The 70,810-nt window shown below is 49.5% G+C and overlaps 1 protein-coding gene and 1 non-coding gene across 3 annotated transcripts; both read right to left on the reverse strand.

The window, feature by feature from the left end:
- Nucleotides 1–5,415: 5,415 nt before the first annotated feature.
- ANGPT4 (angiopoietin 4) lies at nucleotides 5,416–36,820 on the reverse strand. 2 transcript variants are annotated; one of them, XM_019755202.2, is made up of 9 exons: nucleotides 35,974–36,805; nucleotides 28,029–28,184; nucleotides 27,340–27,461; nucleotides 24,376–24,608; nucleotides 20,582–20,697; nucleotides 18,386–18,487; nucleotides 16,658–16,824; nucleotides 12,117–12,247; nucleotides 5,416–11,511 (listed from the first exon to the last, which is right to left on the reverse strand). In XM_019755202.2, the coding sequence occupies exons 1-9, from the start codon at nucleotides 36,280–36,282 to the stop codon at nucleotides 11,351–11,353; spliced, it is 1,497 nt and encodes a 498-aa protein (XP_019610761.2). In that variant the 5' UTR covers nucleotides 36,283–36,805; the 3' UTR covers nucleotides 5,416–11,350. The 2 variants fall into 2 exon arrangements, with proteins under 2 accessions (XP_019610761.2, XP_074173341.1); XM_074317240.1 differs by lacking the exons at nucleotides 5,416–11,511; nucleotides 12,117–12,247 and adding an exon at nucleotides 16,040–16,133 and having other exon boundaries at nucleotides 35,974–36,820.
- Nucleotides 36,821–51,839: 15,019 nt separating this feature from the next.
- Nucleotides 51,840–58,019, reverse strand: LOC109460102 (uncharacterized). Its single transcript, XR_012491303.1, has 4 exons — nucleotides 57,835–58,019; nucleotides 56,988–57,128; nucleotides 54,425–54,610; nucleotides 51,840–52,269 (listed from the first exon to the last, which is right to left on the reverse strand). It is a non-coding gene; the product is annotated as an uncharacterized LOC109460102 (transcript).
- Between the last annotated feature and the right edge of the window lie 12,791 nt (nucleotides 58,020–70,810).

Genomic DNA, 70,810 nt, shown 5'->3' on the forward strand with positions numbered 1-70,810 from the left:
TAGATCTTGTTATTTACGTGTTAACAAAGAAGCACGTGAAGTACTATATCACAATTGTGTTATTTAAAAGTATTTTGGTGACCATGTTTTAAATAGAACATTTCCTTCAAAATCCAATGAAATTTAAGTCAAGCATTTGAAAATATCCTTCTGAGAAGGACTCCGTGGCTTCATTAAATGCCGAAGGGATCCACAGCATGACAAATATTCCATCCTCCAATGACCTCAGTATAAACCATCTCTTATACTGGCTTGTTACAGAAGGGGGCATGAGGCACAGAGAGCGTGTGTAGTTAGCGTAAGGTCACACAGATATTGAGTGGTTGTGCATTATTAACTCTGTCAGCTGTCTTTATAGCCTGTGGGCTGATGCGGGCTCCGTCTCTGTATTCTGCATACACATGTGAATATCATGAGGCAGGTGTCAGGCACATGGATGTTTGGATCTCTGTTTCTGGGTATGCGTATGTGTGGTGCACGTGTGTAGAAAACAGGAACCATAACCCTTGTCCTCTGGGCCTCTGACTTCTGGGATCACTTTAATTAACTGCATCATGACATCCTTTGGCCCCTGGGAATGAAGGGCTTGGCTGGAGGAGGAAGGAGGGGCCAGGCAGGGGTGAAGGGACAGCAGGATTAGGAGGGGTGGGAGGGCAGGCATAGCCCGGAGCTCAGCCTCTGGCCTGAAGCTAGACATGTGATCTGTGACAGCTTGGTGGGAAGGGAATCTGGAGGACAGAGAATGCAGTTCCCATTTTGAGTCCTTCCTGGGACTTGTGAGTGAAGAAATCTGAGAGCACAGTCCCTGTGCCAGGCTGCCTGGGGGGGGGTGGGGGGGGTGGGAGTGGTGGTGGGGGGCTGTAAAGGAAAACCACACTCCTGTGGACGCCTCTGCTCTCAATACTCCACTACAGTACTACAAACCTCACTTCTGACACCAGATGCGTGGGTTTGCCACACATCAAGCAGTTTTGCGACACCAGCTCCGTGTCCTGCAATTTAGCTCAGTTCTAACTATTTAATCTGAATTAGCCTCAGACCCACAAGGATGTGCTTCCTCCACTACAGACACCAGCCTCAAGTCAAGGTTGTTTCTTGTGCTTCTGAAAAATAGCTATAAATAGGAAGTTCCCATGATCCCCCTCCTCGGGTTCGATTTATTTGCTAGAGCTGCTCATAGGCTCAGGAAAATAGTTTACTTACTAGATCACTGGTTTATGATAAAAGGATACACTGCAGGGCCGGCCCGGTGGCTCAGGCGGTTAGAGCTCCGTGCTCCTAACTCCGAAGGCTGCCGGTTCGATTCCCACATGGGCCAGTGGGCTCTCAACCACAAGGTTGCCAGTTCAATTCCTCGAGTCCCGCAAGGGATGGTGGGCTCTGCCCCCTGCAACTAAGATTGAACATGGCACCTTGAGCTGAGCTGCCTCCCGGATGGCTCAGTTGGTTGGAGCGCGTCCTCTCAACCACAAGGTTGCCAGTTCAATTCCTTGAGTCCCCCAAGGGATGGTGGGCAGCGCCCCCTGCAACTAAGATTGAACATGACACCTTGAGCTGAGCTGCCGCTGAGCTCCCGGATGGCTCAGTTGGTTGGAGCCTGTCCTCTCAACCACAAGGTTGCCGGTTCGACTCCCGCAAGGGATGGTGGGCTGCGCCCCCTGCAACTAGCAACGGCAACTGGACCTGGAGCTGAGCTGCGCCCTCCACAACTAAGACTGAAAGAACAACAACTTGAAGCTGAACAGAACCCCCCACAACTAAGACTGAAAGGACAACAATTTGACCATTGTTCCCCAATAAAGTCCTGTTCCCCTTCCCCCAATAAAATCTAAAAAAAAAAAAAAAAAAAAAAAAAGGATACACTGCAGGAACAGCTGGATGGAAGAGATGCACAGGGCAAGGTATGTGGGACGGGACATGGAGCTTCCATGCTCTCTCTGGGTGAACCACTCTCTCTGCATCTCCATGTGTTCAGGAACCCAGAAGCTCTATGAATCCTGTCCTTTTGGGTTTCTATGGAGACTTCATTACCTGGGTATGATTGATTTACTCATTGGCCATTGGTGATTGATTCAACCTCCGGTCTGTCTCCCCTCCACAGAGGTTGGGAGGTGGGGCTGAAGCTTCCAACCCTCTAATCATAGAATTACCCGTACTGGTCACTGTCCTTTGGGTCTTCCTGAAAGTCACCTCACTGACACAAACTCGGGTGTATAACAAGGCATTCATTTCACCTTTATGGCTCTGGAGCATTTTTAGGAACCAATGACAAAAGACCAAATATAACAAAAGATGCTCTCATTGCTCTTATTACTTAGGAAATTCCAAGGGTTTGGGGAGCTCTGAGCCAGAAAAGGGGATGAAGGCCTAACCTATATGTTTCTTATTACAAATCACACCATCGCAGGAGCCTAGCAAAGCCTGGCGCCTACCCACACAGGGGTCTGGGGGTACCCAGCCTGAGGAGACTGAGGCCCAGAGGTGCCTTTGGATGTGGGTTACCCACAGAGCTCAAGGCTGTTCCCACCACATGGTCACTGAGACAGGAGTCCCAGGGAGGGTCCTTGGGAAGAGACTCCCTCTTCCTGAATGTGTCTCCCTTCTCCCCAGGTGTCTCTCAACATAGCCTTCCAAAATGCCAAGTCTGGGTAATTGTTGTTTCCTTCCTCAAGGATAAGTGATACCAATTATATATATGTACCTATATCTTAGATTATTTGTGGTCATTAGTTGTTAGTTTTCATACCTGTGTCACACTGCATCAAATACAACAGCTTTGTGACATGCTTTATAAGGAGCAGGGACAGAACGGAAGTGACAGCAATCACTTCATCTCCTTTTCTCCTTTAAACAACAGGTTCAATCACTTGCTGAATTGTGAGGGTTAAATGGAATATTGTATTTCCTCAATTCTAAATGGTGGCCTGTATGTCTTGTCAAACCTATGTCTGAGGACATTTGGGCGTGAAGAGAAACTAATGACTAGTATCTTCTCTAATTTAGTAACTTTTCTGTTTCATTCAGGCAGCTTTATTGAAGTAAAATTGACATGCGATAAATGGCACAGATTTAAGATGAACCATTTGATAAGTTTTAACATATGCATACATCGGTGAAAGCATCACCATGGTCAAAATAATGAACATAGTTGTCACACACAAACATTTCCACCAGGGTAATTTAGAGGAAGGCAGGGGCTCTGGGAGCTCTTGTTTGTCTGTGATTTTCAGAAGAGATTAGAATAGTTGTCCAGTACATGTCACTACATCGTGGCTCATTTGCTAAGCCCGGGGAAGACCACAGCAGACACCTGGGCATCCTCTGCTGACTTCTGAAACCCCTCACAGTCACACTTGTGTGCCATTTGGGCTTCTTTAAGCTGCAGGTGACACATACCCAACTCAGAGTTGCTTGAGCAAAATAGAACTTGTATTGGTTTAAGGAGCTGAAAGTGCACAGTGAACTGGCTTCAGGTGCAGCTTGGTTCAGGATCCAGACATCATCTGTAGGCCCTGCTTTTCTCTTTGTTCTTACCCAGGGGCAGGCTCTCTGCTGGGAAACAAAATGGCAGCTGCAGTCCCAAGAAATGTGTGAGATGAGGCTGGAAAGGTTGGGAGGGGTCAGACCCCTGGGGCTTTCCTCTTTACTCTAGAGTCAAGTGGCGGGCAGCCATGGAAGGGACTGTAAGCATGAGAATGACCTGATCTGAGTTCAGAGAAGATCACACCAGCTGTGGTGCAGAGCCAGAATGGTAATTTCAAAAAAAAAAAAAAAATCTGGCTTCAAAATTCCTTTCATTTGAAAGGGTCACAATAGAGTTAGCACCAGGCAGCATTCTGGGCTCCTTTTTTGGGGTCTTATGTCTTCCTACAAGTCCCTGAGAAAAATGTGTAGCATCAGTTAAGATTGTAAGTCCCAATCAACAGCAGCTTACGTAAGATAAAAGCGTGTTTCTCTCTTGTGTGAGGTGGTCCAGGGTTGCAGCGCCATGATCAAAAGAAATCCAAGCTCCTCTTGTTGTCCTGTCCCATGAGCTCAGTTTGTGGCTTCAATCCTCAAGCTCACTTCATGGTCCAAGCTGCTGGTCCTCCAACCATCATACCTGCACCTCAGGAAAAAGGACACGGGGGTGTGGAGCAAAGGGGTTCATCTTCTGGTTGGGTCAGCTTTCCCATTTTTCTGACATCACATTTCTTTTTACATACCATTGCCCAGAACCTGGTCAGATGCCATGGACCTTAATATCAAGGGAGTCTGGGAAATGTGACCTTTATACGTCCACATTACCACCCAAAATGGGGTGTGTGTATGGTTTTTAAAAGGCTGTACATTCTTTGACACTCTTCCCATCGAGAGGTGGGGGCCTATGGTGATCCCCTCTTCCACCCCTCCCCAAATCTGGGCTGAGGCTCTGTGACTACTTTGACCAGTAAAGTAGGGTAGAAGTGGAATTCCTATACTGTGGTTTTCCATGCCAGGTCATGAAAGGCCACGCAGCTTCTGCCTGTTTGGCTTGGAACCAGGACCAGGCTCATGGGCGTGTGACCTCTTTAGCTGCACAGGACCCTGTGCTCAGAAGGGCCATTCACTAATTTTAATGCTCTGCTGTAGTCTTGAAATGCTTAATGATTTTATCTTTGCACTTGGGTTTTGTAAGAGAAGTCTGATGGGACAATGGAGCATGTGTCTGTGAGGAGGATATATGTACATTATTAGCTCCTTGCTGCCCTGTCAGTGTAAGTGTTTGCAATGCCTGCTACATGGCTTCCATTAACACGCTTACCTTGTACGTAGGGCCCTGTGCTCAGAAGGGCTCCTCTCTTGTCTTAAGGCTCTGCTGTCACCATCTTGAAACTCTTAATTTTACCTTTGAACTTGTGCATTGGGCAAGGGATCATGGGACAAGGGATCATGCACGTGAGCAGAAGAGATACATACGATATGGGTGTCAACTGTTCACGTGTAGTGTTCACCATGCCTCGTGAACATAGAATCCTGGTGAACCCACAGTGTGTGGACATTCAGACAGACGCGAGTGACTGTGGGGAAGCATGTGACGTCTATGATTATGTTGGGGCACAGCCCAAAGAGGCCATGCTTTTTGTTCAAACTAGAAGTTCCTTTGGTCACAGAAAAAAAGGCAGTGGCATTTTAAAAAACACAGACAACCAAGGGACCTATTATATCTCTTCTTATTTGTGTTACTTCCCTGTGTTAGTCAACCACTTACACTGAAAATGATGACATGGAAAGATGGGGCGTCCCATTGTTCCCTTTCTTTTCAGTCTTCCTTACTCATCCGTGAGAAGGAAGAAGAGCACGTTGGCAGAATGTATGCGTATAAGGAAGTGAAATTCAGTTTGTTTGGTGCAGCATTTCCACTGTTCTGGTAAGTATGAAACACATACACATATATGCGTTACGAAATACCAATGATCTAATTTCAGCGATTCCATATATGAGTTAAATGCTCTTACATTTGAATTTAAAACCATCGTTGCAAATAAAATACATGGGTGCTGTTTTTCATCACTGAGATTGGGTAGTTTGAGATGCAGAAATTAATGTACCATAGTTTATGCTTTTGGGTTGATCCCCATCTTTTGTTAACACAAATGAAGCTGCAATGAATAACTCTGTGCATATGTTATATATATTCAGGGTGGATTTCTAGAAATGATTATTGTGTCAAAGGGTAAATGCTGGGCCCTGCATTCCATGCCATAGGGACATAAATGTCAAGTGGAAATGGGCAATTCTTCCAGGACAACTGATGGCGATCTGGGATCCTTTCTTCAGAAGGAATGCTTCAGGCTTGAAGCCTCTGACTCCAGTTTAAGAACCCCTGGAGCAGAGGTGGAGCTGGGGAAGAACTGAGCGAGGTGGTAAGGAGCCCTGATTGCAAGCTGGGTGTTAGATTTATTTTCAGGGTACTGGGGAGCCACTGAAGGCTCCAGGGAGAGGAAAAGACCTGACTGTAGGCCAGGAGAGAACAAACCTGGAGGTGGGGCCTGTTATGAAGCTGCTGGGATCTTCCAGGCAAAAAATGAAGCCGGGGTGAGAGGTGGGTGCTGGAAGGGAAGCAGTGCTGGGTGCCCTGTTTCCTTTCCTTTTATACTACTTGGAAAATGCCATCTTGGGGTGTAGCTGCTCTGGCCCCAGAGAGGGAAACTGTCGAAGATGGCAGAGCCACCCACCAGCCATGGACTGCTCAGCTCTAGACTTACATGGAAGAGAAATATTTAACCCACTGAGTTTTGGGGTCTTTTAGCTATGGCAGCTTAGCCTGTACCCCAAATCACTGTGTGATCTTCTTGTGCCTCAGTTTCCACATCTGTAAAATGGGGTAATGGTAGAACCCACTAGGATTCAAAGATAGTGCCTGTAGAACTAGCACAGAGGAGGCATAAAATCAATGCCCACTAGCTCAACCTAAGTCCCCCTGGCTGACCCTGTGTAGGACACACTGTGACATCCCCATTTAGCCTGTGGGCAAGCCCCTTATTTTCTCTTCCTCCATCTGACTCCCCCGGTGGCACCTAGCTTGGGGCAGTGGACATAACAAGGCCCTGGACCCAGATTCATACAGTAACAGGATCTGGATGACTTTCAGACAGAGATGCTCCCTCTCCTACCCTTTACAGATTGAGAAACTGAGGTCTAGAGAGGGGCAGGAGTTTGCTCCAGCTCCACAGCGACTCAGGCAGAGTGCTGGCTGGATCCAGTCCTTGGCAGACATTGGGGTAGGGAGTCGATCTCTGATGTAGGAGCTTGGAGGGCCCATTCTCCCACCACTTTCCTCTTTGCTCACTCTGCCAGCCACACTGGCCTCCTTGTAGCTCCTCAGGACTACCTCAGGGCCTTTGCACTTGCTGTTCCTCTAGTGGGTCTACTAGTCCCTCAACTCTCCCCCTGGCTGCTTCTTCCTCACCTTATTAGTTCTCAAGTTAAGCATCGCATCTTCAGAGGGGCTTTTCCTAATCACCTTAAGTTGGATACTCTGTAATCTCTTATCTCTACCTCCTGTTTATTTTCCTCATTTATAATGTATTAATTTGTTCATTAGTTTTTTAAACTAAAAATAATTGGTTTTAGCCGATCTCTCCCTCTAGCCCGTTAAGTTCTGTAAGTATAGGACTGTGGACGTGTATCTTATTCACTGCTCCATCCCCATCATCCAGCGAGGCCTTGGCCCAGGCGGGTCCTCGATACATATTTGGTATGTGAATAAATGCATGTGTGCCTGGATGTGTCCACCATCACACTGAGTGTGCACAACTTTCCTGTGAACTAGATGCCAGTCTCTTTACTGTGCAGATGTGGAAAGGAAGGCTCAGAGAGGTCTCACCGGATAGGGCAGGAATGTGCTGGGTATTAAAGGCCTTTGGACTTCCCTGCCCTCCAGACACACGAGAACTGCAGCTGCGTGTTCCCATGTTAGTCTAACACAAGAACGTAGCCCATTTATGCTGGACATGGCCTGGACCAGACTCCATTCTACGAAGGGCTGCTCCGTCAAAAGATGCTGCTGCTGATGTTGCCAAGGCAACGCTGGGGGCTTTCTGAAGCTTCTATAAATGGCAGAGGTGAAGGCTCACACAGACACGAAAGGGAAGGAAACTCTGGAAAAAGGTCAAATCTCCCAGCCACCAAGACAATCCAGCCTCATACTGGCTGTTCCCCGACTCCCTGCCAAGGGCCACCTTCTTCCTGGCCCATGGCTGTATCTCTGTGGTGTATGCACAGTGAACTCTCTCCCCTAGCGGGGAAATTGCCTTTGCTGGGACCAGCAGAGATCTTGGGAACAATGTGTTCTGTCCATCTGGCTCCATCAGGACATACCAGGTGCCAGTGGGAAAGACAGGTCTTGGAGAGCTTCCCAGAAAGTTCTTTCAGCCTTTGATATTAGAGGGGCCACCACTCCAGCATTTTCGTGGTCGGTGCCAAGATGCCTCCAGGGGCTCTGGACTAGGGATGCAGCTCACAGATGCAGACGCACTGGAGCTGGAGGTTGATTGTGCCTCCTTAGATGAAACCCGTTTCCTCTCTGAGCTCTAATTTCTTTATCACTAAAACGGGAGAACACGGGTCTGATGTGGAGAGATGTAACCAGGATTCTGCACAGGAACCTGCAGGTGCAGGTATCCCAGAAGCCAGTTCCTGTGAGCAGTGGCTGCCAGGAGACATGGCAGGGCCAAGGCCACACCAGCCATACACCTGACAGGGCCTTGCTGCCTAGAGTCCTTTAGCTGATCTTGTCTGCAGCCACCATGAGTCAGTGTCGTTGTCAGAAGTGCTTTTAGAGGTCTGCAGGTGTGGGGTCCTTATTGCACAGATGGTAAACGGAGGCTCAGACAGGACCAGGGCTCTGTTCCGGGGACAGAGCCAGTACTGTGAACCAGGGTCTGACATCTCCTGGGCAGGACACAGCTATGTCCTTGATAGTCTGGGGCAACCTGGGGGTGAGCGGGAGCCTGGGGCCAGGCCTTGGGGGCAGAGAAGCTGGGAGAAGGGGCAGAGATGGAGAAAAAAAGAGATGGAGTCAGAGAGAGGGACAGAGAAAAAGTGATCACTGGTTCTTGCCTGCCCAGCATTGCTGCTTCCTAAAACAGTGCCTGCTTCTCCACGGCTCTTCCATGTGACTTGGGTGGGACTGACCCCACCCCCTGGTCCCAAGCATGATCATGCAACCCAGGTCTGGTCAATCAGAATCACAGTGTAAGTGCAGTGATGGGCACAGGACCAGGCCTGGCTGGAGAGCATCTGCTGGAATCACAGGGACAAGAGAGCTCTCTGTCTTAGGGATGCTGAGCTGGAAGGACATCAGCCTGGGGCTGGTGGGGCCATCTTATCAGGGGAAAACATGATTGGGAATGAAATCAACATAGCAGATGGCAGGGCTGCGAGATGGACAGGGACATTATGTGAGCCCCTGGAGGTAACCACACCTGAATCCACCTCTAGACTTCCTGGTATCTGAGCCAATCCATTCCTTAGGATAGGGTTTCTATGTCTTGTGCCGAAGAAGGGTACTAGCGTGGAGGAAGAAGGAAGGTGAGAGGGAAAGGTGAATATTTACGAACAGGTGTCTGAGGGTAACCCAAATCAGCTTCTTGGTCTTTTTAGAGACCTGGAGCACAGACAGGGATTTGGGCCTTCACCCCACCTGGAGACGTCTGTCCCTGGGGCTCAGCTTTGCCCTCCTCTCCTCTCCGGCATCCAACAGTATAAAAAATAAATGCTGTGGACACCACAATAAATGTTTACCTTACCTGGGTCCAGAAGAGGTGGTGGCATGCACTAGGGGTTAATTTCCCACCCCATTCACCTCTTCGGGAAGTAACATTTATTAGGCACCGCTTCCTGTCAGGCACCGGTCAGAAGCTGACATACATGGTTTCGTTTCCTCCTTGCTACAGCCCAGTGAGAGGGAGTGGCATCATCTCCATTTCACAGACAAGACACTGGAGGCCTCAAGAGGCTGAGCCACTGGCCTCAAGTCTAAGAGCTACAGCAGGTCCGTCTGACTCTAAGCCCTGCCCACGGTACCACACTGCGCACAGTAGGCACTAAATAAAGCCTGTGAGCAAATGCAGAGTAAGGCCACGTGAGCCGTGGGGGCAGCAATCTGCCCCCAAGTACTTTCCCCTCCTGCTTGCAATGCCACCGTGAGCAGCCACAGCCTTTGGTTTCCTGGAGATCTGCTTAATCCCTCTTGGGTTTACTCAGAGGGTCGACATAGAGTAGGGCTCTGGGGCTGGGTGGAGAGAGGTGGGGTGAAGGAGCCCTGTTTGCACCGCCCTAGCCTTATCCAGAAAATGTTCTGAAGACAGAGGCACATCCTGGGCAGGTTGGTCCTGGCTGGACCTGGGTGTTACTGATGATGACAGGACTGGTGGTCTCACTGGGACTAAGGAGGGTGCACAGTGATGGGGGATGGGTGGCAGAGTGGTGGTGGCCCGTCTCTGACCCTCTCCTCTGAAAGAAGCCTCTGGTCTCATGAGGAGCCTCTCTGGTCTCCTGACTCAGGCAAAAGCCCCTTCTCCCAGACTGCCAGCTATAGCATCATGTTGGGTGGGGCAGGCGGATGGGCGAAGGGTTCCGGCTTAGACCTAGAAGAATCTGGACCCAGGGATTGATGTCATGGACAGTCCCCAGCAGTCCCTGTACTTGATCCAGGATGAGCTGGACTTACAAGGATAGCTGAGGGCAGCCTCAGGCAGCTGGCTTCCTGGGGCCAGAAGGAGCCCTGGAGGACACCGGCCCATAGCACAGACAGGAATCTTACTTCTAGGGACCATGTGTGTTTGTTTTAACCCAAAGTTTCCTTCCAGTTGCTTTTAGAAGCTGTTTGAGAGTTTCACTGGGGCTTTTATAGCCAGAAAGGGTGAATGCAGCTGGGGGACGAGGGGGGGACAAGGCCCTGGGGCCTCTCCTTGTGACACTCAAGAGTCAGCTTTTTCCAAGGGCATCCACAGCCCTGAAAAATTCTCTAGGATAAACAGGGCCCATTTTCAAATAAGTAAATTTTGAGAAAGCTGCCCACACTAGCCCCTTCATGGGCAGTCACAAAGCATGTGACCACATCAAAGGCTCTGACAAGTCCTGCAGCTAAGAATGCCTGTTCACACTGATTTACCTGGTGTTTCCCTCTCACTTGACCGTAGGTACTTTGAATGGGAGTCCGAGTTACTCTCTGTGAAACACGCTCTGGGGTTTACTGGAGGAAAGGAATCTCACCTAGATTTCCTGAAGCCCCTGAGAGACTAGGTCTAAGTTCCATATGCTAGAGCCTAGGAACAGTGGATAGTGTGGGGTGAAAATAATGATTCCTATTATGGGGTGGATGTAGCCCCTTCAGCCTTGAACAGAAAGTTTGAGGACATCTCAAGGTTGAGAAAGCTTGGAACAGGAGATAGTCTCCCCACCAACCCTGGGGCCAGATTCTGGGTCTCCCTCTGAGCAGTTTCCTGCCCGCAAATACCTTCCCACCTGCCTGAAATTCCACTATTAGCCAGGTATCCCTTTGAGAAGCCAAGTTCAATCTGTTCTCAGCTCATTCAGGGTACTGTGACCCTCAAGCCGGCAAGGGACCCCTGTAGGAGACTGGAGGGAAGACAAAAGAGGGATACTACAGAGGCAGGAACCCCCCAAAGCCCACCATTTCGCAACTTGAGGGGAACAGGGAGGCAGGTGCCTCTTTGGGACTTCTGGGGGAAGGAGGGCTGGCTCCGGAGACCCAGGTGTCCAGGCCCAGGCCCTGGCACTGTGTCCTCTCTTTGGGTCCAATTTGTCCAGGGACTACAAGTCCTGTCGCCTCTGGCAGTTCAGCCTCCAGGTGCGGCGGCTGTTAGATGCCCACGGGACGCACCATCATGCGCGTGGCGCGCAGCGAGTAGCCGGGGCCCTGGAAATAGTGCCAGCGGATGCCGTTCAGCTTGCGCACGTGTTGGCGAGCCGGGTAATAGATGCCGTTGAGGTTTGAGAGGCCGCAGGCGTCAAACCACCACCCTGGTGGAGGGGAGGAAGAAGCTTTGGGGAACTGCGGGCCCACCAGTGCGGTGAGGGCAGCCCCTACCCCAACAACTAATCAGCCAGCTCATGGGAGACGGGGCTGGGTGGGAGTGGGTATGGTAGGTGCGAGGGACTCCCAGACCCTCGGCGCAGCCTGGGGCCTCTGGAGGGTGGCACTGGGCTCAGACTGCCACTCTTGGCAACCCCCTTCTCCCTAAACCTCTGTGTCCGTCTCCTTCCCTTGCTGTCCTCGTTCCTGCTGCCTCACAAGCCTCCATCTCCCCCTTTCCATGGGTTATGAAGGCTCCGCAGTTCTGAGTCTCTCACACCCAGGGTTGTCTCTTTCTCTCTCTGATGGTCTCTGGCTGTCTTTCTCAGCCTGTCTCTCACATACTGTGCTCCTCTGTCTTTCCTTGGTCTACATTTCTCTTCCCATCTCTCCCTTTGTACTCTGTCCCCCCTGTAGCTCTGCTTCCACTGTTCTGTCTCTACGTCAGTTCCAATGTTTCTCTGTTTTCTATCTGTTCTTGTCTCTCTGTCTCAGGAGGTCTCTCCTATCTCCTGCTATGGGTGGGTGGGGCTTCCGTGCACCCCGCACTCACCTGCAGACAGCATCTGGGCGCACTTGCACAGGCAGTTGTCATTGTCTGCGTCGCGGGTGCTGAAGTTGGTGCCCTGCAGGACCAGGCTGCTCTGGCGCCCCGCAGAGCCGCTGTACCCGCTCAAAGAAAGTCTGGAGGCCACCCGGAGGTGGTGATGGGAGAGGGACTCAGAGTCAGGTTGGGGCTGGTTGAGGAAGGGTCTCTGCTCTGGTTATTCTGGGAGGGGGAGCCCCAGCCTGGTGTGCTTAGGACATCTCCCTTCTGTACTGCTTTCCCTGTCTGCTTCCCCTTAGGGACTAAGCACTTACTGTGTTCCAGGCCTCCTTCATCTTGCTGCACCTGAGTCTTGCACAGGACAGAGCATGATCATGGTAATAATAGTGAGGACAAAGGCTAACATTTCCTTAAACATCTACTATGTGCCAGGCACTGTTCAAAGAGTGTTACATGGGTTAACTCATCTCATTTAATCCTCACAACACCCAATTAATCCTATTTTAAAGATGAGAAAACAGAGATCCCAAGAACCAAAGGAGCCTACCCAAGGTCTCAGAACGAATGAGGGTGACAGCCAGATCCTAATGGAGTGGGGCCTGATTTGGGAGCTATGTGCACTTTCCTCCCCATCTGACCATCTGCAACCCCAGCCCTGTCACACCTCCCCCACCCACCTACCTCCTCCAGGAGGCCTTTCCTGACCACACCAACCCACCTGGATTTGTGCCCCGGCTGAACCCCTAGCCCTGTGACTTCCACATCTGCCGCCAGCTGGGGAGGGTTTATATTTCTCTGCCAGGCTGTGAGACCCTTGTGGGCATGTCCAAGCCTGTTAGGAGATTATGACCATGAGCTCTGGGGGCAGAACACCTGGTCTGCCACTTGCCAGCTGCGCGACCTTGGGAAGACTGCTTCTCCTCTCACCTTCAGTTTCTTCATCCGTTAAAACGGTAATGATAGCTTAGTAACAGTGATGACCTCGTTTGGCTACTGTGATTCTATGACTTCGGTGTGTGATGGGTACAGTGCTGTTTGTTATTTGTCCCTGTGTTCCCGGCCCTTGGTACATGGCTGGCACAGGCTTCCAGTGAGCCTGGTTGGAGATTGTTGAGAGCTTGTTGCAGGGGAGGGGCTGCACTGGTGGCTGAGGTGGGGAGCCAGTTTGAGAGAAATTATGAAGGGCCTATGGGTGGAGGCAAGTGGACACCAGATGCAGCCAGGACAACTTGGGGAAACTTTGGTTCCCTCAGGGCAGGTCCTGGGAGATGCCCCAGTGGGGTCCAGAGGGAATGTGGGGCCTGGGTATGTGGCCTGGCTAAGTGCTTGCACCTCCCACCGATGGGTTCTGTCTGTGGTGAGGCAAGGGCTGGCCGTCAGGTTCAGATGGCTGTGGCCAGCCCACGAGCCCTATCTGTGCCCTGAAACATGCCACCCTGGGCTCGCATGACTGGAAATGCAAACTGCCCTGCCAAGAGGCCCATCGGGCCAGAGGGTCCCTGCGGTGGGGTTAGGCAGGCTGGCCCAGCCACTCACATGGCTCCAGCTTCTCCTGGTGGCCATTGAAAGCTCAGTGATGTCAGTTCAAGGCCAGCCTCAGGGCTTAGGCTGAGGTTGGGGGTCACATTCAGACGGGCGCTGTGTGGAATCAGGGTTAGACAAAGCCGATTGGTCTCCTGGGGTCACTCCAGCAGCACTGGTCCTTCTATTGTCCCCAAGTCCTTGGCTCAGGCTCTGCCGCTCTTCTCCCCCCTTGTGGGAGCCAGCATGGGGATCAGTGAACTCTGGGGGACACCCAACTCATGGACCAGGAAACCCCACTTGACCCATTGTTCCGATGTACTTTGAACATGTTAATGGCCCAGGCCTGGGAACCCAAACACATTAGTCTCTGGGGATCCCCGAGTTAGACACACAAGGTGTGTCTGCCACGTGTCTGTGGATTTGTGCATGAGTCTATGTATGTGTCTGTAGTGTGGCCATTAGGATACCATCTTCCTGCTTGTGTGTGTATGTGTATGTGTATGCTTGTTTTGAGTTTGTGCTGGAATATCTATTGTGGGTCCCAGGGTGCGCTCTGGAATCTGCCTTTGTGCCTGGGATTGTGTGTGTTTACCTGCGAGGGACATTTACAGGTGTGTCTGGGTGTGCGTCTGCTTGTTTGTGCAGCTGTGAATTTGCGTGAGTTCAGGCTCTGTGTGTACTCCAGGGGTATGGTGAGCCCCTCTACATGGGCATGAGTGTCTGTGTATCTTGCACTTGCAATCAAGTTTGAGTGTGTGGGCACTCCTGGGCAGCATGTGCCCAGTGTCTGTGTGTGCCTGGTGTCTTGTCTCTGCCTCCCCATCCCTACCTGTGGGCTACTGCCTCTGCAGGCTTATTCATGTGCCCTACAGGGCTCCAGAAGCCCCATTATTGTGACTGATGAATAAGGGACCCCTCCGGCTCCCCATGCCCATGCCCCAGCTGCTTATTGCCCACACTCAGCAGCATATCAAATTCACATATAAAAGAGCATGGCAAGGGGTTCCAAATTTAACACACATGTACATGTTTGTATAGATAGACATACATAACAGAAATATATACATAGATGCAGAAATATTGTATTTCTTTCTGAATTTTATTAACACTTACCATATGCTAGGTGTCTTTGCACAGATTACCTCAATTATGACATAAACGCTATACTTTACAGATGAGGAAACTGAGGTATAGAGCGGTTAAGTAACCTGCCTAAGGTCATGAAGCCAGTGAGTGATAGAGATTCAAACCCAGGCCATCTGGCTCCAAGGCCATGTTGTTTAGTGCAATGGATGCTTCTCCCAATATTTCTTCTCCAAGAACAATACAGATCCTGGACTTAGGGCCTTGGAAGTTGCTACTCAAGAATTGGGTCAAGGAGACAAGGTTATGTGTGTAGGAAAGACTTGGGAGGCTCCCCCAGCTTCCCCGTGTGCACTCACCATGTACCAAACACGGGATGGGAGCAGCAGTGAAAAAGATGGGCCTGGTTCCCGCTCATGCAGAGTGGGCCAGCCAAGGGTGTTGAGGGCTGCCTGGGGCACAGCAATTATAACATTATTTGCTGAGCCCTTTCTAGGTGCCCGGCACTGTGTAAATACTCTATGTGCAGTGTCTCATTCAAGCTTCAACACACTCTGCATGAGGTCGGTACATGCAGGGCACCTGTTTTACAGATGAGAAGGTGGAGTGACTTACTCAGGGTCATTCAGGAAGATGAGGATGGAGTGAGGACTTAAGCCTTGGCTTTGGTGGTCAGTGGCTTAAATAGGAGTCAGCAGGCTGTTGTGGCCAGTTGCAGGTCAGCTAGGGGACTGGGGGGTGTCCAGCTCAGTCCTGCCTAGCCCAGACCCAGTGGATGTTTCATTTAGCTCTGGACCTTAAAGGAGGAATGTTATCAGATTGGGGTGGGTCCCCTAAGATGGGATGTCAGAACCACGTAACTGGAGGAACCAGGGGCATTTAATAAGAAAATGGGGGTGGGGACACATCACTGAAACCCTCCCAGAGGAGGAATTAAGGATAAAGTATAGGGGGACAGAGAGTCATCAGAGGTCCTTTGGGAGGAAGTGACCTCCTCATCAGTGGAGGCAATCCAGCCCAGCTGGATGATGACTGTGGCTGTGGAGGAGATTCTAGCATCACATGAAGAACCAGACAACATGTGAGGTCCTTTGCATCCCTGTAAAAGTGAGTCTATGAATTTAATTCTGTTCTGGTTCAAAGACAGCCAGGACCCAGGCTTATCTTCAAGATTCCTGAGTTTTTCAGAGAGGCAACATCATGTAGTAGAAACACGGTGAGTTTAGCAGCAGTCAGACCTGAGTTCAAATCCAAGCTCTGCCTAACTTGTAACTTTGGGTAGGGGGCGCAAGCTCAGTGCCTCAGTTTCCACATCACTAAAATAGGTACAGCAATGCTTACCTCAGAGTGTTGTGGGGAGGATTAAATAATGTGCCTGGAACATAGTAGGTGCTGAATAAATGCTCACTCCTTTTCCTAAACAGAGCCAAGAACCAGGCTGAGGGAGGGGTGGGAGACCTTGATGATTTTATAATACTTGTATGTTCATATTTAAGCTCATCCTGCTATTAAGAAGTAGAGGTATAGAGAAGCCAGAACCTTGATTCATCTGAGTTCCAAAGTGAGCTAGAGCGAGAATGAGCTCAGGTACCCCGATTCCCAGCCCAGGGACCCTTCCACCTCACCCTGCAGCATAGGACAAGCTGGGTAAGTCACCTCTTGCTTTCTGGGCCTCTGTAAAGTGACTGCCTTGGGGTGACTGACCGTGGAAGGGCCCTTCCCACTCCCCACATGGCAACATCAGCAACATTCTCTCCACCCCACCCAGTGGCCAGGAGGTGCTGAGTGCTAACCAGTCGCCTTCAGATCCCGTGACGTACACCCAAATGGGGGACAGATGGTAGGAACAGGAGACGCCCAGGGGCTGACCCATAGTACAGACGCGGTAGCCACTAGCCGAGGGATCCCAGCCCGCCCACCAGCCTGGGCCCCGAGCCCACCTGTACAGCTGTCGTTCGCTGCCCAGCTGGAAATGCTCATACTGGGCGTAGGCCTCGTTGCCTTCCCAGTCTTGCAGCTCCACACGCAGAGAGTAGGCTGCCCTGCTAGTGAGCTGGTGCACCACCTCATTGCCCAGCCAGTGCTCTCCGGCTGGGTTGCCAAAGCCCTAAAGGGGAGGAGAAGGTGTGGGTGGGAGAGGAAAGAAGGGGAGGGTGGGGGTGGACTACATGTTGACATGGGAGGCTACGCCCCTTGCTGGGCTGGGCTTCAGGGTCTGGGGCCACCGATCCAAAACCACTTTGCCTAATGATCAAATTCATAAAGTACAGTGTGGGCAGGCGTGGGGAAAGGAGAACCCTTTACCTCCTAGAGCAGAAAGACGAAGACTTTTGCAAATGTGAAAGAAAGCCTGTCAAATATAATTGAATCACCTTTCTACGAAGTTCAAGAATAGGCAAAACTAATGTATGTTGCTAGAAGTCAGACTAGAGACCTCTTTTTGGGGGAGTATTGATGGGGAGGAGGCACAAGGAGGGCTTTTGGGGGCTTCAGAGCTATCTGTAGCTCTGAATGGTGGTCGCTGGTTGGATACATATGTGAATATTCGCTGAATCTTACACTTAAGATTTGTGTACTTAGTGCATGTATGTTAAAATCTCAATTTAGAAATCAACGATTTTAATCAGCTGCATAAATGATAGAGCAAACTTTGTTCAGAGACATGAAAGCCACTGCAAAATTTCAGCAACACATAAATAAATGTAAAGCTAATAGCGTTGGGAGCCATCGGTGTCCTACAGTGACAAGAAACCAATGCCCCCAGCCAGAACAATAATTCAGCACCAAGGACAGGGGCACACCTAAGCCCCACCACCCATTTAGTGAGGTTGAGCCGCTGATTAGCTTAATGGTTAATAATCAGGACTCCTTTGTGTATTTCTGCATCTGAGCCCCCTATATCTCTTTGCTATTTTAATGACCGTTTTAAACCCAACTGGCTCAAGAACATTCGTAGCTTAATTTGGTATTTATTTTTAAGTCTCTTTCAAATGGACAGCAAGCAGACACGCAAAAATAATATTGCTGTATTTCCTTGTGGGTGTCTTTTTCTATGCCTTTTTCTTTTAAATCTTTGAGAGCTTTTAAGTCAGCTGGCCAAAAACCCTTCATTCAAAATCTAATTTGAAAAACTGGAAGACAACAGGGGGCTCTTTCTCATCTTGTAAAATGCACGTGGTCTTTGAGCCAGCAATTCCATAGTGAAGAACATCTCTTGCAGATGTGGTCGCATATGTGTGCAAAGACAAGGGACTTCATTTAAGCAGTGCAGCCATGGATGGTCAGGGGAGATAACTTTTTTCTGTTTCTTTTTATGTATTATTTTTTTATTTAATTTTTTTGTGTATTCTTTTTTTAATGTAGTCTTAAAAAATTGAAAGTAATGTAATATGTCTTATCTTTTCTAAAAACTTGAAACAAAAATAAAGTTAAACTTTCATTCTTAGACTATATGTCAGAACTTGCAAAAATAAGGTTCAGTTTCAGAAGGTGGAGTTCCTAAAAGTGAATGTGCATTGGGCAAAATTATTTAAAGGTGGTTGGTTTTTAGGCAGGCTGACATTTTTCTGGGAAGAATTGAAGGCAAACCAGTCCCCTGCCCACGATCCACCTCCCTCCTGCCCCAGGTTTCAGGGATGAAAAACCCCTCCCCAGGGCAGCCATGTTACCTGTTTATAATCCTTCCAGTTCCGCTGGAAATTCACGCTGCCATTCGCACGGCGCTGGATGAGGGTCCACCCACCTCCATTGGCCTCCAAGTCACAGAAAACCTGAGGGAATTGGTGGGGTGGGGAGGGAGCCTTTGGAGGCAGCCAGAAGCCAGGTCTGGGCTGTCCCAAGTGTGATTTGGCTGACAGAATCTCACAGAACAACAGATGAGCCTGGGGGTCAAGGAAAGGCATCAGAAAGATCCAGTTCAAATTCCCCACTCGTTGTGATCCTTTTCCTAAAGTGGTGGGCAAGTGATGCCCTCTTAGCCTTCCTTTCCTCATTTGTAAGATGAGTGTGTTAATACCATAACCTCCTGTGCTCAGTTTCTCATCTGCAAACTAGGGTTGTGAGAATTCAATGAGATGATCTAAAAAACAGAGCCTGGAACATAGGAGGCATTAAATAAATGCAGGCTTTTCCCTTGCTATTGTTGGAGGGTTTCTGTAAGGATTAAATGCCTCTAGGTGTAAAGTGCCTGGTACACAGTGTAAACTCAGGAAATGCTGTTCCATTTATTGGACAAATGTTTTCTGAGTACTTCCTATGTGTTCACCACATCCAAGGCCCTGGGGAAGTGATAAGGATAAGACAAAAAGAGTTCTTTCTCTCAAAGAGCTTACATCCATCACACTCACATCTTTCAGGCTAATCTGTGTTCATATATTATTTTTCTAGCCAGTTCACTACATGTTCAATGTTCAGTGAGGACAAACTTGGTGGCTGGCCCTGGATGAAAAGAATCAGAGATAAGTCAAAGACAGATCAACCCTTGGGGCTGGCTTAGTTTCGAGGAGGCTATGAAGGTGCAGGCAGACTATTGATTATGAACATTTGGGTAGTTACAAGGAGAGCCCCCAAGAAGGAGTCCCTGGGAAACCCTGGAGGTCTTCCTAGAGAAAATGGCATTGGAACAGAACCTTGGCTGATGATGTGCCTGCCAGGTAGAGATGAGTGGGAATGTCATGTCCAGTGGAGAAAGCAGCAGTAGAGGCTTTGAGATGGGTAAGGCCTGCTCAGTGAAAGAAGACAGTGCCATCTGTTGAGAGGGTAGCAGAGAGTGCAGGAAGAGAAACTAAGGCCCAGAGGGGGGAAGAGACTTGCTCAAGGCATATGAGCCTAAAGTAAAGCTGAGGTTTGAGCCCAGATCTCTTGCCTCCCAGGCCAGCTCTTCCCTCTCTATCAGTGTTCCCAAATTCCAGTCATTCACAAAACTTCCTGAAATCCACCATAACTGAATTTACTTAATTTCATATAGAATATTTACTTTAAAAATGGTATCCCCCCTTTTAAACTTAAATACATACTTAGACTAAATGTATTTTAAAAACACATTTTATCAGTATCATAAGTGGAAAACTAATAACACTTGCCTTTATTCAGATAATTGCGAAAATAAATATAATGAATACAAAATAGTATTATGAAATTCTAGCTAGAAATGGAAAGCCTGATCTCTCTTTGTTGAAAGGGGAGTTTGGCAGGTATGTGAGAAATGTTAAAGACAATCTGGAAACAAACAGAAACATTCTCCTTGATATATTCAGAAGGGTTGAAAAGAAATTGCACAGGGAAGTGTGAAGTGGGAAGGCTGGCTAGTTGGTCCCCATACCCTTCCGCTTCTGAGCCTGGCTCCCAAAACCTCCCCCCTCCCTAACTTCCCCCTCCCCATCTGATAACTGGACCTCAAAGCTCAGGCCAACGTTGGGAACCACTCATTGAAGGTGGTGGGGCCTCCCCATCAGCCCTGGTCCCTAATTTCCCATGTGGAGCAGAGCCCCCACACCTGCCTTCAACCAGACTATATGTGAACTAGAAATAAATTTCTTTGTGTTAAGCCTCTGGAATTTCAGGGCTTATTTGTTGTATCAGCTGGCATTACCTTGGCCAATACAGAACTGTTTCCTGCTATTCCATCTTAGAAGCATCTCTGGAGAAGATGCAGAAGAAAGATGTGCTTCCAACTTTGGGAAATTCTGCTTTGATCCCACAATCTGATCCCTGGCTGGGTAGGGGCTCCAGAAATAGGTCCACCCCACCTTCTTTGGAATCTCAGATGTTGGACAAGTCCTGAAGCTGATGGGGGCAGGGATCTGTCTGTGAGTCCCTTGGCCCAGCACCCTTGGAAAGCCTCAGCCCTCGGGGAGCCCCCTAACCTTCCTGGGCTCTGTCATATTGGCCACATGGATGGTGTAGACACCACTGGCGTTGGCTCCAGAGCGCTGGATCTCTGCACAGTCCTGGAACCCCTGCTCAGCTGCCCTCATGGAGCCTGCAATGAGACAAAGCAAACACAGCTAGAGGTGAGCTAAGCAGAGAGGAAGGGGCCGAGTAGGCACTCCTGCCTGCTCTGTGCCAGGTTCTGGTTTAGGAGGTGCTAGGGACAGAGACATGAATCAGACTTGGGAAGGTTTCCTAGAGGAGGTGACAGTGAGCTACGACCAGGAATTGCCAAGGTCGAGAAGGGGAGGGTGATGCAGGCAGCGGGAACAGCATATGCAAAGGCTCTAAGGTCCTGGTGTGTGCAGGACACAGAAGTGAGGGAAACTAACTGAGGCGGGTGGGGATGGGGGAGTGACTCACGCCACGAGAATAGGACTGAGGCCAGAGAGAGCTCTGGTTGTTGATGAATGTGAGAGGAGTAGGGCAGAGAGTCACCAAGGAAGGAGACATGAGGTTGAGATGGCAGCAGGGGCCAGGTCAGCCTTCAATGCCAGGCGGAGGAGCCCAGCCTGTGGAGGAAGAACACTCTGGCCAGAGTGTGGAACAGAGACTGGAGGGGACAAGACCCAAACCAGGGAGGCCAGAGATAAGGCTGCTAGAATCTTCGCAGAGAGGGTGATTGGGGCCCGAACTCCAACGAGATACTTCCTCATTCCACAGACCAGAAAACTGAGGCCTAAACATGAGGTAACTGGCTCAAGGACACACAGACAGGGTGGCAGAGCCTTCCTTCTCTCTCCAGGGATTTGTCCTTAGAGCTCCCTTGCGTGGGAGGCCCAGGGTCCCCTCCATTAGTCCACACCTTCCGCTGGATATCCTTGCAGTCCTGGAGGTGGGCCCCACATTATGGCCCCCCTGGGAGATCACCACTGGCCTTAAGAGCCCACGTTTCTTCCCTCAGGAGAATATTAATGACCAAATCCCACAGGGGCCCTGGGAGCCTCTAGGCCTAGCCTGAAAAAAGTGACTACTGACAAATAAACTACAGGGGTTTCAAATTCCCTTTCTGCTTCCTTTCAGTGGGATCCAATTAGAGGTTTGAGCTGCAAGCCCACCAGAATACAATCTCTAGGTAGGTGGTTATTAAAGGATGGGGCTAAAGTTCCAGATGGATAGGTATACTGGCCAATGAGGACCTAGGAGGCTATCACGGGTAGGACTTCCTGTTTTGGCCTCACACTTGAATCTGGATCCCAGGTCCTAGAGCTGGGACTTGTTGGAAGGAGGCTGTTGTTCCTAGATCACACATGAAGTGACTAAGGCTTCAAATCCATCCGAGCCTGTACATAAACATTCCCTGGGCAGAGTCTCCTTGGCCCTAGCTGTCAGCCCCCTGGTCTTTGGGGAACTGCCAAGCATGGGGAAAGGGCTGGCCTAGCAGGGACAGGCCCAACTTTACCCAGCCAAGAGAGGGTGGAGCTGGGAGTTGGTCTCAGATTTCCAGCCAGACTTTCCAAGGCTCTGTCCACTATTGTTTTCCTTAGTCAACAACATAGCGATAACAACAGTAACAGTAATAACAATAAAAGTGAAATATCTACCATGTACTGTAGTGTTGCTCAACTAGGTACTGCCAGGGGCAGTTTGGGGCCAGGAAAAATATTTGTGAGGGGCATAACAATAAAGATGGACTGGTATTGATACGCAGCATGGTTTGGCCCCAGCCTGGGCCCCCTCTGAATCTCTGGGCTGACCATTTGTACAGCTTTACCACCTTCTGGCCCTCGGCAGTGTACTCAGCCCCTTCACGTGCATGAACTTATCGGGTCCTCTGTGCAACAGGTGCTCTTATCATTCCCATTACACAGGTGAGGAAAATTGAGGCTCTGAGATGTTAATGACTTTGGCTAAGTCCCAGTGCTAGTAAGCTAAGAAGCTAGAGCTTGACCTCTAGTTTATCTGACTGCGAAGATGTGCCCTTCCTCCTACCCACCTCCCCTTGGGGCTCTACTGCAGAGCCTATACAAGGCTCAGCAAACAGACCACACTAACAAATGCTGCTTCTGATATCGAGCACTGGTTAGGTTTTCTCCACCTGTGTCCATGTCCTTCTATCCTTCTGAACGCCCTGAGGTCTCCACCCATTGGCAGCCTCCACCTGCCGAGGACAAAGCAATGCAGAGAGGGGCTGCAGGCTTCCTGCTAAGCTTCAAGGATGCCTGTCTGCCCAATCTTCTGTTCTACACCTGGACACTAATCCTCAGTTGCTCCATGTAGACACGGAGGAGAAACAACTCCACGTTGCTCTTCCCTGGTGACAGTGCAGCGGGAGGACAGGGCCTTTGGCAAAGGGTGGCCAAGGTGAGGTGTCCAACACAACCTCCCGCACAGATTGGTGAGCAGACATTGGGCCACAGCTGGAGACTGGGTTTAGTGGTGAGCCTGTGGGGAGAGGCGTCATGCCGGGGCTCCGCGCACTGGGATGAGCTACAACAAGCCCACACGTGGCATTAATTTAGGCAGTCTCCCCACCAGGACAATGTACCAGGTAGTGAAGGGTTTGGGTCACTCTGCAGTTCATGGTTTGAAAGATAATCCACCTCTCCTGCCCACGGCTTCCTTGGGCCTCAAACCCCTACCCAGCAGGGTCTCTCTGACTTAGATGGAGCTATGGTGCCATCCTCTGTCCCCAAACTGCTGCTAGCCATAGTGCCTGGCATTCATCACTATTGCTTGACCCCTTGTGCTCTAAAGGCTTTTCAGATCCCCCCACCCCCACCCCAGTGGAGATCCAGCAGCAGTAGGAACCCTTTCCTCAGTCTTTCTCACCAGGCCACCCTTCACTCCATGGTTCCAGTTGAACTTCCTAAAACAGTTCTACCCTGTTCAAAGCTGCCCAGTGGTTTTCCACTGCCCTCAGGTTAAATCCCCCCTCCTCATCATAGCCTTTCAGGCCTTCCATGGTCTGGAAACTTCAGGAACACTCCTAGCAGAGCATCTGGCACACAGTAGGCACTCAGCAAATACGCATTTCCATCTCCTTCCCTCAGTGACACACAGACAGAGGGTTGGGCATTTTTGCAAAAGACATGGGCCACAGCGACGCTCTTCATTGCTGCATCCCCAGCACAGGGCCTGGCACACAGCAGGTACTCACTAAGTGTTTGCTGACTGAGTGATTGAAGCTGGAACCAGGAATGCCTTGGCTACCCCCAGTGGGCTCCATTAGAAGGAGCCAGTGGGGACTGGGGAGCGCCCAGGCCTTGCTCGCCCTTCTCAGAAGCCAGGTGTGTTCACATTTCTGATTGGCCACTTTTGACTTATGGGCAGGGGCATTAAGGTGAGAGAAGTGTTTGGGGGAGCATTGAGTCCAACCTCCCCATTCTATAGATAGAGAAACTGAGACCTACGGAGGGGTGAGGGCAAGGCCAAGCAAGCGGGGATGAGGATAGATCCTGGAACCCCAAATTGTCAGTCTTAGCTGGTGGTGTTCTTGTTATTATCATTACCTCTATTAAACACATGGGGAAACTTGAGGCCAACAGAGGGGCAGGGCCATGCCCAAGGTTACTCATGGAGTCAGGAAGAAGAGTCTGGATGGGTTCCTGTTAGGACTGTTGTCATCACCATTACTATTGTTTGCTATTTCTATTTCACAGGTGATGGGAGAGGGTTGGGGCCTTTCCCGTGATGGCTTCCAGGCCCCAGAGAGAACGGGGCTGTAAGCAGGGTCTCCCCTTCCTTCCCGCCCTCCTCCCTCACTCGGTACACCCGCTGGCTGGCTCACCTAGGCTCTGGGCCACGACACGCACCAGGCGCTGCACAGACTCCAGCAGCTCGCGCTGCTGGCTCTGTAAGAGGCTGGAGTTGCTTCTGGCGGCGCGCAGGCTGCTCTCGAGGCCGGCAAGGGCGCCGCTCTGGCGGCCCAGCAGGCGCCGCAGCCGCTCCTTCTCGCCGCGGAGGCTGGCCAGCTCCGCCTGCTGCTGCGTCTCCAGGGCTTGCACCCGCGTCTCCAGCGCGCTGCGGGGCGGGGCGCACGGGGGTGAGCCCGTCGTCCCCACAAGGCATCCACACTTGCACACTTTCCCCTGGGTCCCCAGGTGACTTCGCGGTACAGACTGGCGCTGAGGCTGAGAGAGAGGTAGAGCGTCCAGCCCAGGGTTGCACAGCCCAGAGGTCTGTGGCACAGAATGAGGAGTGGAGGAAAGAGAGACTCCGCCACGGAGTAAGATGGATTTGGGTCCAGTAGAGCAAAGAATTGGAGGCGGGAGGGACATGCGAGCAACCAGGTAGCCACAGTTAAATCCCAAACCTGCTCTTCCTTTGACCCAGCAGTCCACGCTCACGCTCAGGAGTCAACATCCAGGAAGCACGGGCAAGAATGCCCACTGGGGGGTTGGTTGTAATAGGGTAAAAACGAAACAGTCTAAATCTAAATGCCTGACAGCCAAGGCTGGCTGAGTCTGTTCTATTTGGTGACCCTGGAAATGGTCTGGAGCCACGAAGAGGAAGGAGGTGGAGCCATTTGCATAGAATCAGAAAGATGCCCAATCTTGGAGTGGAAGGACCTTGGCACATCAATGCCTCTGGTCTAACTCCACATGTGGGAGGATAAAAAAGAGAGAAAGAAAAAAGGTATTAATGTAATGCTCATGCACTTACAGGAAAAGGCATGGAAAGACACGTGGAAGAACATGTGAAGCCCGTGTTTGTGGAAAAGGTGAAAGAAAATCCACTACGTGCTGTTACTTTTGCAGAACAGGTTTGAGTGGATGGAGATGGAGGGGAAGAAGACGGGGGCAGGTGGAGGGGACTGGCTTTCCCTTTCATTTTATAAAGGTCTCTATTGTTTGATGATATAATAAGCATGAGACATTTTGATAATGAGTTAAAAAGAAGAAGCGTTTTTAAGGAGAAAGAAGCTTTTGACTCGGCTCTTCCACATTTGACATTTTATCCCACTGGTTTGCTCACGTATGTGCAATGAGACATGGAATGTTATGCATTGCATCACTGGTGGCAACAGTAAAAAATTGGAAACCTCCTCCATCCCCATTAATTGGAAATGCAGAAATAAATGCAGGGACAGCCATACAGCAAACATTATGCAGTGGGACAGAGAGTGAATGTCCCATGATCACGCACTTATAGAAACATTTCCAGGATAACTGACAAAAACAAACAAACAAATAAAAAACAAGGTGCAGAAGAGTGGAATGCTACATTTGGGTTTGAAAAGGGTGACATGGAACTCTTCATACATATTTATAAGAAACCTGGAATATCAGCTTATAGAACGTCAGCTTCACCGGCACAGGGATTTTTATCTACTTGTTCACTTCTGTGACCACTGTGTCTATAAGAGTGCCTGACACATGGCAAAAGCTCAAAAAAGAATCTTTTTTGCTTCAAAAAATATCGTTGGTTGAGTGGTCAGAAGGACACAAAAAACTAGGCACAGCGGCTGCCCCTGCTGTGGGTGGGTAGGAGGCTGAGGGAGAGATACAGGAGGGAGAGATTTTCCTGTATGTGAGGTTATGCTGACCCATTCTCCAGACTAAAACAATTAAGTCCAGCCAGAGCGGAGGAATTTCCCCTGAACCCCAAATTGTGCTGCAGGAAGAGCGAAAATTTGGGCACACTCGGATTCTAGAATTTTAGCGGTCTCCATGGGCCAAGAGCTTATTGATTACGCCCTACGTCTTCACTGATTTCTAGGCACCTGGTATCAATTCAGTGATGGAAAGTGTCCCAGTCCTTGTCCTTCCCCACCTTGGGGTGAGGGAATAAGTATAAAAAGGTGACAAACTATCACTAACTGCACCCAGATCAGAGAGAGCTGGGTGATCCTTATGATCTTATCTTGACCCAGCACGTGAACAACATCTCGCTCTGTACTCAGGCCTGTGGCTGCCCCTACATGTGGGTTTTGCCTCCTCCAGCACCCTGACCTTGGCAGTGTTTTCTCCACTCGGCTCGAAACCGAGATGAAATCAGCCTCGGATGTCTGTTTCTCTGCCTTAACTGTACCCGTGACTCTTTCGTTCTTTCTAACTTTAAGGATGTTACCCTCGTGTGCATTTCCTTATAAATGCAGAGACTCTCCACCAATGCAGACAAGAAACTGGTAACTGTGGTTGCTTCTGGGAAGGGTGGATGAGATCAGATTTATTGATTTACAAGTAAGTAAATCAAATTAAAATTGACAGGGCAAATTGTATGGGATGTAAATTATAGCTCAATAAAGCTGTTAAAATTTACAAAATAAATAAATGGAGAAAGGAGTAAAAGGAAGGAAGGAAGCAAGGAAGGCAGGAAGGAAGGAGGGAAGGAAGGAAGGAAGGAAGGAAGGAGAATGCCTGTCTCCTGTCTCCACCTAGTGCTGTGTAGCCAGGCCCTGTGCCTGCCTGGTCCGCAGCCCAGCCTCAGCCCAGCCCGTGTCCGCCTTTACTCCAAGCTTCAGTCTGGTCTCCAACCAACACTGATTTTAATCCTTACCCCTGCCCTGGCCCAGTCCCAAGCTCTAGCTCCAGCCCTAGTCCCCAAATGGTGCCTCACTCCAGTCTAAATCCAGGCCCCTAGCTCTGTCCCCAGCCCCTGTCCCAGGCACTAGCCCAAGTCCAGCTTCCCACCCTGACCCCAGCCCTGTCCCAGCCCTGGCTCTCGCACTCACTTGGGTCCCAGTCGAGCCCTGGCCCCAGCCCCTACCCTAGCCCCTATCCCAGCCCTGTGCCAGGGTGCCAGTGCCTACCTGTTGCAGCCTTGCAGCCGGTGGAGCTCATGACCCTGCAGCAGCAGCTGCTTCTCCAGCTTGTTGGTAGAGAGTGAAGTCTCCAGCAGCTGGATCTCCATTCGCGATGTTTGGTTCAGGACCTGCCTCAGCAAGCAGGAGGAAGTGGGGGTGAGAGGGCGTACATGAGCCCTGCAGGAGCCTTGCCCAGCAGCCACCCACTTGCCCACAGGCTCTGCCATTCCAGAAACTTGCTGACCTGTTTCCACCCTCCCAGTAGTTAGTTTCTGTGGTTGTTTATTCACTCACGCACTCACTCACTCACTCACTCACTCACTCACTCACTCACTCTGATTGAGCTTCTGATTGGCTTCCTGTTTGCTCTTCCTATCACTGTACGTGTCAGTTCCATTCCTCCTGATGCTCAGGCCCCAGGAAAAGTCCCTTTTGACCCCCACCTCCAACCCATCAGCAAGTACCATCAGCTCTGCTGTCCAAATGGCTACCTGACCACTTCCCTCACTCTCCATAGCCCCCACTTTGGCCCTCTGACAGGGTCATCAGGGAGGGGCCCTGGGGGGTGGGGTGGGTACAAGCCCAGGGGAGACCCTGACCTCACCCAAGGATGAGGTCAAGGCAGGATGACCTGGGCTGTGAGCCAGCCTGGCCGGCCACAGGCCCCCCAGTGCCGCCCGCTCACCCTCTGGTACCTGAGCCTCCACGTCGGTCAGCTTTCGGGTCTGGGCAGTGGTCTGGTTTAAGAGGCTGGTGCCCAGCTCCAGCATGGTGGCCGTCTGGTTCTGGACCATGTGCTGCTGTATCTGTGCCAGTTCCGACCTCAAGTTCATCTGGATGTACCTTTCTAGCTGTGGGGAGACCGTGGGCTGAGGTCATGGGTAGGGGCTGGGAGAAGGCTCCCGTACCTTCCATGTGTCTCCATGAAGGACATAGAACAACCAGGAGGGAACTCTCTGCCAGGCCAGGTCACCATTCCCTCTCACCTGGACGATTCCAGTAGCTTTCTCCCTGGCCTCTCTGCCTCCACTCTTGTCCCTCTCTGCCCAGTGCATACTCCACTCAGCAGCCAGAGAGATCCTGTTAAATCTAAGTCAAATCACATTCTTCCTCTGCTCAGAACCCTCCCAGGATTCCTCTCTTACTCAGAGAAAAAGCCAAAGTCTGGTATGACTACAGCTTCCTGCGTGACCTGGCCTCCTGCTACCGCTCTGATTTCCTTCCTTGGTCCTCTCTCCCTCATTCTGCTCCAGAAGCACCAGCCTCTATGACATCCCTCCAATACAGCAAGCAGGTACCTACCTCAGGGCCTTTGCACATGCTGTTCCCTCTGCCTGGAAATCCCCCTCTCACCCCCATCCCCATCGGCATGGCTCACTCTCTCATATCATTTCAGGTCTCTTCCTTCCTACCACTTATCAATCCCCGACTTTATATTACAATTTATCTATTGCCTGTTTTACCCTTGTGATATCAATTCTATGAAGCCAGGGATGTGGTCTTGCTCACCACTTTATCTCCATGTCTAGCAAAATACTTAATGCACAATAGGTGCTCAAAAAACATGCATTCAATGAAATGATGGAAAAGGGGGAGCCGCAAGGGTCAGAGCATAACCCCCAAAGTCATGCCCATTACCCAGCTTCTTAGCAGAGAGCCAGCAACAGAGAGTGGAGACACATCTTTCCTAATATAAGGGCTTGCAGGTCCATCTGCCAAGCTGGACTTTTTATTTTTCTGGCCCTGTTCATCTGCCAAACAGAGCTGATCTGGCCAATCTCCAAGGACTCTCCCAGCTCAAATGTTCTGGGATTCCATAAACTAATGTTCCTTTCTTTGACAGGGCTTCTCTTTTTCCCAAGAGCAGGAGAAGTGGTCTGGCAGTGAGACCAGGATCAAGCTGCAGAGGTGAACAGTGTGTTCTCAGGGCTCAGTGCCCCTCCTCCACTCCCTCTCTATTCAGCACACACGCTGGCCTCTCCCCACCATCTCTACTCCCTCCCCCACCCCCCGCCCTGGCTCCTTCCCTCACCCTCTCTCTCAGTCTCCCAAGAGGTCCCACAGGGCATCTCCCAGGGTTCCTGGGAAGACTGGTGCTCCTCAGAGAGAGGTGGTGACCTTGGCTGGAGGGCCACGCTCTGACTGGCTGCTTCCTCCTGCGTCTCTTCTCCTTTCTTCTGTCTCAACTGTCTGCTCCCATCCCTTCCTCCCCAGAGTGCTTTTGAGGGGGCCCGTTCCATTGTAGTGCAAGGTCAAATCCTGAAGGGGGCGCACGTGAAGGGTGCTGGCATTGATTAGAACAGTGGTCCTTGGAGCAGCTTCACCACAAGCTTGTGAGAAACGCACATTTCTAGGTCTTACCCTGGAGTCTACTTCCTGAATCAGAAATTCTGGGGTGGCGCCCAGCCCTGCAGGTGAATCTTCTGCTCACTTAAGTCTGAGAGTCCTGAGTGTAGAGGTCACAAATGGGACCGAGGACCAGAGTGACAAGCACATCCAGCTTTTCAAGCCTCTGTCCCGTTGGCCGCGTCCTTCCTCCCATATGTCCTTAGCCCCACATCCACCGTCCCCGGCAACACACAAACATGCTCCAATAGCTCCCATCTAAAAATCTAAAAAAATGTATTCTTGATCCCACAGTCCCTTCCATCTGCATCTCCAATTTCTCTGCTTCCCTTCAACAACCCAACTTCTTGAACAAGTTGTCTCCATTTTCTCACCTCCATCCCCACCCCCATCTTAAAAAAATTTAATAACATTATTATGGGGCACTTCGCATAGACAAAAAGAAAAGCATAAATAATACTATAATGAAAGCTGTGTACCATGCTCAAGAAAAAGTACAATCCATCCTGTCGCATCCTGTGCACCCCCCGGACTGTCTCCCCAACCCCGAGAGCCCCTTCACTTCTTCTTTTTTTTTTTTTTTTTTTTTTTAATTGGGGAAGGGGAACAGGACTTTATTGGTGAAAAATGGTCAAATTGTTGTCCTTTCAATCTTAGTTGTGGAGGGTCCTGTTCAGCTTCAAGTTGTTGTTCTTTCAGTCTTAGTTGTGGAGGGCGCAGCTCAGCTCCAAGTCCAGTTGCCGTTGCTAGTTGCAGGGGGCACAGCCCACCATCCCTTGCGGGAGTTGAACCGGCAACCTTGTGGTTGAGAGGACACGCTCCAACCAACTGAGCCATCCGGGAGCTCAGCGGCAGCTCAGCTCAAGGTGCCATGTTCAATTTTAGTTGCAGGGGGCGCTGCCCACCATCCCTTGCGGGAGTCAAAGAATTGAACTGGCAACCTTGTGGTTGAGAGCCCGTGCTCCAACCAACAACTGAGCCATCCGGGAGGCAGCTCAGCTCAAGGTGCCGTGTTCAATCTTAGTTGCAGGGGGCAGAGCCCACCATCCCTTGCGGGACTCGAGGAATTGAACTGGCAACCTTGTGGTTGAGAGCCCACTGGCCCATGTGGGAATCGAACCAGCAGCCTTCGGAGTTAGGAGCACGGAGCTCTAACCGCCTGAGCCACTGGGCCGGCCCCCCCTTCACTTTTTAACTCACCTTGTTGTGGCCTCCTTGACAAGGCAGGGCCAAGGCACACTTCTGTGTTCTCATCTTACTCTCCATCTCAGCGACAGGCAACCGAGACAGCTACTCCCCTTTTCTGGAAGCACTTTCCAGATGCACCTTCCCCTAGTTTTCCTCCTCCCTTCCCCCATCACCTCCTCTCTCACTCCTCCTTAACCACGTTCCTACACATTGGGGACTCTCATGGCCCAGTCCTGGGCCCTCATCTCTCTATGCATTCTCTCCCTAGATCAAGGGTCCTTATGGGGGAACCACAGGGTCTGTGAAGAGAATTCAGGGGGTCCGTGAACTTCAGTGAGGAATAAATTACACCTTTTGTTCACTAACCTGTAATTAATATTTGGCATTTCCTTGAATTATGAGCACAGGCCACAAACTACAGGTAACCCCTGTACAACACGGCATCCTAGAACACGATTTCGCTCTAACACGGTTTGAGAATTAGAAAAATCCATGAACAACACAGAGTGTAATAAGAGCTTTTAAAAGCAAAAAATATCTCATTCAAAATTAGGAAAATCCCCGAACAACATGGAACACAATAAAAGCTTAGTAGCGATGACGAAGAAAACATTATTTAATACATAGTAATATGTTATACTTTTGGTGAAAATTGTTTCAATAAAGATATTTCTCTTAATTATACAAATATAGTAGTATTTTTTTAATTTTTGGAACTTAACCCCCTTTTTTGTATGAGTTCTTTGTTTCGGATAACACGGATTCGCATAACACGGCATTTTTTAAAGGAACCTAACAACCGTGTTACACTACCTGTACAGCATTATTAGCCAGTTCTATGACTTCATTACCAATGGAAATCACACATAATTTCATATCATAACACAGGTGTTACAGCATCTTAAAATACTTTTTTTGCTCATTATAACTTCGAAAGTATGAACATTGTCAAACCCACCACTGGATAATGCTAATGCTAGAGCACAGACTCAATTGTATTACTTTGATTACAATTGCAATGTCACTGGGTGTTCTTATGCTTTTATTGTTTTGCATTTAAAAGTATTATTCTGAAAAAGAACCATCAGCTTCACCCAGGATCAGATGCCAGTGTCCGAGGCTCCAAATGTATCAGGTCCCTGACACAGGTGTTCCCATTGGTTATAGGACTTTCCACCCCTCTCCAGGCTGATGGAGCTGTCTCTGTCTCCCACCCAGACTTCTCCCCTGAATGTCCCACCCACTTGTTAGCAACTCAAGCAAAAGCATTCAACATGGAACAGTTGATTCCTCAGCTCCCACTGCCCTGGTCCCTGCATTTTCACGCCATTCTCCTTTGGTCTTTTCTCTCTCAGTATATGGCCCCACCCAGTTCTTAAGCCCCAAACCCAGACCTCATCCTTGACTCTTTTATTTTCTTACCTGCTTCATTCAATCCACTAATAAGTTCTGGCCACTATGTTCTTATTGCGAGTTTCGAATCAGTTCACTTCCCCTCGCCCCTGGCCAGGCTACCATCATCGCCACGGGGCAGACTGTCGTGTTCTCCCCACCACGCCTCTATCAGCCACCAGGGATTCTAATGTGTGACTGGCCAGGGAGCACCAGGGTGGATGAAGGTAAGCAGAGCTATACTGAGGCTGCTCTTGGACTTTGCCATGAGTCATGAACCTGCTGGGACCTGGTTAAAATGCAGACTCCTAGGCCCTGAGCTTCTGCTCCGTGCTGTCAAACAGCAAGTTCATTCCTGCAGTGAGAACTTTGCAGACACCTCTCTCAAACTTTTCATTTGCAGATGAACAAACTGAGGCCCAGAAGACTTGCTCACGGTCACTAATTGGAGGGCTAGGTTCCAAGACTCCTTGCTCAGGGGCTTCCTCAGGTCAGCAGAGCTGAGTGGTGGGCCCTGGGGGTAGTTTGGGGTCAGCTGAGTGACAAGAACTCCCTCAGCACCCTTACTGGTCTCTCACTTGCTGTAAGAGGCTGGGTGGGGCAAAGACCACCTGCAGCTGGGGCCCATCACCCAATTTGCCACACCCACCCACCAGCATGGGCCCTGGAATGGCTAATCCAGACCAAATGGGCCCAGTATGGCCAGGCTGGGGCTCTGGTGACTAAGAGCGGTCTGTATGGTGGGGCTTGGGTCTGGCCCAGGGCTGAAGAGCCAGTTAGAAGATTGGAGGAAGGATCCCAATGGAGGAACGGACCTGGGATGGAATCTGCCACAGCCTCCCCTCCCCTCATTGGACCTGCCCCTTCTCTGTCTCCCTCAAGCTGGCAAAAAGGGCAGAGATGGGTAATGCGGGCCTGGCCTCCCAGCACCTCTTCAGCCTGAAAAGAGGCTGATCTCTGGCCCTTGGGCTATCCCCCTTTCCCTTTGGCCCTGGGTTTGAGTTCTGGCTCTACTTACTCCAGCGGTGGGCCTCTAGCAGTTGAGGGCTACATTTCTCTGAGCCTCACTTACCAATCTGGGCATATGGGAACAGTAAAGCCTGCTCCTTCACGTGGAGAGGGCAGGGTTTGAAAAGGGCCTTGAATAAAAGGAGTTTTGACAGGCAGGAGCTGGGGAAGAAAGGTGTTTCAGAAAAACAACAGGTGAGCATCTATGTATGAGCAGTCTCAGAAGCCAAGGAGCTCTTCTCAAGCCTGCTTTTCTCCGGCATTATTTAAATTAAAAAGACCTCAACTGGCAAACAGATAAACAACTTCAGTCCATCCATCCAATGGACTCTACTCAGCAATAAAAAGGAAAGAACTACTGACGTACATAGCAACATGGGTGAATCTCAGATGTATTATGCTGAGTGAAAAAAGCCAGACTCAAAAGGCTACATCATAACTTTCTGGAAAAGTCAGAATCTGTGGTTGCCAGGAGCTAGGGTCTGGGGGCAAGGACTGACTACAAAAGGACACAAGAACTTTTTGGGGTATTGGCAATGTACTATATCATCATGGTGGCGGTGGTTACATGACGGTATACATTTGTCAAGACTTGTGGAACTATATGTTAAGAGATGAATTTCACTATCTGTGGAATAAAATACAATAAAAAAAACCTACCAAAACAAGGTTCTATGAAACATTCCATATATAAATACATATCATAATAACTATGTTCCCTCAAACTAATCCCTCGTTCTCTGAGTTTCATGCATGTATTCAATAGGCAATTATTTCTTGAGCACCTACTATGTGCTAGGCACTGTCATACTGTGTTTCCCCGAAAGTAAGACCTAGCCGGATAATCAGCTCTAATATGTCTTTTGGAGCAAAAATTAATGTAAGAGGGGCCAGTCCGGTGGCTCAGGCGGCTCTGTGCTCCTAACTCCGAAGGCTGCTGGTTCGATTCCCACATGGGCCAGTGGGCTCTCAACCACAAGGTTGCCGGTTCGACTACGCAATTCCCACAAGGAACGGTGGGCTGCGCCCCCTGCAACTAAGATTGAACATGGCACCTTGAGCTGAGCTCCCAGATGGCTCAGTTCGTTGGAGTGCGTCCTCTCAACCATAAGGTTGCCAGTTTGACTCCAAAGGATGGTGGGCTGTGCCCCGTGCAACTAACAACTGGCAACTGGACCTGGAGCTAAACTGCGCCCTCCACAACTACGATTGAAAGGACAACAACTTGGCTTGGAAAAAATCCTGGAAGTACATACTGTTCCCCAATAAAGTCCTGTTCCCCTTCCCCAATAAAAATCTTAAAAAAAAAAAATTAATGTAAGACCCGGTCTTATTTTATTATAATGAAATAACACCATATCTTATACAATATAAGACTTACATTAATTTTTGCTCCAAAAGATGCATTAGAGCTGATTGTCCAGCTAGGTCTTATTTTCGGGGAAACAGGGTAGGTACTAGGAAATCAGGAATGAACAAAACAGACAAGTTATTTGATTCCAGTGCACATCCACTAAATCCCTCAGTTAAATTCCAATAGTGATGAGTGCTATGAAGAAAATAAGAGGGCATAATGAGTGGGGTCGGGGGCAAGTTTAGCCAGAGTGGCAAGATTGATGGGAAAACTGGTGCCTCAGTTTTCCCATCTATTAATGGGCAAACAATCTTGCTTCATAGACTTATTGTAAGAAATAAATGTGATAATTCTCTCAAAGCACGTAGGACAGTGTCTGGCACACAGTAAGTGCTCAGTACATACCGGTTATCTTTCTTTATCCTATGCTTTCTCTGGGAGTCCGAGAATATTTTGAGTTACACTTTACAGAGGAACCAAATGATGCAGGTGGCTGCCCCAGGACCCTATAGCTGGTCAGTGGCACCACTGGGACATGACCCCTTGATCCCAGTTCAGCCCAACTCAGATTCCACAGCAGGGTCCATTCCAGACATTTCAGAGCTGGCTCTGCGGTTAAGCAACCGCTCAGAGGCCAGAGGTGCAGGCTCAGGGGACAGACCTAGGGCCTGTCTTCTCACATTTCCTGCCCAAGGAGAGAAGAAGGAGAGGGTCTATGTACATTCCAGCCCAGCCTAGGTCTGAGGCCTGGAAAGAAAGAACCAGAAACACACGGCCCTGCCCCAGTGGGATGGCCAGGCCAAGTTGCTCAAACAAATAAAACTGTCCCTCTGGGGGAAGCCTTGTGAGGGCCCCTGCGGCGGCTGTTCCCAGACCAACCCTGGGCTGAGGGCATCTGTGCCAGTCGTTTCTAGGCTTCCTTCTCGGAAAAATAACCTTATTCCTCCAAGAAGCAGATGCTGTCCTCCCACCCCATCCCCAGTCCCAAACAAAAAGCTGCCAGCCATGGGTTTAGGAAATCAAACCCCAAGAGATTTGATTCGGCAACATTTCTTGTTTGGATAACCGAAGGCTGAAAATGCCAGGAATTTACAGGCAGCCTGGGGCGGCTGGGGCAGCTGGGAGTCCCCAGCCAGTGTGGGAGGGTCTCAGGCTTGGCCAGAACCCCAACGCTGTGCTCCCGCGGGATGTGCTTTTGACCCACGTCCAGCCAGGCAAGGCCTCACGAATGCGAGGCTGAGGGTCCGAGTTCTTCTGAGGTTTGATGTCAGGGACCTGGCGTGAACAGCAGAGGCTGAGGACAGTGCCAGGCTAGGAGGCTCCTGCCCAGCCCTCCCCTCCCCTCCCCTTACCTTCTGCAGCCACTGCGTGTTGTTCTCTAGCACCTTCTCCAGCTGTCGCACACGCTGGGTCGGCCAGTCTCCTAGGTTCAGTGCAGTGGCTGGTGAGTCCCTTTGGAGGCTGTTGGAGCCCCTGAAGGCCTCAGGCTTTGGTGGGCAGGGCTCAGGCTCGGGCAACACGAAGGTGTAGCTGCATTGGCCGTGCTGGACTCGGTGTGCCCGGCGGCGTCCACCTGCCTCCTGTCCCCTCTGCTGGGCCACAGTCACGGTGGCTACAGTGAGAAGGAGGCTGCCCAGCAGCATGGCCGGCCGGGAGAGCATCCAGGAGATGTGGCGATGTCGAGGGGTGTCCGGTCAAAGCCCCCAGGAGCTTTGTCTACCCACCGCCCTGCTCTGTGCCCAGGATGTACCCACCGTGGCCAACAGTGTATAGGCCAGCACGGCTGCTACAGCGGCAAACCCCTGTTTGGCCAAGCTCCCTGCCAGGCGGCTATTTATACTTGTTCCAAATACCACAGCTGCTCAAACTCCTCCCACTGCCTCCTGCTCACATCCCCAGACACCTTCTCACCTCTATTCTTCCCCTTTCCCTTCCTTTCTCTTCACTTGCCTACACCCTGCCCTGTCCATACACTGGCCTTGCTTTGCTCTTGGCCAAGGCTTTGGAGGCCTTTTATTATCCAGTGGGAGCCTGGCCTCCCTGTGACAGGGGAGGAAAGAAAACAATACACACAGCCACACGCTGCGCACACACTCACAGACTCAAACACAGGCAAACACTAAACCCCCAATGCTGCCCGCTTCCGAAAACCCAAAGCAACTGAACTCTCTCTTCCTGTCTCTGTCTCTCTGTCTCTCTCCAAACCCACCCCCCACAAGGCTGGGATCTCAAATTTCAGCCCCCCCCACGCCTCCCCCATCTCTTCCTCCTCCACCTTCCCCCTCTGGTTCCATGTTAGCACTTGGAACACTAGTGAAATGACCCCCAGAGAGAGCAAAGGAGGAGGGCAGAGAGGTGAGGCTGGGGAGGAAGCAGCCAGTCCAGTCTATTTCAGGAAACAGAGAAAACCCTTGCAAGGCCAGGGAAATAGGCACTGTGGCCTTCTCCCTTGGGGCCTGGGGGGGAGGGGGGCTGGCTTAGTTGCTCTGACAGTAATGAGAGGTTGTTCTGTCCTGGAGCAGATTGTTTTGGGGCTACCTTTGGCTGCAGTGGGGAGACAGATGTTGGGGAGAAGAGCTTGGGGTGCAGTCCTGGAATCAGAGGTCTGGCTCTAAATCCTCAGCTGATGGGCAAGTGGGAGGAAGTGGGTTGGGCTGCAGGCCCAGCCTGGTGGCTGAGCGCTTCTCCTTCTGCAGTTCCAGGGCAAGCACCTCCAGGCTTCTTCTTTCCTGGAAGAACTGATCTTCTTACTCCTAGGAGCAAAGGTAGGGAAAACAGATCATTCCTGGAGAGTCACTTGGTGATTTGGAGCTCCTCAGTATTTGGATCCAAAGAAGAGGATTAAGTCACCAGTCTGAGTCTCACACAGCTGGCCAATCTCCAGAACCCAGCACTTCCCCAGGCCCACCCGCCTTTTCAGGTCCCTGCATTTTAACACCCAGGGTGATAAACAAGGGTTGCAAGCTGGGCAGCTGAAAGCACAGCCAGAGCCTCTCCTATTGCGCTGTTCATATCCCTGAGGACATGACCGGGAGTCTTCGGGGCCACTGATGGCAACGTGGTGTGGTCCTGGTAGGAAGCTCTCGGGCTGCGGTGATCCATCAGTGTCCCCAAAAGGTTGAGGGGTGAATCTGTGGAGCAAGAATCATCGTGTCCTCATGAGACTTTCCACTCAGGATAACAGTCTGTCAATTGTTCCCTATATCCACTTTTCACCACCCCAAACCCAGAGTCACAACACAATTGATAGACCATAAGGGACCAAAGGCTGAGCTTTGAAGTCACTCGTGACCCAGGCCTAGCGATTAAGTGCCCTGGTACTGAATCTTGATTTAACTTTAGTAGGTGAGACTCAGTGTTCTGATCTATAAAATGGAGAGAACCGTCCCTCATTAGTAAGATGCGAGGGAGGGTCTTCTCGTTACCAGAGCTGTGTAGTAAGGTACCCCAACACTTAGTGGTTTAAGACAAAGACAACACCTATTTTACTTATAAATGAGCAATTTTGGCCAGGTTCAGTGGGCACGGCTTGACTCAGCTCCATTTGACGTCAGCTGGAGCAGCTTGCAGGATAGAGCCCAGAACCATCCAAAAGTTCATCCATTCACATACCTGAGACCTCTGCTGGGCTGTCAGCCAGACCGTCTACATATAGCCTCTTCATGTGACCGTGGCTTCCTCATGGCATGGTGGCTGCATTCCAAGGGCGAGCATCTCCAGAAAGACCAGCAGAAGGCAAATGACCCTTTATGACCTAGCCTCAGGAATCACGCAGGGTCAACTATTCTATATTCTATTTATAGAGGCAGTCACAAAGTTCCACCCAAGTTCAAGGGGAGGAAGAATACACTACCTTTTGATGGGGAGTGGCAGTTTCAGAGTCTAGAGTGTTAGCCATTGCACAATGGAACCGGGAGTGGCAGCTTCGGAAGATCATGTGGGATGGGAAATATTGTTAGGAAATACACCCACCATAGGAGGGACTGATGAGAAAATGCCATTTAAGTATTTAGCATGTAAGTGCTCAATAGTTAGTAGCTGTTATTGTTATTACCCGTATTCTTAAGAAAGATCTAGCATCTCTGCATAAAAATGTCCTAGAGACCCTCCAATAGCAAAAGGTGAAGCAGGAAGTGGGGTTGTTTCCACTGTGGCTGCCAGAGAAATTGTCCCAGAGACACTCTGGGACTTGTTCAAAGTCACCCAGCATATAAGCACCCCGTGAGTTCTCAGCCAGGCACGCCTTGGACACAGCTGCCTCTGCTGTTAGCAACACTTGTTGCTCTTTCCTCGGGGTATCCACCTTGGCCTCAGTTTCCCCTCTGAACAATGGGAATGGCCCAGCTGTGCCGCTCCAGAGGCTGAGGGGATCAGCGTGGAGAGAATGTATCCTCTGCTGTGCTGCTCAGCCTGGGCCACCAGCCACATCTGTCCTTTTTCAGGCCTGGGGAGCTCAGTTGCCTCTGAGCCCGCATCTGGCACTCATTTCAGGACGTGAAGAATGAACCTGCCAGGTCGAGGGACAGATATCTTTTGGAACCTGGGACTCCCATGGAGGCGCAGAGGAGCCTGTGACCCAGAGAACCGATAGGCTCCTCTGTATTTTGTTTGTTTTTATTAAACAAGCACAGCATGTCCCTCATAGAAAAGTCAGAAAAACATATTAGCAAGAGGGAAAAAAATAAATATTGCCTGTGTTCTCACCAGCCGTAAGCAAAATCCACAGCTACATTTTGGAGTATTTTCCTCCCAACTGCTTCCCTCTCTATATAGATGCATATATTTTTGGATGCGTTTTCTAGCAAAAACAAACAAACAAACAAACAAAAAACCAACCAAACAAACAAAAAACCAAAAGCACATCCTCTAAACTTTAAAATTTTTTTTTTACTTATTTTGGATTTATCTTTTGAAAAAAGAAATCAGAAAAGTGCACAGAACAACATAATATAACCCTATATACCCATCACTCCAAAACGAGCACATGTCAACATTTTGCAAATTTGTCCTGGGTTTTTAAAGAAATGAAATATGATTAGAGATAAAGTTAGCATCCCTCATCTCCTCCTTCCCAGTCTCATTTTCTCTCCCTCCCTGACCATAGGCCCATATACATCCATAAATAAAGCATATTATTTTTGTTTTCAACACTTAAATATATGCTCCTAAGCTGTGAGCAATGTCCTGCTTGCACAGTATGTTTTCCAGATGTATCCAAATTCCAGAGGTAGATCTTGCGATGAGCATCATTTTCTTGTCACTGCTGTGCAGCGTTGCCTCATATACCCCTCTTTATTTATCCAGGCCCCGGCGGACGGTGGACATTTGTGTCGATTCAATTCTATCATTCCTAACAAGGCTGCTGTGGCTGTCTTATGCACATGCCCTGTGTTCATGATCAGAGGTTTCTCTAGGGTGCTAAGAAAGGAGCGTTCCTCCTGGCAAATGGAGGATACGCAATGTCAGCCTGAGGAGACTACCAAGCAGTGCTTCCCAGCGGCCAGTTACGGCCCACCATCAGGGCCCGAGCGCTCTGCCTTCTGGCCAGCCAGCCCTTAGCATTGTCAGGCTTTACTTTTGTGGCAATTTGGTGGCTGTGAAACAGTGCACGTATTTTATAGCCTGTTTTTCCTATTTAACACTCTATTATGAACTACTTTCCTCAGCAGGAGATTCTTGCCTAAGCACATTTCACGGTGGCATAAGCCACCGCTGGGTCACTGCTGAGATTTTCTTAACTGACTTGCTGTTGTTGGACACTGGGCTTTGTTTTTGTGGTAAATTGCAAAACTGACCAGGAAAGAAGACAGGGATCTCAGCCCAAATCTCAGCCCAAATTTACCTCTACCCTCCACCTGATCTCTCTCTCTCTCTCTCTGCACATGTGGAGGCTGGATTCCTTGGGAGAATGAGGCCCAAGCTTGAGTCCACAGGCCTTTGGAATGACACGGCACATTCCTGGATCCTGAAAAGGCTGTGGCAGAACAGAGGAAAGGAACAGACAGCCCTGAGAGTCAAGGCCTTCACAGACCTTGCCCTGCCTCTAACTTGCTGTGTGACCTGGGGCTGGTTGCTGTCCATCTCTGGGCCTCCCTTTTCCCTCCATTTGAGAAGGGGGCTGGTCTGACTCCATTGTTTTCCAGCTGTCTGTTTTTGGGCAAGTTATTTAACCTCCCTGTGCCTCAGTTTCCTCATCTGCACAATGGGGATGGCCCAGTCCCCAGGGTTATGGTGAGGATTAAAATGTACAGTGACTGGGGCTCAGTAACTGCTAAGAATTACTGTTATTACTATTATTTTACCATTCGATTGGTATTGTTATTGCTGCCTTTAGTATTAATGAGATCCTTTCTGAGGTCCCTTCTGGCTTCCAGATTGGCTTGGTTGTTGCCTATACCTCCACCCCTCTGCCAGTATCGCGGGACAGTGTTCACTTACTTCCTGTGCTCTGCCCTTGAGCTCCCTTCCACGAGAGGGACCCCATTTCTCCCTTCCTGCTCCAGCCTCGCAGCTTTCCTTGCTCCACTCCCTTCTGTAGGAGCTCAAGCTTTCCCCTCCTGAAAGATGGTTTCCACCCAGAGAAGTCAGGACCAGAAATCATCCCTGAGCGCTAAATGGCGGATTTGTTTTTGGGAGCCTGGAAGGAGCAGGAAGGAGTGAGGGAGGAAGTGGAGCCTTAAGCATTTGCTACCTCTAAGAGGACAGGTCTTCATCATATCCCAGGGGACTGGGTTGCCCCACGTTCTTTGTGCTTCTCTGCCCACCCTGACTCCTGGCCCAACCTCCCAGCTCTTCTCCCTCAGTCCTGCCCCAGCCCCACTGGAGAGCAGCAACTAGGGCTGTTCTCTTCTTGCCCCACTTGATTAAAATGCAGAAGGTGTCTCTGTCCAAAAAATGTAGCTAGGCCCTAATTGCTCCCAGCCTCGTTGGCTGAGTGTCCATGGCTGCTGGCTGCCCTCATCCAACACTGGACGGGACTCAGGGACGAGGGAGCAGAGGCCAGAGTGGATCACAAACCAGACTTCAGACTCCTGGTGCAGTGCTCAGGCTGTGCAGGAAACATTGTGAGTGGAGGGTGGGTGGGTGGCCCACTGATCCCTCCCCAGGCTTCAGTTTCTTCATCTGCACCATAGAGAGGATAATAGAAGATTTCATGCTTAGAACAGTGCCTAGCCCACTGTAAGCACTTGATAAATTCTCCATAAGACTAGCCCTCAGGCTCCCACTGTTTCCTCGGCTCAGCTTTCCCTTCTGAAACTGCTCTCAATCAGACACTTGAAGCCACAGTCCAGGGAAGGGCCCCCCAACTGCCCCCTTCAGAGCTCTACCCGGGCACCAAGCAGTCGCAGGGGCTCACAACTCCTTTATCAGTTTCAGGTGAGCCCCCTCCATGTGCTAGGCACAGCGCTGCATGCTGCTCTCTCTTTTCTTATTCTGATAAAACAACCAATGACTCAGTGACCAGAAAATCTGGAAGGATACAAAGCAAAGAGTTAAAATTGTGTTCAGGCTCCTTGCTGCCCCTCCCCCCGGCTGTCTACACACAGACAGCTCCCAGGATGCTCCTGCACTAGTGGCCCTGTAGCTCCCTTTGTTCTCTGCACAATGGGGTCTGGCCAAGCCCCATCAGCTCCTGAGCCCTGCCTCAGGCTTTTTCGTCACTGCATAGTTTACCAGCACAGTGGCTGGGCCACCCTGTCAGTGGAGCCAGGCCCTTGATGGACCTCTGGGCTGAAGCCCAGTTCCTTCTATTCTAACGAAACTGCAGGAAAGGCCCTCATTTGTGCCTCTTTGTCCACAGGGGCACCATTTCTCTAAGACAGATCCCTGGACATGAGGCTGATGGATGGCACATGCTTTGTGTGTGAGGGTACCGTCAAATCCCATCTCCCCAGCAGGCTGTTCTAGACTTGCACACTCACCGCTCCTAGCCATGTGTCAGGGCCCCTGTTACTGCGACTCCTCCAACCTGGCAGTGTCCAGCCTGCTTGTCTCACTTGTTTTCTTGTTCCATTCACGGTGATTAGAGGGCCGAGTGTCATCTCATAGCTGTGCTGTTGGTGCTTGTCTCTCAGTCAACCAATACTGGCTAAGATCCGTGTTCATTTCTGTCTCAGGGGTCACTGTCACAGTCACCTGCAGGAATCAGAGATCAGTGGGGAAGAAGTTCAGATCCACAGAGGTAGTGCAGGGAGAGCTTTGGAGTCAGGATTCTGGAGCGAGGTGGCCTGGGTTCGAATCCTGCTATGCCCCTTGCTGGCTGTGTGACTTTGGGCAAATTACTCAACATCTCTGAACCTCAGCTAGGTCATCAGAAAACCCAAGCTACTAGGAGCATCTAGCTCAGATGGCTACTGTGAAGTTTGGATGAGTTAGTATATGCTCAGTGCTTCAAACAGAGCTAGGCACATTAGCTGCTGGCATGCATACGTAGGCACCTACGTTACAGTAATGAGAAGGGCTGGGATATCAGGAGAGAGCTAGTGATAGCTATTGTTTATTCAACACTGACTTGCCAAGTGCTTTGTATGAACTGGCTTATTTAATCCTTATAACTAGGGGAACCTAAATCTCCAGGAGGTAAAAGGACAAGCTGGCCTAGATTTCAGGGCTGTTCCCCTCCAATGTGCTATTGTTCAGGTCTCAGTGGGAAGGGTGGTTGGTGTGAGGGTGGCCTGGTCCGGCCGGGAAATGGGAATTCCAGGGCTGGATCCTGGTCCAGAGCATGAGCCTTGATGAGGAACAGATGTACACAGAGTTGGGGCTCCCACCCACCCTTTCTCCGCAGTCTGGGGTGGCGGGTTGGCGATAGCTTCCAGATGGGTTTGGCTCTGAGCGGTACCTTAAGTGACTCGATCTGGGTCCCTGCGGGGGCAGAACTGAAGGCCTCCTTCCTGGCTCTCAACCCGTCTGGCCCTAGTAGATACCTGAGAAGGTACCTGGGTTTGGGCCAGGTGACCTTGGGAATGTCAGCCTTGCTCAGAGCCTCAGCTTCCTCATCTGAAAAACAGGCATTCTCCATCAAGCTGCCCTGGCAGAGCTGTTGTATGTTGGGAAACCTGAGGAGGAACATGAGAGGATCTTCCAAACTGTGGCGGGCTGTGCACACAGGACAGAATCTCCTAGACCAGGTGCCCGCCCCTGAGGAAGTAGAACTTTATGTATGTATGTATGTATGTATTTATTATTTTTGTGTTTTTTTAAATTTATTGGGGTAACAATTGTTAGTAAAAATTTTTTTTTTTAATTTTCTCTTTTTACTTGTTTCCTGAATGTATAATAGATTCATAGCACAAAATCCCATAGGTACAAAAGGGGAGACAGTGAAAGTGAGTCTCGCTCCCACTCCTGTCCTCCACATACCCAGAGCCTCCCTTCCCTGAGGCAACCCTTTTCACCAATTTCTTGTAAATCTTTCCAGAGTTATTTTATGCACATTCAAGGAAATCCACACAGGAATTTTTTTATCCCGTGATGGCAAACTTCACCCACTATTCTGCACTGTCCTTTTGTTATTTAACAACACCCTTTAGAGATCTGTCTACATCACTCCCTAAAAGGCGCCTCATTCTTTTTGACACAGGAACAAGATGACATTCAAAGCATCGCAGAGCTGTCCGCATGGACACTGACCAATTAGAACGGATCCCGGCAGTGCACAACCCCTAGAGCTGCTCAATTTGGATGGCTGGCACTCTGCGTCTGTGCAGTATTTTCATTGTATGGATGTGCCAACATGTACTTAACCAGTCTTCAAGTGATGGCACTTAGGCTGTTTCTAATGCCTTACTTTTTCAGTCAAGGAGCAATGAATATTCATTTTGTATGTATGTGGGGGGACATAAGTAGGATAATTTTCTAGAGGTGAAATTGCATTCTACATCAATATGTAAAAAACTATTTCAACCCATACCTCACACCATATACAAAAATTAACTTGAAATGGACCATAGATCTAAGCGTCAAACCTAAACCTGTAAAACATCCAGACAAAAACATAGGAGAAAATCTTTGTGACGTTGGGTCAGGCAAAGAGTTTTTTAGACAAGACACAAAATGTATGAACCATAAAAGAAAATAAATAATAAATTTGACTTATTCAGAATTAAAAACTTCTCTATTCATAACACTGCTAAGAAAATGAAAAGACAAGGCATAGATTGGGAGAAAATATTTGCAAACGTTATATCTGATGAAATACTTGCATCCAGAATATACAGTGGGTGCCAAAAAGATGTATACGCATTTTAAGAAAGGAGAAAACTGTTTTAAAATTACGCTGATGGTGACCACTTTGAGCACCTCTTGTAATTGCAGATGTCAAATGTGACTTGTATTCATCTTTTGTTATTGGTATATATTGAGTATTACAATTTTAATACAAGTTTTCCCTTGCTTAAAATGTGTACACATTTTTTGGCACCCTCTGTATATAAAGAACTTTCACAATTCAATAATAAGAAAACAAATAATCCAATAAAAATGGACAAAAGATTTAAAAAGATATTTTGCTAAAATATAGATATAGATGGCCAACAAGCACGTGAAAATACACTCAATGTTATCTGTAAAAACAAATTAAAGCTAATAAGTGAGATACCACTTATTAAATTGGCTAAAGTTTAAAATAACTGATAATACCAAGTGCTGGTGAGGGGACATAGCAACTGAAACTGGGAAAAACAATTTGGCAAATTTTTATAAAATTAAATGTATGCTTACCATATGACCTAGCAATCCTACTCCTAGGTATTTACCCAAGAGAAGTGAAAATTGTGAAAAAACTGTACATAAATGTTTGCAGCAGCTTTTCTCATAATCATCAAAAACTGGAAACAACTGTCCTCCAACAGGTGAATGGATAAACAATGGATATTATTCGGCAATAGAAAAAAATGGACTCTTGATACACACAAAAATATGGAGGAATCTCCAAGGCATGATGTGGAGTGAAAAAGCCAGACTACAAAAGCTACATACTGTATATTCCCACTTACATGATGTTCTGGAAGAGGCAAAGCCACATGGCAGAAAGCAACCCATTAGTGTTTGTCGGGGGTTAGGGGTGGGGGTGGGGTAGAGATGGGACAAGATCAACTGCCAGGAGGCATGAAAACTTTCTGGGGTGACGGAATTGTTCTAAATCATGATTGTGGTGGTAGTAACCCCACTGTATATGTTTGTCAAAATGCAATGAATTTTACATCTCAAATGGATAAATTTTATTTACTGTAGTAAATTATATTTCAATAAACCTGATATTTAAGAAAACCATACATGTGTTGGTAAATTTGATAGCTATTTCCAAATATCCACAGAGATAGAGATTGTACTAATTTATTTATTCACCCTCATCGTGTGAGCGCAGGTCTTTGAAGGGTGAGTAGGGAGTGGGAAGTGGGGTTTGGATGACCAGACTGGAGGCTGTTTCCTGGGGCCTTGGGGAAGTGGCTGGAGCCTGCTCCGCTGCAGCCTGTGGATGGCACGGGCAGTGGCTGCTGCTTGCCAGGTAAAACAGGTATCACTCCTACCCAGAGCCGCTTTGGGGTCATTCATTCCTCCATTTTACAGCGACTAGGTCCCACCCTTGTGGCTGACTGAGACTCTGCACTGGGATCCAGATATGAGTCACACCCAGACCTTACCCTCATGGAGCCCCCAGTTTAGGGGCAAGATAGACATACCGAGTCAGGGACAACACAGGCCTGTTGGTGCAGAGCTGATGGGAGAGGTGCACCTTGCCTACCCAGGGGGTTGTCAGGGAAGGCTTCCAGGAGGAGGCAGAGTATGAGCTGCAACCTGTAAGCTGATTAAATTAATCAGATCTTCTACAGACACTCAAGATGTTTTCAGTTTTTTGTAATCACGCAGGCTGCAGAGAACAGATGTGCCCCAGGTACACCTGTGAGTTTGCACCTGCATGAGGCTAATTAGGGGATGAATCCCTGGAAGTGGATTGCTGGGTTATGGGACATGCGCATTGTAATTTTGAGTGATATTGTCAACTAGTCTTCTATAGAGATTGGGCCATGTCCCTCCCCCTAGGAAGGTAGGGAGAGCGCCAGCTCACCTATAGTCTTGCCAAAGCCCCGTGGTTTCAAACTTTGGCTCCTTGCCAATCAGATAGGTGAAAAATGTTAGTTCTGTGTGACTTTATTGTCATTTAATTTGAGTGAGGTTGACCATGTTTTCCTCTGTGTAAGAGCCACTTGGAGTTCCTTTTCCAGATGCTGAGCAGAAAGACAGCAGTGGAGCTCTGGGTGCATTTCCTCCATGTGATCCTCACCTTCCTGGGCTGAGTGGGATGTGCCCCGTGGACGTGCGCTGTGGGCGCCGGCACATGGAGTAGCCGCCTGGGGGAGGGCAAAGTTTTCGGTTCCCATTCCACTGCTTACTTTCTGAGCTTCAGATTCTTCATCTGTGAGAAGTAGGAATAATAACAAAAACCACTTCCGAGGGCTCTGGGAAGAATGGATTTAAGTTTTCAATGTTAAATGCCTGACATAATTCCTGGCTCAGACTTAGTGCTTGAGAAATGTTGGTGTAGTGAATAAATGAAATATACATAACAATAAAAACTATTATTGAGCACTTACTGTGTATGCAAACCATTTCTCATATATTCACTTACTTAAACCTCACAGTGACATCATGAGGCATACTCTTATTATTCCCTTTTACAGATGAGGAAACTGAGGCACAGGAAACTGAAGAAACGTACAGGATCTTGCCTAAGGGCACATAGCTGATCATCAGTGGAGGTGGGATTTGTGGCCTTGCTGTCTGGCTCTTACCTGCCTCAGTTCCCTGCCCCTCCATCCTAGCAGTGCCACTATCAACCCCTATAGACCCCTGTTCCAGTTGTCTATTGCTGCAAAACAAACCTTTCCAACCTTACTGGCGTGAAGCAACAACCATTTATTATCCTCATGGGTCTGAGGATCAGGAGTTCAGATGGGGCAGAGTGGGCTAACTTATCTCTGCTGGGGCCTTAGCTGGGAAGACGCTATAGCTGGGGGCTGGAGCAGCGGGGACTGCAGGACCCGCTTCCAAGATGGCTTCTTCAGTTGCAGGTCTGGTTGGATGATCTATTCTACCTTTGTGGGTAGCAGGTTGAATGAAAGACTATAGGTGAGGAAGGGAGTCATGGAGGGTTGGGGAACCAGCAGTCCCCAGAGGCAAGTCCCTGTGTTCTAGGATCTGGCAGCCCAGGAGTCTTGGGAATTCTGGAGTGGGCACCCTCATGAGTAGAATTTGCAAATTCTGTGTCCTGTAGCTGAACCCGCCCCTTTCATCTCATTGATTCATCCTCATTCTTCAGTTGTCAGCTTAGTTATCTGATCCTAGAGGAGGAGCTCCCCCCCCCCCCCCCAGGCTGTAGATGGATTTTCTGTTCCTCCTCCTAGATCTTGTCCTCTGTAGAAGGCCTTTTCACACCATTGTAATTGACTTGTGTCTAGACAGGAAAGCCCAAGTGACAAGGCCTGGGTCTTTATCACCAGCACCCAGCACAATACCAGGCACACAGCAGCCACTTTTGTATATTTATCGAATGGATGGGTAATTGAAATTGATGAATTTTGAATGACTTTAACTTGAGCCTCTTCTATTAAGAGCTTGCAGGGTCTCTGTGAGGGTGGCAGGAGATAAGGATGTGAAAATGTTCTCACACAAAAGGAAGTCAGCAAAATGGGACTTATGATCTATATCGAAGAGAGTTAAGCAAAGGAAATGAAATACTGCCTCTAAAGCACTTAGCACAGTCTGGCACATAGTAGGTGCTCAATGTATATGATATTGTTATTAATAATCATGATCATGATTACTATTATTATTTTTTACTATAAGAATGCACATTTCCTGAGTCAGGAGGATGGTTTGAAGTGAAAATGGAGAAATACAATGCTCCACGAGTCCTGAGGGCTGGCACCGCCCCCCCCCCCCCCCCATGTCTGGATGTCTTGGCAGGAGGTCAGGGACAGTCATGATTACTGGCTGTGGAATGTTGGGCTTGGGTCTTCCTCTGAATGCCACTCAGCCAAGCCACCATCGCAATTTTTGTCCTTTAGCTTGAGGCAGCCTCCTCGACCCTTCCTAGGTCCTGCTAGGTAGCAGAGAAAAGCAGTAAGTTCCTGTCTTTCAGAAAAGCGCCCCCTTAACAATCTGAGCTGCTGCCCTGTTGCTGGTTGGGTGGCGCCCTCTAGTGCAAGAGGTGGGAACTACAGACAGGGCCACGGTGTCTGACTGGGATGGAGGCCGAGTGAGAGCAGTGGGTGGGGAAACGGGTGCTGAGGGGACCCTGGTGTGGCCCCGTTGGGGTGCGGGCAGAAGATGTTTGTCAGGAACCCCTCAGCTCCGGCCAGCCTTTGTTCTCTCCCACTGGGACAGCATCGGAGGGGCCGGCAGCTAGAACCTCCCTTTGGGCTCTGCCCACTGCCCTCTCTGGCTGGGTGCCCGGGGCCAGTGTCTGGGCTTCTCTATGAGCTTAGCCTGTAAGAGGCAGTTAATGGGATGCTCTCCTTTCCAGTAAAACGCCTCAATCTTCAGGAGAACGTGGGAGAGGCTGGGATTGGAAAGGATTATGAGCTGGAGGGGAGGGAATGTCTGAGCTCAGAAGGTTATACAGGAAGGGCCTAGGCCCCGAAGAGACTCTATCTCCTAAAAAATAACCTTGTCCACAGACCACAGTTGGAGACAGGACTAGTTCACCAGAGGGAAAGAACATGGTCAGGGGAACACCAGACGGGAAGCTGCCACTACTGTCCTGGTCTCTTAGAATTGTGGAATTTAGAAACTTTAGCACCCTAGCATTTGAATCTTATCAGAAAACTATGTAGAATCTATACATATATACATATATATGTATAGTTGCTACATATATGAATATATGTATATATTCTACATATGTGAATATATGTATATAGTCTACACAGTTGTCTGATATATATGTGTATATATATATATATATGTATAAATATATGTCAAACTATAAAATCAGATTGTTGAGCCTTGAGGTCAGAATCAGCATTGCAACCTCCTCAATTTAGACCCCAGCCCTCTGGGGCTGGAGGTCATCTGAGAGCCACCTTCTCTACTGAGCTTGTCCTGGAAGGAGTGAGCTCTCACAGTCTGTTTTTAAACTTGTTCACATTTATTAAGTCTGAGGTGGGGCCGTGAAATTTGAATTTTTAAAAAGGCACCACAGAGAATGCTGTTGGGCTACTCAGATTTGGGCAATGGATTCAATCCAATCATACCTTCTCTTCTTCTATCAAATGGGGAAACTGAGGCCCAGAAAGAGAAAATGATCTGGCCTTGACCCCACAGACTGCTGATAACAGGCTGGGACTCGAACCTGTGCCTTCCAATGATGAGGCCCCTCTCCGCAGCAGCCCAGGGTGTTTAAATGGTTCTGTGGGATTGTTACACTTCCTAGGTGTCCCTGGCCCCTCAGACATGCCGTACAGAACACGGATGGGTTCCTGGGGCCACTTCTGTGCTCATGGGGCTGAGAGTCACTGGAGGTGGAGGGAGCACAGTGTTGTTCTCTTCTGTCTCTGGCAGAGCCCCCTTCTTGAGAGGGGCCTGGAGGGGCTGACATACCCTGGCCCTCTCTGCCCTGAGCATTCCAGTGCAAACCACCCACATGGTTTAGATTTGGCTACTCTAAACTCATCAGCATCATGGTTTTGTAACACCCGTTGGACGCCCAAGAAGCATTTGCAAGTTTTTTTTTTCTCTTCCCTTTATTTAAAAAAAAAAAAAAAGTTGAGGTCTTGAAATAATAGGGCATTTCAGAGGCACAAACTTTTGCAGAATAGAAGCTGGTGGTCTGGCCAGGCAAGGAGGGGCTCTAGCTGTCCTCACAGAGGTGAGAGGGGGAAGTGAAAGTGAGGGTGGGCCTTGAGGGGTCAGGGGATCCCCATGTGCCTGGCAGAGGGAGGCCTGAGGCCAGGCACTCTCTTGGGGTGGAGGAGTGATATTTCATCACCTTAGCTTGCCCCAGACTGCTGACACCACTTTCTCCAGCCGCCCCGAGCCCCTCAGGGCTCAGATTCTTCCTGCTCCTAACTGCTGAACCCTCTGAGTTCAGGCCAGCCAGTAATACCAATGCAAATCAGGAGCGCCACTTCCTGGGGATTTGGGGATACAAAGGAGGAGGAGGTATCCTGATGATGGAATGACAGCCAGTGACGACAAACCTACTTCTAAGCTGGTCTAGCCTGAGACTCCTCCCATTTCTTTCTGCCTGGCATGTGAGGTATCACAGTGAAACACAGATGCTCAGGGTGTCAGTGGTGGTGTGGGTAATGGGGTATCTTCTCTTGCTCCGAACCCAACAACTTTCTCTATCGCCTCCCCAAAGCCCCCCAAAGTCTCCTCTCAGCTGTGGACATGTTGAGCAGGGCAACTAACAGGTGGAAGGCACAGCACTTGGGTTCCCTCTGTGACCTCAGACAATTCCCTTCCTTCTCAGGCCTCACTTGCCCCTTGGGTACAATGGGTAGGAGGCTCCAGGGTGAGGAACAGAGTGGTCTGGATAATCTCCAAGTTCCTTTCAGCTCTGATGGCCTCTTCTGGGCTGAGCCAGTTGTCCCAGGGATGGCAGCCCCACCTGCTGCAGCATTTGGGTCCCCAAAGGACATGGGAGTACAGTCAGCTTGGGAAGAGGGAGGATGCTGAAGGAGCACTGATGGGGTACAGCAGGCAGATTCCAGGGGGGCAGACTCAGCTGCCACAGGGGCACTGGGCTGGCTGTCCAGCCAGAGGCCCCAGCATGGCTCCCCCATGGCCCGCTGGGCACTGGGTGGCCCCAGAGCCTCTTCCGGAGGCTTCCTAGGGGAGCTGGTGCCGAGGGCTGTGGAAATGGCCTCCAGGTACAGGCCGGAGCAGGAGGCGCTGGCAGCCCTGGGGTCTGGGTCTCCTCTGGCGCAGAAGCAGGGCTCCCAGGACTCAATCATCCTGCCTGTGCTGTGGCCTGGGTCCTGCCCTTGGACACCCCTTCTCTGCAAAGATGGGGTCAGTACAAGGTCAGGGAAAGGCTTAGAAAAAGATGTTTGCTGTGTAGATAGAAAGGGTGGCTTGGGAGCGGGTGGGTGGGCAGGGAACAGGCATTTGATCTGTCAAAGTATGTGTGTGTGTGTGTGTGTGTGTGTGTGTGTGTGTGTGTGTGTGAAAGAGAGAGAGAGCGAGAGCGAGAGAGAGAAAGAGAGAGAGAGAGAGAGAGAAGGATACTATGAAGAACAGGAAGCAAAACAGGAGGAAAGGAAAAGAAAGGAAGAGGTAAAACAAAAGTGACAAAGAAGAAAAAGGAAGAGGGAAGGAGGAGAGGAGAAAAGGAGGAATGAGGGGGAAATAGAGATGGAAGAAATACAGGAAATAAAGGAGAAAAAAAGGTAGATTGACACAGAAAAAAGAGAGAAGAGGTGGAGGAGAAAGATAAAAGGAAAGAAAAGCAGCAGCAGCAAGAAAGCGAAGGGATGAGGAAGAAAGCAAGCCGGCTTGGAAGAGGGTGGACATGGCTGCAGGCCCGCCCCGGGCTCCTTAGGCCTGTGGCCTGCCAGGCCTGATGTCCAGCTTTCGGTCCAGCTTTCTGTCCTTGCGCGGGCGCCGGTCTCTCCGGCCCTTCTTCTGGCTGGGGTTTCTCTCTGCAGCAAGAGCATAGGGCGTTGTTTGTGAGGCCAGTTGGGCCCTGGGATGTCCCTCAATCCTGTGTCAGCCCTCAGGTGAGGACAGCATCTGGGGGACAGGGTGAGGGGCTGCCTGAGTGGCCCTTGCCAGCTTTCAAGGTGGGAATATGGGGTGAGTATCTTTGGGTCCCCATCCCATCCCTATGCCGGCCTGATGTCTGTCTATCCACCCACCCACCTACCCACCTTCCCATCCACCCACCCATCCATCTAGCCGACAAATGTTAACTGAGCACCTGCTATGTGCCAGGGCCTGTTCTAGACACTAGTGAGGCAGCCCTGAACAAGACATACAAAGAGCTTGCTCTCACTGGAGGTCATGAACACTAAACAAGCATACACAAGAATGGCACCATCGTTGCAGAAAGATGTAAGTGCTATGTTGTGATGTGATGGAAAGTGACTCTTGGTAGGGGGAAGCTTTTGGAAGACCTCTCTCAGGAGGAGACATTTGAGCTGAGACCTGGATGATGCAAGGGGCCCACAGTAGGGTTGTTGTGAGAATTAAAGGAGTTGTGAATACTAAGCACTTAGCACAGCACCCAGCACATGGTAAGTGCTTTATGAATGTTTGCTGTTGCTGCTGCTGTTTTTTTTTTTTTTGTTGTTGTTATTATGATTATTATTTGGGGGAAGAGCTTTCCTCCCTCAAGCCCCCCATAGCCAATCAGCTACCAGCTCTCAGAAGCCATGAGAGGTGTGGCCACAGTAACAAATGTCGTAGAGAACTGTCTGTCTGGTTGCTTCCCTGGGTCTGGGCTCTCTTAGTGTCTCTGGCCCCATCTCAATCTCACCCTCTGTCCCCGACTGCCCACCATGACTCCCAGAGTCCCCCACCTCTGTTATTTATACTTCCAACCAACCCACATACCACAAGTCCTTCTGAAACCAGAGGTGTCCCTGGGTTCATGTCCCAGATCCACCATATCCCAACTGTGTGGCTTGGGTCACCTGGCTCCAGGTTCCTCACCCTTAAGCATGACTTTAGATTCCTTTTTGTTCATAGACCTGCATGTGAATTCCAGGTCCACACTTCCCTAGCTGTGTGAGACTTGGGCAAGTAACCTAACCTCTCTGGGCCTCAAACGCCTTACCTGTAACACGAGAATAATAACAGTACCTACTTCATTATGTCATTGTGCAGATTAAATGACTTAATGAGTGTAGAGAATTAGCAGAGTGCCCGGCACACAGTAAGCACACAGTTAATGGTAGCTAATTCCATATTGGCTAACTACTACTCACCATTCACGTCTTACCACACTCTGTGGCCTCTCTTTTTTACACCAGCGGTTCTTAAGAGCCCCTAGGGGTAGTTTGGAAATCTGCGTGGGGATCTTGGTTGTCACAAAGAAGGGGACCTCAGCGGCATTCAGTGGACAGGGATTGGGGGCTGATCCCTGTCCTACAAAGAAGAGTTGTCCCCATTCCATCCAGTTCTCACATAGCTAAGGAATCTGCTTTGCTCGGAGCAGAACTCCCTCTTGCGTGTGAATGCCAATGGTTTTGGGACACTTGTCCCATTCACTGACTAGTCCAGGGCTGCCAGTGTGGTGTCAATCAAGAGGTCAGACAGTTTTGTTGACATGACTAAGAGCGGGTCAGCATTAGGGAAACTGTGTCTCTAGTGGCAATGTGGCTGTGCGCTTGAACACTGACCTCGGCCATCACTGTCACCGTGATTCTACTTCACTGGGTATTGTCTGGGGTGTTGGGCCTGAGCGCTGCCATAATGATATTTCTTTTGTTTCTCTTTTATATGATGGTTAGGGCACGATGCTGATTTTTAAAAAATGACCTGTGCACGTAGGTTACATGATGCATGAATTTTATTTCAGAGTAGTAAAGAGGGCATTCCTTCTGATTGAAAGTGTTGAGAACCCCTGATGTAAAGGACAGCTCCATCTGCCTACCCATCTGGGACTGACCCCAGCAAGGAAGACCCTCCTTTGAAAGGACCGCAGGGAGGGCAGTGCTTAACCCACATGAAGGTATTGCTAATGGACTTTCAGGCAGCCTGACATGTACTCTTTGTGGGGCCAGTGTCCTGAGGAGACTCAAAGTAACCCATGGGCCCTGCCCACCGCAGCCCTGCATGCCTGGTGGTGCTTACCTCCTGGGCAGGGCCTCTGGATAGGACATTTCCTGGACTCGAACAGCACCTGGCAGGTTGCTCCTTCCTCCTGCCTGGCCCGGCTGGCCTCTCGCACCCGGGTCTCCAGGCCCCAGGCGAAGCCACAGGTCTTCCCATTGTGTGTGCAGGGGCTCCAGCTGCCCCAGGGGCCCAGCTCACACTCCTCTGTGGGGTGGAGGGAGAGACAGATGACACACGGGCTCAGTTGGCAGGGAGTGTCCTTCAGATCCAAGGGCATGGTCTGAGGGGTTCAGTTCCCTGAAGGCTCCATCTCTACATAAAGGGGACTCACAGGCTATACAAGGAACAGAGGGATGACATTTAAATTGCTACTTATGAGAGCCTGGGATGAGGACAATTCTAAAGCATGCACAGGCTGTGTGGGCCAGAAGCTAGAGGGACCAACTATCTGGCTTTAAAGGCATGGAGGTGACACAGGAGCTAATGGGAGAGAGAAGAGCTCATTGGGTGGAGATGGAAGGACACACTTCCAGGCAGGCATGCATAGCCGTGGGGATGGGCAAACTAAGTTTAAGGGACAGAGCCCCTAGAGTGGGGGCAGGGTAAAGTCTGGGAGGGGAGGGACAGGAGAAGAGGCCAGAAAGTTGGCTGAATAGCCCTCAGGGCCAGGACACAGGTTTTGAACTTGATCATGTGTCTTTGATCAGCTACCAATGGTGGTGTGAGGAAAAATGAGGTCATGGACGTAAAAGTTCTTAGTAGGGAATCATTTGAAAACATATATAAACAAGCCTTTTGAGCCACTCTTTTTCTCGGGCCCAATCCTAACCCTTTGGAGTGTACTTTCTCTTCTAATAAACTGCTCTTTCACTATTTAAAAAAAGAAAGAAATATATATGTGTGTGTGTGTGTGTGTGTGTGTGTGTGTGTGTGTGTATATCTATATATCTATATTTATATATCTCTATCTATCTATATATATCTATATCTATGGCTATCTATCTATATCTATATCTATCTATATTCTTTCACAGTTTATGCTTTTAAGAGTCTCTGAGAGGTAGGGAGAGAAGGGGGAAGCTATTAACACTCCCATTTTGCAGGTTAGGACACTGAGGCTTAACGTAGGGCTTGATAAGGGAACAGAGAAAAGGCTCACATGACAGAACACAGCAGATTTAAGATCCAGTTGGGTCCAGAAACCAGGTCTTCAGACCTTAGGACAATGGTCCTTCTGCTAGATGCATTCATCTGACAAGCAAAATCTGAGCACCTACTGCATGCCAGGTGCTGTACTGTGTGCTGAGGTGCAATGGCAACAAGACAGAGCCCGGTCTGCCTCCTGGAGTTTGCCTCCTGAAGAAGTCAGGCTGGAAGGGCAGGGTGCTTGTGCAGCCATGGAGGAAACACAGGCAGCTAGGGCAGCCCAGAGGAGGTGCGGGTCCCAGCCCAGGGGACTGGGAAGGCTTCCTGAAGGAGAAGACTCCTGACCTGAGTCTTGAAGCGGGGGTGGAGAGGTTAGCCAGGCTCAGGGAAGGGCAGGAGGGGAAGTGCTCCAGGGGAAGGAATAACCCCAGCAAGGTCCACAGGACCTTTTTCTTGTGTCTCTTCTGTCTGCCCAGTAACATGTCACATCCACAAGGGCAGAGGCTTTGTCTGTTCTGTTCACTAATATGTCCTCAGTACCTCAGGAAGTGCCTGGCACATAGCAGATGTTCTAGTAAATATTTCTTGGTGAATAAATGAGCAAATTAGATTGGATGTAGGATGAGAGAGAAGTCACCGGTGATGTCCATGTCTCCAGCGTGGCCAGCATGGGTTGTGGAGCTGGTCATTGACAGATGAAGCACCAGGCTGGGGGTGGGGAGGGAGGGATGGAGGCATCCAGGGGGCAGGTGGGGATGCGGTCTACTGCTCAGGGAGGGATTTGGCCAAGGACAGTGAGTCAGGAGCCATCAGCTTTTGGAATGACCATGAACATGAGCCCAGAGAGAATGTGTGAGCAGAGATTTGCGATTCAGGTGAGAACACTGAGAAAAGGAGCAGTGAGAAAGCATAGTGACAGCTGATATGACATGTATAATAATGGCATGTATTGAGCACTTATTGTGTGCTAGTCACTGTATTAAGTACTTTAAATCATATTAATTAATTTAATCCTCATAACAACCTTCCCCTATGAGGTCGGTTCCATGTTCTATGTAATTTTTTTTTAATGTTTGGAGAAAGTGAGGGGCAGAGAGCTCAAATAACTTGCTCAAGTTCACTAACAGGTACATTTTAGAGCTAGGATTTGAACCCAGGTCTGTTTTATCCCCCAAATCAGTCCTCTTCTGTACTCAGCTGCCTCCCTTGGTAATAATAATGACGCCATGTTGGTAGTAATAGAAATCATATTAATGGTGCTTACAATGGTTCCAGCATATTGAACGATTCTTATGTGTACCTGACATGGTGGTGTTAAGCCTCTGATCACCACGTGACACTCTACTGTGATTTCTTCCAGGTGTCCTGACACCCTTCACCAGCCCCTATTCCTAGGAGGGAGGGGAAGGGGCGGGCCGAAGAGGCCCTCACTCACCCTGGCACTCCTGTGTGCTCTGCTGGGCTGCAGTGCCCGGTGGGCAGGTGGGCAGACACTTTCCCTTGTACAGGTAAAACCGCCTCTTGCACTGGATGCAGAAGTCCTGGCTGAAGCAGCTCTCGCACGTAGCCCCACATTCTGTAATAGAGCCAGGGCCACCCCCAGTGAGGGCAGGTGCTCAGGGAGGGGGCCCTCTAGGACTGCCTGAGGTGGGACGGTCTCTGAGCAGCCCCAGGCTCTATAGCACTGGGGTCAGGATTTAGTGTTTCCTTTGAAGTCCAAACTTGTTCAAGGTCAAAGGAGGCTGCATTCAAGAACTCCCTTTCTCATTTGAATTGAGGCTCATTGGGGGCAGGTGGCATGTCCAAGGTAACATGGCTGTACGGATTTAAAGCTCAAGATTCACTTTCTTATTTGACCTGAGGTTCAGAAAGGGCAAGTGACTTGCCTAAAGTCATACAGAAAATCTGGTCTGGGAATGAGGGCTTCCTGCTCCATTTCCATCAAGACTCAAAGATGGCCATAATTTGTCCCAGGTTACAACAAAAAATAGACTTAGGAGTTAGGACTCCTTTTCCTATTTAAGCTAGGCTCAGAGAGGGTGAGTAACATGCCCAAGGCCACACAGCAAACTAGGGCAGACATGAAAGTTCCTTGCTGACACTAGAGAAGGCACTGACTTGTCTAGGGCTTCAGAGCCAGGCTGAGACCAAGCAAGAATATGAATCTGGGTTTAGGCATACGTTTATTTTCCCTGTGACTGTGTTTGGGGTAAGAGGTGGGATGTGGGTCATAGGTGCCCAGGAGCCCAACACTAGCACAAGACAAGGGAGGAGCCACGTACTTTTGCACCTGTTGACCTCCTGGCCACGGACGCCGAAATAGCCGGGGGGACAGTCATGCACACACTTGCCGTACTGACGGATACCTTCTCGGCGGATGAACAGGAAGAGCTTCTGCTGGCAGGTGGAGCAGCCATTTTCCTCTGAGCAGATGACACAGCCTGTGCAGTTGCCCCCCAGACCAGTGCCCACTGCCAGCCAGACCAGAGTGGAGGAAGGATGGGGGAAAGGGAGAGAGAGATGGTCAAACTATATGTGTGAGCAGGTCAGACTGTCTCATTGGGATATTAACTGAGTACATGGCCACCAGACAAATGACTACATTTCCCAGCTTCCCTTGCAATTAGGTATGGTAATGTGACCAAAATCTGGCCAAGGGGTATAAGGTAAAGCAGTGTGTACAACCTCTAGAAAATTGCCTTAAAGGGCAGGTGTGTACCCTTTGCCATTCCCTCATCATTCCTGTTGGGTGGAATGTGAACATGATGGCAGGAGCATAAGCAGCTCTTTTGTATCATGAGGTAGAAACTGTGGGTTTAGGGTGGTGGAGAAATAAGATAAAAAGAGCCTGGATCCCTGAGGAAGATAGAACTGCTGTACCAGCCCTGGATGGCCTGTATGGGTTGTTACATGAGGAGAAATCTACATCTATTTAGTTTAAACCACTGTTATTTGGAGTTCTCTGACACTCACAAACTTAATATTTACTAAAATAGTGTGTATTTTTGAGTGTGTGAGGGGCATATGCATGTTACGGGTGGGGATGAGGGAACCGTCATCTTCCTGCTTGGTCTTTTAACAATACTCCCTTCCTCACCACTATCAAGGGTTCCCAATATCATCAGCTATAGCAAGTTGAGGGAAGGAACTTTTTTGTTGCTCCACAATTGATAACCAGAACCCCAAAGCTGGGAAGAAAGAGGAAGCAAATACCCTAGAATGGAAAGAGACCCTCTCCTAGGCTCATAGGGAGTCCTGTAGATCTGCTCCTTCCCTCTGTCAACCTGAAGATCACCTGATAAAACTGACCACTCAGAGAGAGGGACTCATGGGAGTTTGGAGTTGTCAGCCTGAGGGAGAGGAGGTTGCTGTGGCTTTCTCTCTGTTCTCACCTGAAAAATCAAGTAAGGGGGGATGCAAGGCTAGCCCTCACAGAGACAGAGGGGCCTGCAAGAAGGGATGGCCAGCATCTCATGTTCTGGTTGGATATTAACTTGTGCTGTAGGCCGGCAGATCTGCTCCTTCCCTCTGAGCAGAGAAAAGAGACCAGGAGAGAGAAGGGCAAAGCCGAAAGGGGAGGCAGCAGTAGCAGAAACTGCATGTCCTTTATGACAAACATCAGGCGGCTCTCAGTGGCAATGGCCCCCTAGAAGTAGCCAGGCTTAAGCACTGTTGCTGCTGCCTCACCCAAGAAGGCGAGTTGTTGGCAGGTACCCTAGCAAGAGGCAACAGGGCAAACCACTGGGGGTAGAAGCTGGGGAGAGTCAGAAAGTGACCAGGTAGCACTAAGGGACAGGAAAAAGCTGGGAAGCTTCTTAGAGTCAGAAATTGGGGGAAACATTAAACTCTTTCATGTTTTATGACCCATCAAGGTCAGACTGTTAATAAACCAGGCACACACCTTGGCTTACTTGAGCCCATGGCCACCCAGCAAACCCGTTCTTGATTCTCCAGCTATCAGCCTCTGCTACCCCTGCCCGTTTCCTATTTATGCCCCATTTTCCTTTTAGAAAAATTCCCCACTGTGTGAGGCCCTAGGGAAGGGCAGATCCTGGTGCCTGCCCCTGAAACAGAAGCCAAGAAGGCCCAGCCTTCTTCCAGTCAGCAGAGGGGGCATTGACCCAAACCTGGCCAAGCAGACACTCACTTCCACGACCCCAAGTCCTGGGAGTTAGACACAAAGAGCGAGGGGATAGGCGGGGATGAGGTTCACAGTGCATGCACAGCTGACTCTGCCCAGAACAGCCTGGGAGCTTTCTTGTTCCCCCTGCCCTCCTGCTCTGGGATTAGAATTGTCATTTCACCAAATCTGCTCTCAACTCATTGGACTCTGTGAGACCCGTACATCCTGCTCATAACTCCTATTGCTGTTGCTTACGACCGAAACCACTGACGGCTCCAGCAGGCTCATATGGAGATACACATTAAGTGATGCCCCTGGGAAGAGAAACTGCCACAGGGAGCAGAGTAAAGGATTGTGTGTTTCCAAAGCTGTAGACCTGGCAGAGAGACAGTGTGATGTTGTACGAGGGATTCCCAGGGCCAGACAGAGGACATCAACTGAGAAGTGAACAGAGCCCAGACCTCCTACCCAAATGGCCAAAAATTTAAATTCTGATGATACCAAGGGCTGGCAAGGATGAGAGGAAATTTTCCTTTCTGATAGAAGTGTAAACTTTGGAGAACAATCTGGCATCATCTAGTAAATTTAAAGATGTGCCTTTTCTTTTTAAAATTTTCTTTTATTTATTCACCTAGCTATGTATCCATTTATTTATATTTTCCCCAGTTTTACTGAATCGTAACTGACATATAACATTGTATTAGTTTAAGATGTAAAGATGTACCTTTTCTAAACAGCAATTTTGCTTCTGGTATAAACCCTAGAGCAGTGTTTCTCAAACGCCAGCAGGCTTCAGCATCTCCTAGCAGGGTTATTACAATGCAGATCACTGGGTCCCACCCCAGAGTGTCTGAGATGGGGCCTGAGAATTTGCATTTCTAACGTGTTCCCAGGTGATGCTGACACAGGGACCACACTCTCAAAACCACCGGCTTAGAGAAACTCTTGTGTATGTGTACAAAGAGACATGTACCAAGATGTTTATTGCAGCATTATTTATTAGCAAACAATTGCAAAAACCTAATCATCTATCCAAAGAATAGGTAAACACATTGTGGTATAGTCGTACGACACAGACATAAACCACATATATGACCCAGCTATGATGCATGATGGACGTAGAGTTACAGTTGTCATTGTGACTACATCTTAAAGAGTGCTGAGAGCAAAAAACAAGTTGCACAATGAATCATACAATAAGGAGCCATTTATATTACGTTAAAAAACCTGCAAAACCATACGCTGTAACATTTATGATACATAAATTTATATTGAGTAAAAGACATACAAAGGACTGATAAACACTGAATTCAGGATGTAACACCTCTGAGGTGGTGAGTGGGAAAAGGGATTGGGGAAGAAGACTGGGGAGCTTGCTCGTATCTGTAACATTTAATTTATTAAAAATCTGGAGCAGATTTTCAAACTGTAGGTTTGAAATACTTCATAATAAAAATATATTTAAAGAAAAAAAGAGTTTAGCCTCTATTGTGTCCTGGGGGTTGGAGGTGGGGGAGAGGACCACATTCGTTTTCTACTTCTCCTCCCAGATCCCTTCCCCAAGCCCTGGCTCATCCTCAAGCTGAGGTCTTGGGCAGAGGAAGGTGACAAGAGCATTTCTCAGAGCATTGGAGACCTGAGCCCCTGAGCACTAAGCTAATAGTTCCCCATATCTATTCTCTCCCTCCTTCTCAGTATTGGAACCCTAAATTTTAGCGGGGTTCCTATCTTCCAAGAATAAAGACAGCGTTTCCCAGGCTCCTTTGCTGCTGTATGTGGTCACGTGTCTAAGTTCTGTCCAATGGGCTTTAAGTGGGCGTGTCCTGGGCCACACCCAGGAAATACCCTTCAAAGGAAGGGCTGCGTTCTTTCCCTCTCTTTCGTCCTAACTCCTGTGAGATGGAGGACTAGGTAGCTGGAACCATGGCAGATGCAGGTGGCAGAGGGACCTAACAGAGAGACACCATGGCGAGGTCATGCTAACCTAGGACTGTCTACGTCAGATTCTTTTATAGGAGAGGGAGGACAGTGTCGTCCGTCTTGTTTAGGTCACTGGGCCTTTCTGACAGATACCAAGGACTATATGACAATGACTGACGATGCTGGGTCTTCAGCGACGCAGGTGGGCACAGAGTGATGTCGTGGAGACCAGCGTGCCCCTCCGCAGTGCCTTGGCACTGTGTAAGTCCGCTGGGCCTGAGATGCCACCCCACCAACAAAGGGCAAAGGGACCCTCCCTCCGCTTGAGGTAATCCCTGCCATCTGGCAGAATAGGGGTTTAAATGAGAAATTATGTTCAATTACAGAAAAACGAAATGACATTTCCTGCAAACTGAATTTGTGGACTCACACCCCGAAGTAGGTGAGAAAAGGAGGCGCAAAGTGGTGAAAGGATATGCTCAGGGGTGCTGCAGAATCACTGGGGAAGGGACCACGTCAGTAGGCCCTGCACTGCCTTCTTGGAGCATTTGTCCAGGGCGTCCTTTGTTTCACGCAGAGCCTGGGGCCTCAGGGGTGAGCCTCACACGGCCCTGCCGTTACCGGAGCTCATGGGAGAACTGAAGTCGGCAGAAGTGACTGATAGCAACATAGGTGGGACAAAGCAAAACTTTACTAACCACTATCTTTCAGAAGGGCTTAGGGATCACTCAGCATGACCCCTACAAGTTTCAAGGGGGACCCTGAGGTCAGAGGGTGTGGAACCTTCCTCAGACTAGGCTGTCAACAGCAAAGACGCCCCAGTTAGAACATCACTAATATTTGTAGAGCGCTATTTCAACATTCTGAAGACAAAAGAACCCGGCGAGGATCCTCCCCTTGTCCTCAGACAGTGTGTGTGTGTGTGTGTGTGTGTGTGTGTGTGTGTGTGTGTGTGTGTGTGTGTGTGTGTGTGTGTGTGTGTGTCACAAGAGCCCACGCGATGGATCTCAACTAGCATCTTTCAATCCCAGGTCTTTGAAAAGAGGTGGCTCTGCCTTAGTCTTGGCAGTTGGCTCTGGTGCCCTCTAGTGCCCCTCTGTTGTAATGGCACCTCTGACTCTGAATTCTGATGGTCTCACTTGGGCTTTTCATCACCTCCATAACTCGTTAAAAACAGCAGTGCTATTTTCCTCCATTCCCAAAGTCAAGTGTGTAGAGACTTGACTTGAATGCCAATTTTATGAATAATAAGTGATGACAACTAGAGTTTGTATGATGCTGCTTTAGAAAAAGCCAAACTTGATGGTTCTTAAATTTGACTGTGCATGAGAATCCCCAGGGAGGCTTGTAAAGTGTCTGGTGTCACCCAGGAATGTACATTTTAACAAATCCAAAATAAACGTAATAGACATTTTGGAAATGTCTTCTCTGCTCACAGTCTCCTTTCCCGGAGAACTGGCCCTGGCAACCGTGTTTGCATGACTCTGCTCCCTGGTGGCTGGCTGAGCCAGGCTGAACAGCGCAAGCTGGCTGGGCCAATGAGACTTTCTCGAGAATTTTGACTCTTGGTTGACAGACAATGGTCTGGTCTGGCCTCTTGACCTAAGGACATTTGCAGGAGGGCAGGATGGCCTGTTGCAGTCCACACGTGGACAAGATTTGGTAGGCATTAGCATCTGGGGCCCCTCTCTTTGCTGACAGAGGTCCCATCCCTCAGTGCTCTCCAAGTCTAAGGTTCATGTGGGGCCCCCGCCACCCAGATGCACTTAATCTGAGCTGGGCCAATCAGAGCCTCAGGTCCCCTTGACTACATGGTGGGTTCAGGCACGGGTCTCAACAGGTGCGAGTCTTCGGATATTTTTTTGAGTCAACGTGTGTGTGTGTGTGTGTGTGTGTGTGTGTGTGTGTGTGTGTCACGAGCCCACGCGATGGATCTCAACTAGCATCTTTCAACCCCAGGTCTTTGAAAAGAGGTGGCTCTGCCTTAGTCTTGGCAGTTGGCTATGGTGCCCTCTAGTGTCCCTCTGTTGTAATGGCACCTCTGACTCTGAATTCTGATGGTCTCACTCGGGCTTTTCATCACCTCCATAACTCGTTCAAAACAGCAGTGCTATTTTCCTCCATTCCCAAAGTCAAGTGTGCAGAGACTTGAATGCCAATTTTATGAATAATAAGTGATGACAACTGGAGTTTGTATGATGCTGCTTTAGAAAAAGCCAAACTTGATGGTTCTTAAATTTGACTGTGCATGAGAATCCCCAGGGAGGCTTGTAAAGTGTCTGGTGTCACCCAGGAATGCACATTTTAACAAATCCAAAATAAATGTAATAGACATTTTGGAAATGTCTTCCCTGCTCACAGTCTCCTTTCCCGGAGAACTGGCCCTGGCAACCGTGTTTGCATGACTCTGCTCCCTGGTGGCTGGCTGAGCCAGGCTGAACAGCGCAAGCTGGCTGGGCCAATGAGACTGTTTCTCGAGAATTTTGACTCTTGGTTGACAGACAATGGTCTCATCTGGCCTCTTGACCTAAGGACATTTGCAGGAGGGCAAGATGGCCTGTTGCAGTCCACACGTGGACAAGATTTGGTAGGCATTAGCATCTGGGGCCCCTCTCTTTGCTGACAGAGGTCCCATCCCTCAGTGCTCTCCAAGTCTAAGGTTCATGTGGGGCCCCCGCCACCCAGATGCACTTAATATGAGCTGGGCCAATTAGAGCATCAGGTCCCCTTGACTACATGGTGGGTTCAGGCACGGGTCTCAACAAGTGCTAGTCTTTGGATATTTTTTTGAGTCAGTGTGTGTGTGTGTGTGTGTGTGTGTGTGTGTATGCACATGAGCTCACGTATGTGCGTGTGTGTTCTTTTCCACTCTGTTTGGATTTGGGAAGATATAGACCAGAGCTGGTGGGCACCACAGAAGCAGAGCCAAGAGATTGTTTGTGCACCTGAACCCACCTCTGGGGGTGGGGGGTCCGTAAATTCTCTTCTTTTTTCAAGCCACTTTGAGTTAGGTTTTCTGTCACTTGCAACCAAAGGACTGCTGACCAATACAGAAGCAGAGAGAGAAAGAGAGAAAACAAAAAATCAGATGCAGAGAGAGAATAGCAACCAGAAACCTCATGGGCCTCAAGAGATAGAGTTTCTGACCATCTTCCACGCCCCAGTTCCAGTCCCCCTAAGGCTTGGCTTACCCCATAGCTCCAAAGAAAGTCATATTTTCACTTGAGCTAGCTCTCCTTCTGTCAATCAAAATGATGTAAGTCACCAGAGAGGAAACAGATCATGGTATAGCAACTCTGCTTCAGCAAGGATTAGGGGCCTGGAGCACCACCCACACAGCCTGACCAGCATGGCACCCCAAGTGGCCCTGGGGTTCTAGGGAGCACACTTTGAAAACCCCTGGGTCTTTCTATACATCAACTGGATCCTGGCCTTCCTCACTTCCCTCTCCCAGCTCAAATGCACGTTTCTAAATGAAAGCATTGGAGCTCTAACTACAACCTCCCTGAGTTTTCTTGGGGCACCATAGGGGCTGACACTGCTTGTGATTTCCCTTAATAACTGTCTCCCATAATCAAGACCATCCTTCCCCAGTCAAATGTCAGTTGGCCCCAAAAGTATGGCCCTGTGTTATTCCAGCAGCTGGGTGACGGGGGAGGCTTGGAATGACATCTGAGTCACTTTGCCTTTCCGCCACCCAGGGATGAGCTGCGACTTGGATGTCCATTTTATGGACAAGGACAGTGGAATCCATCACGTCAGGCTTGGCAGTTTATAAAGGGATACAAATTGAAAACAACGCTGAATACATGCATTAGCCCAGGGTTGAGTGATCCATTAATTCATCCATCCATCCATCCATTCAACAAGTAGTTACTGAGCTCTTAGTCTGTTTAAGGTCCAGTGCTAGGGGCTCAATGGTTATGATTGGGGGGCAAAGTACTTTCACTTTCTGAGCCTCAGTTATTCTAGCTGTGAAAAGGAGCAATAACTTTCAACTTGCAGGGTTGTTGTGATTAAAGGAGACGGTACAGGGAAAACTTTTAGCTCAGAGCCTGGCACACAGCAGGCCCTCGGTAAACTGGAGCTATTGTGATTATACTGAAGCAGATGACATGTCTTCTGCCCTCAAAAATCTAAGGACATGTGTTATGGCGCAGGTGCCCAAATCCTGGCTCTACTACTCACTGAGTGACCTTGGACAAGTATCCTCATCTTTGTGGGCCTCAGTTTCCCCATCTGAAAAACCGTGGCAGCAATTCCTATCCCCGGAGGCCTTGCTATGAGGTGTGTGCAAACAAACCAGCAAGCACCTGACACATAGTAGGTGCTTCTCCATAAACGTAAGTTCCTTTCTTCTTCCTTCATGGTCACGACACACGGTGGGATTGTGAACCCACTTTTGGATCCTCCTCCCCTTTCACAGGTGAGCAAACAGGGCCAGAGGCATCAGTGGACAGCAACTACCAACTACCATCTCCAGGGAGATGGTTGCTTGTTCACCCTCAGGATAGTGAAGAACCCAGGGCAGAGACCTGAGGAGGCAGCTTTGGTCTTGAGTGGAGGGCAGTTTATTCTTTCTGTTGGGCTCAGGGAATGACCTGCTCTTCAAACGAAGGTCCCCAACCTCAGGGTGACCCACATCATCAGGAAACCCCAAGCACCTTGTTGTGACAGAAGTCAATGGCTCTACATTTGCACGTGACCTCTATGTTTTTCCATTTGGGGATTTGGAGTAGATTCATGACCATCTCTGCAATGTCATGCCTCCCACCACCTTCACTCTGATTGTTTAACTTGAGGGGATCAAAAGGCACGAGGTGATATCCAAGACCCTGAAAGGTATACATTCTCCCGGACAGGTTCATGTGTTCAGCGGCTCACAGCAAGTCTGTCACTGAAAAATCCTCAACCCAAGTGAAGAACTTCAGCTCCACACTTCAAAACAAAACAAAACAAAACAAAACACCCCCAACCATTTGGATAGATTGCCAACATTTAAAAACATCAAATTTCACAGGAAAAGCTGGAATTTGGGCTTCTCTGGAAAGTCAGAATATCTGCCAACACCGGCCTGTATTACCGCAAGGCAAGAATTGGTTGGAGTTACATAGATGGTACGTATACCCCAGTCCCCACCATTCCCTGTTGTTGTCCCTGACACTGAGGGCACAGATGTATTATCATCTTGAGCTGCTGTTTCTCTTATACCCACTTCACTCCCTCACATTAGAAGACCATGTAGAACAGGGCTTCCTACACTTGGGCAGACATCAGATTCATCTGGAGGGCTTGTTAACACACAGATGGCGGGGCCTAACCTCCAGAGCTGCTGATTCGGTCAGTCTGGGTGAGGCCTGAGAATGTGCATTGCTAACAGGTTCCCAGGCCATCCTGGGAAACACACTTTAAGAGTGGAGTAGGGTTAGGAGCCAGACTGCTTGGGTTCACATCCCGGCTCTGCCCCTTACCCTTGCCATGTGACCTAGAACTAGTGCCTTAACCTCTCTGTGCTTCAGTTTTCCCATCTGTAAAACAGGAATCACCTTGGCTGACCTTACAGATCCTCCAGTGAGGAGCTGAACAAGCCTGACATTTACGAAGGTCTCAGTGGTTTTACTGTCACCACCTGTGACATTACATGCCTCCATGTAATGGGTGTTTGTGATCCTGGACTTGCATTGGTAGCAAGTGCAGAACTTTTGGTTTTCACGTCAACATTTTTTTTTTTTTGGTAGAGTTGCTTCATAATTGGGGTGTGTCCAGAGAAGTGTGTCTTGCATGAGAACATCGTGTGTCACAGTGGACAGAGGATTTAATACAGCTGTCCTGAAGGACCCCCTGGGGGTGAGAAGGATGGGGAAGGAAAGAAAGAGACCCCTGCTCCCTGCCCGGATAGTACAACCTGAGGAGGGCCAGGCTCTGCTCTGGGCCCTGCTGTGTCCTTGGGGAGGATCCAGAACTGTGTAGGGAGGCCCCATGCAGAGAGTGCTGGGCAGTGCCTCCTCTGATCCCTGCCTGGCAATGGGGGATGCATGTCACTGATGACCAGAGGAAATAAACAACATCTGGGCTCCCGCCTGCCCACTCAGCCACCACATATGGGAGGCAGTCTCTGCCACTGGACGATGGATCAGAGGAGCCCCCGGCACTTTCCTGCCTAGGGGGCAGATTGCATCATCCCCAGCAAGGGATGGGCCCTGAAGATGACTCCTGGCTTTGAAACTGCCTGGGGCAAGGAGGGGGGGCGCTAGAAGTGTACAGCCCACCAGACCCTTCTCAGAACCCAGGAGGGAACCTGGAGGGCCTCACGTTTAGCAGAAACGTTGAGGTGGTTTTGGCTTTGGGGCCTGATAAACCACCACTTCCTGGCGGGGTGATCTAAGGTAAGTGCCTTCGCTACTCTGAACCTCAGTCTTCTCTTCAGTAATGTGGGGACAATAGTAGCAATAACCTCTAGGTACTTGTAAAGATAACATGAGATCATCCACACAAAGTGCTTTGCACAGCTCATGGCAGATGAATGAGCGCTATTTTATTACTTGAGTCACAGGAGTTGCACGGAGACACCGGAATGTGCTCCCTCACATTCCGAATGTGGGGCCCAGCTTGGCTTGTTCTCCTTCAAATGTCCATAGACTTGCACATTGCAGGTGCCCGCTATTTATTAAATGAATGAATGAATAGTGGCTTAATAAACGTTCTCCAAAACAGTTCTTAGGGAGCCTGCAGTCTCGGGAGGAGCAGGATCTTACAGTGCAAAGAACGCCAATGATGTCTGCCCAGCCGAGCTCAGAGCCAAGTGAAGGACCCAGGCAGGTGGGGCTGGGCTCAGGGACTGGATTCAGTTTTCTGGAGAGGCAGATATGGGGACAGGAGCGGGACTAGTTTGTGTAGAAGGATGAAAGGTTTTTAAGAGAGGTGAGTACAAGATGATATATGAGTTGGTGGCATGAGGAAACTTGGGCAAGGAGCAGATAGCAAACCCTTGCTAATGTGTCAATACACGACCCCTAAAGGGTTAATGGACAAGACCCTCAGCGTATAATAATAATAGTCATACGTCCAAAATAGAGGCTTTTTATCCTTTGCCTTCCAAGCCCGCATCTCCTGTCCATCTGAGACCATGGCCAGTCCACTCACAGTCAGAAACCACAGTCATCCTCTCCTTTTCCCTCATAGCCTTTATGCAATCGATCGTCAGTTCCACCTCTGCTCTGAAATATGTCTAGGATCTGACCACTTCTCTCCACTTACTGTGCCGTCACCCTTCCCCTGTCCAAGCCACCATCACCCTGCAAAGACCCAGGCTCTGTGCTCCCGACCCTGCTCCTGCACCCACCCTGCTTCGGCCACGCTGGCCTCGTCCTTGCTGTTCCTCAAACACACCAAGACCACCCCTACCTCAGGGCCTTTGCACTTGCTCTTCCCTGTGTCTGGAATGCCCTTCCCACATTCACCCACAAGGCTCATCCCCTCAGGTCTCCGCAGGTATGTCCCCTTCCCTGTGAGGCCTCCCTGACCACGGTACCTGAAGTAGCACCCACGTCTTTGACACCCCCATCCTGCTTTGTTCTTCTTCATTTATCCCCACCTGCTTTGTGTTACATTTGTTTGTTTGAGGGTTTGGTGTCTCTTTTCCACCACTGAAAGGTGAGCTCCAGATGGGCAGAGGGAAAACCCCAGCAGCAGGAACAGACGATTTAGCACCTGGCTTTGCTCACTTAAATTATCCTAACGAATAGGGCACATCGCTGCCTCATTCTGTTTTAGAGCTGCTGCAAAATTCATTTAGGTGCTATCATACCCATTTCAAAGAGGAGGAAAGTGAGGTCCAGTGTAGTGATGCTGCTTGCCTGAAGTCCTTTAGTAAGAGGTGCAGCGGCTAGGCAGCCCCGGGCAGTGTGACCACAGGACCCCGCCTCCTGGCTGCCGTCACATCCCTGCACCCCCTTTAATCCTCCACACAGAATAACAGCCCCTTATGAAGGCCTTGCTAAGTTCCCAGTGCTGTGCTAAGGCCATTGCTCCCTTCAATGTCCATTTGACCTTAACAGAGAGGACACTAGCCAACAGTGGCAGTATAGGTCACCCCAGGGCTGACCCCGCCCCTTCTGTGTCTCATTCCTTCTCAGTATGCCTTTGTTCAATCGGGGTGAAATGCCGCTCTCCCCGTCTCTCAGGTCTCTCCTAAACGCTGTATGAGTGATTTTCTGGCCACCCCCTAGCTGGGCTTGGAGAGGTGGGGAACAGCCCTGCCCCGCCCCAGTCACTGATGAAATCCACAGGGAATCCTTTCAGACACTGCTTTACACAGGTTGGGGAGGTGGGGAATGGAGGGTGCTGCTGAGCCAGTGTTCACACCCACAGCTGTTGTTTCACAGCCCGGTGGTGAGCCTCAGATTTACATCCTCATCAGAATCACCTGGGGCTGCTTATGGAAAGCAGAGGTACTGGCCACCTCTCAGTATATGCTTGCTGTTGGTTTCATGCTTATGATGGTGTGCCTGTGGTCATCTGTGTCTAAACATGTGTAATCTTCAAAATCAGGGCTTCCCAAACTGTAGTATGCATACACAGTGCCCAGGGACCTTAGGTTCAAATGTAGATTTTGAGGCTAAAGATCTGCGTGGGACCTGAGATTCTGCTTTCCGACAGAGCTCCCTGGGGGATGCTGGTGGAGCTGTTCCCCAGGCCTCATTTTAAGAAGCCGGGAGGTGGGTGCTGTTACTACTCCTTATGTTGCAGGTGAGGAAACTAAGGCTCTAGGGCTAACAACTGTGGGAGGAGAGCTATACAGAGTCTCCAAACTCCTTCTACTGCTCACCACTCATTGGAGGGGTATTTCCCCAGGTGGCCCAAGTTGGGAACGGCCCCTGCTAAACTCAGCATAGCAGAGAGGGGAGGGGTTGGGTTTGTGTGTGCCTCTGGGACAGTGGTAGGTGTATGCTGACCCATGAAACCCACATCCAAAGGATTCTATTGCCTGGGGGTTGAAGCATGGAGAAGGCCTCACCGCAAGCTGGCCTGGCCTGGCCTGGCCCTTCCGGTAGGTGGGGGTGGGGCATGGACACAGTCCAGAGCAGGCATCCCTCCCCCCACCACACCAAATCTCTGCTTCCCCATCCCTTAATGCCCCACCCTGGACCCACCAAATGTTTCCCCCCTCCATCAGCCACTCATTAAGAACAGTCACATTGCTATTCCTGGTGGGA

This window comes from Rhinolophus sinicus, linkage group LG13 (assembly GCF_036562045.2).
Source record: "Rhinolophus sinicus isolate RSC01 linkage group LG13, ASM3656204v1, whole genome shotgun sequence".
Lineage (NCBI taxonomy): Eukaryota > Metazoa > Chordata > Mammalia > Chiroptera > Rhinolophidae > Rhinolophus > Rhinolophus sinicus.

Coding starts and splice junctions, on each gene's coding strand:
- ANGPT4 (XM_019755202.2), bottom strand. CDS start 36,282: ATGCTCTCCCGGCCGGCCATGCTGCTGGGCAGCCTCCTTCTCACTGTA. Junction 27,462..28,028: donor TGACCGACGTGGAGGCTCAG/GTACCAGAGGGT, acceptor TTGCTGAGGCAG/GTCCTGAACCAAACATCGCG. Junction 11,512..12,116: donor CGCCCAGATGCTGTCTGCAG/GTGAGTGCGGGG, acceptor CCCCTCCACCAG/GGTGGTGGTTTGACGCCTGC.